Source organism: Micromesistius poutassou (assembly GCF_964030765.1).
Source record: "Micromesistius poutassou genome assembly, chromosome: 10".
NCBI lineage: Eukaryota > Metazoa > Chordata > Actinopteri > Gadiformes > Gadidae > Micromesistius > Micromesistius poutassou.
The window spans coordinates 14,490,464-14,560,088 of NC_140280.1; the positions used below are offsets into that span (position 1 = coordinate 14,490,464).

At 43.2% G+C, this 69,625-nt stretch overlaps 5 protein-coding genes across 5 annotated transcripts; 4 read left to right on the plus strand and 1 right to left on the minus strand.

Moving 5' to 3' along the window:
- Positions 1-8,525: 8,525 nt before the first annotated feature.
- Positions 8,526-10,973, plus strand: LOC311354440 (galactosylgalactosylxylosylprotein 3-beta-glucuronosyltransferase 1-like; the record flags this gene model as incomplete). The annotated part of the gene is made up of 4 exons (XM_084474244.1): positions 8,526-8,640; positions 9,275-9,693; positions 10,140-10,436; positions 10,887-10,973. The coding sequence occupies 4 exons, from the start codon at positions 8,526-8,528 to the stop codon at positions 10,971-10,973; spliced, it is 918 nt and encodes a 305-aa protein (XP_084330370.1).
- Positions 10,974-19,910: 8,937 nt separating this feature from the next.
- Positions 19,911-27,122, plus strand: slc37a4b (solute carrier family 37 member 4b). Its single transcript, XM_084474308.1, has 10 exons — positions 19,911-19,977; positions 20,702-20,965; positions 21,308-21,540; positions 23,787-24,033; positions 24,316-24,468; positions 24,744-24,829; positions 25,338-25,451; positions 25,542-25,607; positions 25,709-25,847; positions 26,386-27,122. Exons 2-10 carry the CDS (start codon positions 20,818-20,820, stop codon positions 26,550-26,552), a joined length of 1,353 nt encoding a protein of 450 aa, XP_084330434.1. The 5' UTR covers positions 19,911-19,977; positions 20,702-20,817; the 3' UTR covers positions 26,553-27,122.
- A 401-nt stretch (positions 27,123-27,523) lies between these two features.
- hmgn1b (high mobility group nucleosome binding domain 1b) lies at positions 27,524-30,529 on the minus strand. The gene is made up of 6 exons (XM_084474309.1): positions 30,336-30,529; positions 29,167-29,190; positions 29,005-29,034; positions 28,865-28,915; positions 28,658-28,756; positions 27,524-28,449 (listed from the first exon to the last, which is right to left on the minus strand). The coding sequence occupies exons 1-6, from the start codon at positions 30,354-30,356 to the stop codon at positions 28,405-28,407; spliced, it is 270 nt and encodes an 89-aa protein (XP_084330435.1). The 5' UTR covers positions 30,357-30,529; the 3' UTR covers positions 27,524-28,404.
- Positions 30,530-35,815: 5,286 nt separating this feature from the next.
- Positions 35,816-45,204, plus strand: igsf5a (immunoglobulin superfamily, member 5a). Its single transcript, XM_084473834.1, has 9 exons — positions 35,816-35,853; positions 36,882-36,962; positions 38,338-38,655; positions 42,160-42,444; positions 43,169-43,288; positions 43,588-43,600; positions 43,702-43,817; positions 43,999-44,057; positions 44,618-45,204. The coding sequence occupies exons 2-9, from the start codon at positions 36,908-36,910 to the stop codon at positions 44,717-44,719; spliced, it is 1,068 nt and encodes a 355-aa protein (XP_084329960.1). The 5' UTR covers positions 35,816-35,853; positions 36,882-36,907; the 3' UTR covers positions 44,720-45,204.
- Positions 45,205-50,465: 5,261 nt separating this feature from the next.
- Positions 50,466-60,576, plus strand: pcp4a (Purkinje cell protein 4a). The gene is made up of 3 exons (XM_084474037.1): positions 50,466-50,586; positions 58,937-58,988; positions 60,346-60,576. The coding sequence occupies exons 1-3, from the start codon at positions 50,578-50,580 to the stop codon at positions 60,474-60,476; spliced, it is 192 nt and encodes a 63-aa protein (XP_084330163.1). The 5' UTR covers positions 50,466-50,577; the 3' UTR covers positions 60,477-60,576.
- Positions 60,577-69,625: the final 9,049 nt, after the last annotated feature.

Genomic DNA, 69,625 nt, shown 5'->3' on the forward strand with positions numbered 1-69,625 from the left:
GGGTTGTCAGGTGAAGAGAGAGAGAGAGAGAGAGTGTGAGAGAGAGAGTGTGAGAGAGAGAGAGAGAGAGAGAGAGAGAGAGAGAGAACGTATCAAAAACCCACAGTGCCTGGAGCACATTGACAGCGCCTAGGTGCTAGCTGTTAGAAGTAAAAAATAAAAAAATAAAAAACTTTTATTACTTATTCAATTACTTTTTATTAATATTTATTGATCAGAGCAGCGGGAAACGTCTGTTTAAGGTCTCTCTCTCTCTCTCTCTCTCTCTCTCTCTCTCTCTCTCTCTCTCTCTCTCTCTCTCTCTCTCTCTCTCTCTCTCTCTCTCTCTCTCTCTCTCTCTCTCTCTCTATCTCTCTCCTCTCTCTCTCTCTCTCTCTCTCTCTCTCTCTCTCAGGCTACATTGATATATTTCATCATCATTCTTTAATTTGTTGAAATAGTATTTTTAGGCTAATCTAATCTGGTTGATTCACTTTTGAACATTTCTATAATGATCCAAAAGCATAAGATACACGACATAGTGCTTGTATCCAAGACACAAAGTGGATAATGTTGTTTGTCAATGATTTGACAATCGGTTTGAACAACTGATCAACTAAGTGCAGTTTAATCTTTGTTATGTTTTTCATTGAAAGAGAAAGATGTCCACCAAGCTGTTGATACATTTTGATACATTTATCAATATTCTGCAATCTGCACACAATTACGCAGCATATTTTGAGCTTTGGTGTTTCTTGTAATTTCTTGTATTTTTTAGTTAATCATGTCAATAATTAATAATGTTTATAGAAAAAAAAAGAAAGAAAAAAAATGCTTTCTTCCTGTAAGAAATGTGAGAAATTGATGATTCCTCCCAACTCACAGCTCTTGCAATTCACACTGTTGGAGGCAAAGTCACACTTTCCTCTACTGACTGAAGTATTATTTGGAGACAAGGAAGATGACTTGATGATCAGATCCAATGTAACTTTACTTCGGTTAGGTTCAGGAACATACAACACCGGTATTCCTACGCTGCTCACGTAGTGACGTATCACTCCGCATATCATCTAGTAACATTTACATATCACAACATCCCCGCTGTTTAGCTAGAGAACCAGGAAAATACATAACACTGTATTAACAACACTATTAAAAAGTAACTAAATTCAGTGCTTATTAAAACCGTAAGCATTAACATATCATGAGAATGATTCAATCCATTGACATTGTCAAACAGGGGGAAAAGACAAGGAAACAAAACATCTAAAATATAAATTTAAAAGACAAAAACGAATATGGAGGCCTAATGTATAAAATGAATAATAAAAAAAACAATTGACCACAATAGGGATATTGGCCATATTTCATGTAGCCTAAAGTTTGGGAGACAGGGTCACACACACACTGTGGCAATCCGCCTTGGGAGTGAACCGCCTTGCTCCAATCAGGACATGATTTAATTGTGCAAAAACCAAAAAGGCACCTTTATTGCGAAATCAAGTCTTTTACAAAAATAACCAAAACTGGGTGGATTGACAGTACAGTCACCCGGAAGGACCGGTCTCTCCACATGTGAGCCCATGGCTGTGAGAGCCCTGAATGAGTGGAGAAGCAGGCTATTTAAGCCCTGCTGCTCCACCTGTTCCTCAGGTGCTCTGCATTTGGCTAATTGCCAAGGCTGGGTTGCCACAACACACAGAAACACACACACAAAGAAAATGCAATTATAAACACCTTCAGAATACCTTCAGCCAGAGAAGCACGCAATAATTTGGTCTTAGTTAAAAGATAGACATAACCTTTAGGTAGTGAGTATCGAGAAGGAAACTTGTGTTTCCTTCTACCAGCCTGAGGATTAAGTGCACACCTAATGCTTCAATTTGTCAATATCTCGGGTAGTTTTGTTTATTTGAACAAAAATCCTGAGGACACTGAATTATACAACAGTGTGCAGAGCATAATAACACAACAACTTAGAACTGTGATGTTTTGTGACTGAAAAACTGAAAAGGTGAGACATTGAAAATGTGAAAAACTAAATTGTGCAAAAGAATCCTACAGGCATAGATTCATTGCAAAATCGAATCAACAGCTTTGTAGTGTTTGTCAAGTTATTCTACGTATTTGGAGTCTGTATTTATTCAGCAACTCGGTACAGCAGCAGTCGGCTAGTGTGCACGAACAGAACTCCCCGCTCACATCTCCCGTACTGACGTCACCCCCCATTACTTCAAAATAAAGACACTGCTTACACTATTATACCATAATACCACATCTCCCTTTCTATGAGAACAAAGGGTGGACTACCTTTGTCTCTTCAGGTCTTAAGGGGTTTATTCTGCCCTTTTGCTGGAAGACCTGTCCCTGATCTGTCCCTGTGTTAAGCATGCAAAATAGAAATAAATAACTTACACATTACCATACTGCAGGGTTCCCCAATTAGTTTTGCCAGAGGGCCAAATTTGGTCAAGCATGCCACACCAAGGGCCGATATATCGTTACATTTTTTTAATTCGCCATTTTTATGTGCACATTTTGCTTTAATTATCATTACTATAATTATTAGTAGTAGTTGAAAATACCCTGTGTTAGGAGTCACACAATAATGCTCTCTTGAAACAAAATTTGTCCAAAACCTACCATTAATTTATTAAAATGCCGCTGGAACATCAGCAAACAAAAAGTCCAGCAAACAAACACGCACACAGTGCAGCAGCCCCAAACATAAAAACTTAAATAGCATCAGCACAGTGTGTCTTCAACAGGGCATTGGGCCTGGTGCCATCCATCCAGATCAGTGTGTGTTCACATCCACTCTCTTCCCCTCTCTATATGTCTCTCCCTCCCTCTCTAAGAGACACAGGAAGATTTTAGTTAGTTAGCTTTAAAATGTGATACCACAATATGTGACATTAGTTTTAAACTTTTAAAATATGTGTAGCAAATAACATCAGTCTGTAAACAAACAAAAAAATATATATATATATTATTATTTATTTTTTACATGTGAATGCCACTGGGTCAGCGCGGGCCGGACATTTGGCTCCTGCGGGCCGGATCTGGCCCGCGGGCCGCTAATTGGGGTTCACTGCCATACTGTGAACTATTACTTAAGCAGGCTGTGTTCTTCAAAACTTAAACTCTCAGGTTTCAAATAAATGTAAACAGTAAAGCAGAACAATTTCACAATCACATTTTACTCTTTTTTTTTTTTTTACTGTAGAAAGCAAATCAATACTTCACATATCAAGTCTCTGCGGCTGTCTAACCACTCTCCCACACCTGGTCCGCACAGTCTCTGTGGTGGGGCCCTCTGCCGGGTGGTTGTCACTGGTGGAGCTGGCTCTGGTGATGATGTCACTGGTGGCTCATCAGCATCAACTACCCCACCGTTGGTCCACAGTGGCACCAAGTGATGCTGGTTCCTCCTCAGTGTGCCCTGAGGCCCCTGGACGATATAAGAGCGAGGGGTGTTGTGTGTTGATAGCACTGTGCCCTGGACTCGTGCATCGGTGATCCACACATCCTCCCCAGGTACGAGTGGCTCCAGGTTTCTTGTGCCGTGTCTCTTGTCAAAGGATTTAGCGTTGTTTCTCCTCTTCTCCCTTTCTTTAGCCTCCAGCACGTTGTAGTCAGGCAAAACTGGATGCAGCAGGGTTGGAAGGGCAGAAACTGTAGTGCAGAGACGGCGGCCCATCAACAGCTCGGCCGGGCTATAGCCGTTCTGTAGAGGGGTTGCTCTGTAGGCCAGCAATGCAAGATATGGGTCTGATGCCTTTGTTAGCAGGTTTTTCATGGTTTGTACAGCGTGTTCCGCCTCCTCATTGCTCTGCGGAAACTTGGGGCTGCTTGTGATGTGCACAAAGCCATACTCTGCTGCAAAGGCTTTAAAATGGCTACCTGAGAACTGGGGTCCATTGTCACTTTTAAAAAAATCACAAATTCCATGACGAGAAAACATGGATTTCAGGTGCAACACCACATCTGTGGACCTTGTGGGTGACAACAACGCAATTTCCACATACCTTGAGAAATAATCTACTACTAGTAAATAGGTTTTGCCTTTCAGCGTGAACAGGTCAGCTCCCAAGGTTTGCCAAGGCCTGTCTGGCATCTCCGTTGGTATCAGCGGCTCTTTGACGTTCCTTCTCTCTTGAATGCAGGTTCTACATTTCAGCACCATGTCATTCAGCTGGCTGCTGAGTCCTGGCCACCATACTGTCTGTTTGGCCTGGCCCCTGCACTTTGTCACCCCCAGGTGTCCCTCATGTAGTCTCTGCAGCACATCACCTTGTAATGCTGATGGGATGACGAGCCTCGTGCCCCGCAGCAGCAGTCCATCGTGCACAGTCAGCACTGCTCTATCAGCCCAGTAATGTTTCAGCACTCCCTGCAGTTGGCTTTTGTCAGGCCAGCCATCTGTGCAGTACTCCATCAGTGCAGAGCATGTGCTGTCTGCCTTCAGGTATTCACGTAGACTGCTCAGATAATCTCCACTGACAGGAATGTTGCTAATGACAGAGTCTACATAGATGTTGGTGTCTTCTAGTAGGCGTGTATCTGTGTGTGCTCTTGCGGCTCTCAGAGGAGCACGAGATAAGGTGTCAGCTGTCCACAGGCTTTTGCCAGGGACATGATTGACTGTATAGTTGTACCTCGTGAGTCGCATTCTAAATCTTTGGATTCTTGGTGGGAGGTCATCCAAAGCTTTCCCTCCCAGCAGACTCACCAACTTCTACGAATGGTCTTCCCAGGATGAAACAGCTGAACCTTTCACAAGCCCACGTTGCAGCCAATGCCTCCTTCTCTACTTGAGCGTAGCGCTGCTCAGTTGGCGTCATTCACCTGGACGCATAAGCCACAGGTGACCACCTGGCATCGCTCTTCTGCAGCAGGACTGCCCCCAGGCCAAAGGAAGAGGCATCAGCAGAGATTTTAAGTGCACTGTTTGGGTTGTATAGTGCAAGCACTGGTGTGGATGACAGCTCTGTTTTTAACTGATCAAAGGCGGCCTGCTGCTCTGTTCCCCAGTACCAGTGGTTCTTCTTGGAGAGCAGGTCTCTTAGCACTTTGTCTTTTTCAGCCAGGTTAGGCAAGAAGCGGCCCAGCTGATTGACCATGCCCAGAAAACTCCTGACTTCGCTGACATTTTTGGGTGCATCCATCTCTTGCACAGCTCTTGTCTTCTCTGGATCTGGCTTCACTCCATCTGCTGAAATCACATGACCCAGGAATCTGACTGTGTGGCATTTTGGCATTCTGTGAGCTCACATTTGTCCATGTTGAGCGTAATGCCGGCCCTTTGTGCCTTCTCTAGCACTGCATGTAGCCGCATATCCTGCTCGTCCTGCGTCTGTCCCCCCCAGACCAGAATGTCATCCATGTGACGTGACAGAGTACCCCCTCCAGGCCACCGGTCATTTCTGTCACCATCATTCTCTGAAACTGCTCGGGGGTGGAAGCTATGCCGAAATGTAGCCGGTTAAAATAGTAGCACCCAAAAGGCGTGATGAAGGTGGTGTATTTGGCAGACTCTTTTGTCAATGGCACTTGCCAAAAGCCCATATTGGCATCTAATTTGCTGAATACTGTTGTGCCAGCTAGCATGCCCAGAGTGTGCTTGACAGAAGGCAGGATAAACTTTTCTCTGCATACTGATTCATTCATCCTTGTGAAATCCACACAAATGCGAACAGTACCTGCTTTTTTCGGTACCACCACCATCCCGGCGCACCATCAGTCGGCTCCTCAATCTTAGTGATTACGCCCATCTTCTCCATACGGTCTATCTCCTCCTTCACTTTTCCCATCAGCGGCAGAGGGACTCTGCGTAGTGCGTGGAGTGAGAAGGGCACAGCCTCTGGCTTTAATTTAATTGAGTATGGCCTCCGAACAAGACCCAAGCCGCTACACAGCTTCGGATACTGCTGTTTCACAGATTCCATGGTGATGCTGTCAACCCTGCACACAAGCTGAAGCTGTTCTATGGCAGGCCTTCCCAACTGTGTAGTGTGCAGGTCTTTTATGACATTTGTGACATCAGCACCAGTGTCTATTTTAAAGCACACTTTTTTTTGTCTTACTTGTAGCTGCACTGTCCACGGGTCTTTTCCAGCATCCATGGCTCCCAGGAAATAACTCTCTTCTTCCCTTGTAGTGACAGCATTCAGAGAATTTGTCCCCATAATGTCCCTTTTTGCCACAGTTGTGACACACAGCATCTGTAGCAGGGCATTCTAATTTCCCATGTGAGGGCATTTTTCCACATCTATAACAGGCCTTTGAACCTTGTTGTGGCCATGCATTAGGTTTGTATTTGCCTGGTGTTTGTGCTTGTGGCTGAGGCTTTGAGGGAAATTTGGGTTTTCTGTAGCTTTTAGCATGCACAGCATCAACATTGGAGCACTTATTAGCACCGCCAGTTTCTCCTCTTAAGTCATACTGCTGTCATCTAACTTCTTCAGACTGCCTTGTCTTTGTTATAGCAGTTTCAAGGGTTTCAAGTCTCTGTCTAGCTGTAGCTTTTCTGACAATGAGACATTACTCAGCCCGACCACTAACCCTATCAGCTCTTTCTGTAACTGTCCATAGTTGCAATGTTCAGCTAATCCGTATAGAGCAGTGATGAAGGAATCCACGGTTTCTCCCGGCAGTTGCACACGCTGATTGAACTTGGCTCTTTCGTAGATAACGTTCTTTTTAGGCACAAAAAATGCATCAAAGCCCGCCTTAACATCCGTGTACTTCTCTACTCTACTCTCATCTGCAGTCAGCGTTAGCCCCTTTAGCACATCTTCGGCTTCATCGCCCATGCAATACACTAGCGTGTTTACCTGGTTTTCTTCCGACGTTGCGTTTAAATTGCTTGCAAGCCGAAAACGGTCGAATCTCCTAATCCAACGCTCCCATTCTTGAGGCTTGGTAAAATCAAATGGCTCTGGAGGTTGTATTGTGAAGGTAGCAGTTGGTGTAGGTGGCGCCATATCTGCAGGCTCGCCCATTCCTCCGCCAATTCCTCTTCTTTTTTTTTTTTTCTTTCTCAGCTTACAAGTCGCCCAGTTCTGACACCATGTCAAGTTATTCTTAATAACAGGTTCGTACAACGACGTATTTGGAGTCTGTATTTATTCAGCAACTCCGTACAGCAGCAGTCGGCTAGTGTGCATGAACAGAACTCCCCGCTCACATCTCCCGTACTGACGTCACCCCCCATTACTTCAAAATAAAGGCACTGCTTACACTATTATACCATAATACCACAGTGTTGATGCCAAAGTGTTGAAAGGTGATGAAAGGCACTGTTAGATTTCAGCTTATTTCTAAACTGTTTGTCTCTGCGTTGTGTATATTCCCAATTGTAGTAGTAATTCTTGAAGTTTAAATCAAGGAAGCTTGACAGGTTGGATCAGAGGGTCGAATGGATGGTTTATTCCAGGATGTAATACATCAAGATACAGACTTAGGTTGAATAATCTATAGTGTAGGTGGTGAGGAGCAGTCTCCTGATGTGCTCCTTGACTGTCGATCCCTCTTCTCGCCGAACCGAAGGTTTGGGGCGAGTATTATAATAAGAAAATGTAAATAACAAAATAACAGAAGCAGTCTCTCCCTTGATAAGGTATATGGCCCTTGCTATGCCCCAGACGACCAGGTTTGTTCGACCTTGTTGGGACATAACAAATGGAGGAATGTTGGAAATAACACCTGGTATCAATAGGAGAGGCACTGGCCTGTTCATAGACTTGAGAAATGTGAAGAAAGAGAGACACTAAAATACACCAATATTCTACAGCACACAGTAATTAAAGATGGCTACCACAACAAAAAAATGATTTTACCTGATGGCACGCTGTACATAATGGTCCCCCAAATGTGTTATCAGTAAAATACAAGCCAACATCAGATTGCATTTAGATTGTGTTACATGCATGTTTGTTCCCCGATCCAAAGTCCATCTGGTCCATCTGGTAATATATCGTTAAAGCATATTAGGGTGATCAGCAAATATCAGTTGTATGGATGAATATAATCGTTATAGCATATTATATTGATCCATACAGCTGATATTTGTAATCAATGGGAGAACGAACACTAAACAAAATAAGGACAAAGACAGAGAACACAGACAATACAATAATCATTCTGCAATATCAAACACCTTTCACAAGACTTTCTGTAGTAAAATAGATTTTCAAATGAGAGGGAAAGGACCAAGCATATTCTGGGCCCTATTTCTAGTGTGCATTAAGCTGAGGTGGCCCAAAACTGTGCTCCTCACACACAACTGAAGGTGTCTGCGGCTGATGTCTTAATGGAGGGCTTATAGCCTGCGGTACATTAGAATACAAATCACAAGGTGTTGCAGTGATGGCCCGTTAGATCAGGGAACCAGACCCTTCCTTTATTGGCCATAAAAGAAACTATATACTATACTGCCCCCTATTTGGTTGGAGTGTGGAGGACTGACTCTAGCCTTTATCTCTTGACCATTCTAACAGTAACCCCCGTCCAAACCAAAACAACCTGCATCAGGCAGCCGTGAGATGTTGACCAGTCGAGACTTTGTGGCTCTGTTGCTGATCTCCCTGTCCTGGTCGCTCCTCATCTGGCACCTAATCACCGGCAACCGTATGGACCTCTACTGGAAGGGAACGCCGGGTATATATCACCCCTCTTTATCCTTGAGCCAGCTGCTTTCACCCAAAGCCACTTACAGTAAACTGAGATCCTTTACCTTGGGTTATGGGAATGGGACGACACTAGCCACGACTCTAGTTATGAAAGTTCTGAAATGATAAAGGAGCATGTTCTATACGGATCCCCAATGAGAGAGTTTTTGCATAACTAAGAAATGCATTCAATTAGTATGGAGCCTAAATGGCCTAAAGCTAAAAAAAAAGTATTGGGAGCAAACACCAAAACACAAATATGAATCAGATCTGAGTATTTTAGTGTTGGCTGCTACTACTGCCCTGCTTTTGATTTGTGGAAGTCTGCAAGATGGTCTAAAAATAGTGGGTGGTCCATTGCTTTATATTTTATTTGATATGTGACACAATATATGGTGCATCTTGCATGCAATGTGCAGGGAAAGCTAACCTACCCGTAGCAGCTCCCACAATTCTAGCCAAGCCATATGTAGGCCTCAATGAAGACGGGTATGCACGTTTTCACCCTAACAAGGTTTAGCTCCTTCATCCCATTTGTTTGGCATTGGAAGCATTGTTTTATAAATCGTTAGCCTCATAGTATTATTACCTGAGCCATATTTTAAGGTTCATCTTGTATTTAGCGGGCGGCGGCGTGGAGGTGGTGCGCATCGAGTACGTCTACCGCCGGCCCCCGCCCTGGTCCGCCACGCTGGTCCCCATCTATGTGATCACCCCCACCTTCCAACGGGCGGTGCAGAAGGCGGAGCTGACGCGGATGGCCCACACCTTCCTCCACGTGGCCAACCTGCACTGGATCGTGATCGAGGACGCCCAGAACGCCACCGCCCTGGTGGGCCGCCTGCTGAAGAGCACGGGCCTCAACTACACCCACCTCCACACGGAGACGCCCAGGCGCGTGAAGGAGATCGGGTATCCGCGGGGGAGCAGCCAGAGGAACTTGGGGCTGCACTGGCTGCGCCTGACCATGGGCGAGGCGCCCCCCGGGGTGGTGTACTTTGCGGACGATGACAACGTGTACAGCCTGGAGCTCTTTGAGGAGGTGACGACAGACATGCTTTTTCCCGAGAGGTTTGCATGATGCAGCTGGGATGAGGTGTCTGGAAGTGGGGGGGGGGGGGGAGTCTTTGAGTCGACCTAGAGACCTAGAGAATTGAAATGTTACACTGAGGCTGTGTCAATTCTCTTTTGATCTCCAATCTATTCTAGAGATCTTTTTGTCCCAACAAAAAGCCTGATTTTCATGGATAGGAGTGTGGACATGGCCCCGGATTAATAGCTACGATTAAGGTTAACTTATTTGAAATGCTCATAGAACAAACATGGACTTTAAAATCGACTACAGTTAATTGCTACGGTTCAGTGTTAGCAGTAAGTGCTAGTCTGCCTTTTTCCATTCCGTTCAATTTGGTATTGCGTGTACGGGTGACCCCAAGCGCACAATGGTTCTTCATCCCTGCTCTCTCTTCACGTCCCCATGCCGCCCAGATGCGCTCCACCACAATGGTGTCCGTGTGGCCAGTGGGTCTCATCGCAGGCCGGAAATTCGAGTCGCCCAAGATCAACGCCCAGGGCAAGGTGTGCGGCTGGGATACGGGGTTCGCACCGAATCGGAAGTTCGCCATCGACATGGCCGGCTTCGCCATTAACCTGGAGCTCCTCATCCGAAAGTCTGAGGTCGTCTTCAAGCTGCAAGGCATCCCAGGAGGTTACCAGGAGACCGACCTGCTGAGTGGGCTGGTTTCCGTCAAAGACCTGGAGCCCAAGGCGGATAACTGCACCAAGGTAAGCCCAGAGGTCACCCCTTCCTCTGGGGGTCTGGGTTGGAGACAAGGACATTTGAGTGAAAGATGTTTTATGCGTCACCGATTGGTGTCACCGCCGGGATTAGTAGCTGTTGAAATTGTGCATTTTTGTCGAATTGTCAGTCACTTGCAGGCTTGGCCTTCTAGACTCTCTTCAAATATAATATAGCCTATGCTCCCATGTTTCTTGAATGGGGCTGTATTTCAACATTGTGGCGGTTTATACATTTGTCTGAAATCGTCCTTTCTCTGCTCGGGTGTGTGAGTGCGTATCCCATGTGTGTGCATGAGACATCTTTGAAGACCTTTGAAGAAAAGTTGAATATCTTAAAAATGATAATGACAATTGGTTATTTTCTTTTTCATTGTTCTCATCCATCTGGTGTGTCCTCATCCATCTCATGTGCTCTCCTCCCTGTGGTTCAACCAGGTGCTGGTGTGGCACACCAGGACACAGAGGCCAACACTGGTGAAAGATGGCCAGCGAGGGTTCACAAACCCCGATATTGAAGTATGACGACATGTTCCGGGGTAACCCAGGTAACCACACTGTTACTCTTATTCTGGTCCTGATTCTTGTCCTAGCTTTGTTGCATATGGGGAATGGGTTAACCTAGCTATTGTTAGTGCTTGGCACTTGGTTCTGTGGACATCCTTACTGTACCGACAGCGATATATATTGTTTTTCTTTCTTCTGACAAATTGACTTGTTGTAAGTCGCTTTGGATAACACCGTCTGTTAAATGCCCTAAATGTAAATGTAAAATGATGTTACGTACGTTGAAAAGCTTCAATGCTTGGATAATTACATTTCATTGTTTATTATATTTAATTTCATTTTAGGCATTGAGGAAAAGGGACACCACACCGTCAGTCTGGACGCCGTGAAGAGAGGGTTCAGCCGCCAAATAAAGAGCTCTCTCAGCGACGTACAGCACCAGCCCGGGCCCCTGCTCGGCTGGACATAGGGGCCCTTTTTGTTTCGCGGCCCCTAACTAGTTGGTTGGGGCACAGGGCTGCCGCGCAGGGAAATAATGGGGCCCTTGTCTTGTGCAAGGCAGCGGCAATTGACAATCAGAGACATGGTGGAGGGCATTTCTGAAATATTCCTGGGTTGTATGTTATGGGGTATATGGATTTGTGTTATGTGAATGTTGTGTGAATGTTAACTATATTTTGATTGTACATGGAGATGGATATGTTGTGTCTATATGCAGACTCTGTGCTGCTTTGTCACCTGCTTTGTTTTTTGGAGTTGTCTTTAGGTATCCATAGGGCTGTATGAACATCTGGGACTTTGTGGGACTTTGTCTCTGGTATGGATTGGATTTGGACGTGGTGCTGGTTCGTTTTGTATTGTTTTTTTCCTTCCACTATTTATATGATCGCCTGCCTAAGGGTTTCCTCCATCGGTCATTCAGGTCATTCAGGTTACTATATACTATTTCAAACTGTTGTATCTACTGCTGTGGTTCTGACAGCACTTTGGTCAACATGAGTCAGGGTATTTTCTTTTTTTTCCGAAAAATGTGCCAACCTTGCCTTTCATTTTGAGACTTCAGCGTTGTTATGTGTAGGTCTATTCCATAATGTTTTTATCGTGCCATTATGATATGTGCAAAACTGCAAAAAATACTGTGCAGTATATGCACAAATGACTGGGTGACACTTTACATATATTAATTAACCATTAATTGTGACATTAATTGTGATTATAGTACTTTGTCATTGCACTCTTAGGTTCTATGGTTATTGGTTATGGGTTGTTGTTTGCTTTGTCCCCTATTCAGTCTGTTGTCTATTTGTTTCTAGGACTGGGGAGCAGTGACATAATTGATTGGCAATTGGCGTGCACCTGGGCCCGGGTGCCAACGCCCTATAAAGGACTGCTTCCCCAGTCCTTCCTTCTCTATGTTCCTTTCAATTCCTTTTCAGCTCCGCAGCCATGCACACCTTTCAACACTTCTGTTGAAACAACACACACACACATATAATCCACTCATGCCTACACACTCCACACCACTGATTTACTGACTTCCACATCCCATATTTTGAATAATGATTTGAACACTTAAATTACTTTATTTAATAAATACTTATTTTGTTTGGAAAACTTGTCTCCCATCGTTTCTGTTGTGTAGCTTGGCCAGGTGCATAACATAATTAACATTAGTTAATGCAGTAATACGCCTTATTCATCAGTAAACGTTGACACCAAAGTTGATTACTAGACCATTACTTTACTGTTATTTAATCCTTGTGTAACCCAAGTGATTTTAGTTATTTTATTTTAGTACTGTGTTTTACGATGCCCCTTGAACGCATCACAAGCGCATGCACGGGGAGAGCCGGGACACGCAAGATAGGCTACGGTGTTGCGAGCAGTGGCGGAGCCAGACTTTTTTTCAAGGGGTGGCAAGAGGGTGGCCAAGGCTTTTATAGGGGGGTCCATATTGAATTGTTGAGGGGGGGGGGGCGGGATTGTTCGCCCCCCAATATTTAACGTCCGTGGATGTGTGTCATGCAATCTTTGAGTGAATACTTGGTTACTTATGGGTAATGGGAGTGGTCGACTCGCTGATGTGATCGTTCATCCCTGTATTGCCGAAGGTATTATCGTTGTGTAATTTTGCAGCTCTCCATACACCTGAACGGAATAAGAGCCCAGGGGCCGGACCCTTGCTTCCCCATGCCGCCATTCAATTAAAGACATTATCATAATATATCAACAAGACCTTAACTTTGATGCTCAAATATCCAATTAACAAGTTATTTTCAGACCTGGGGATTCTCAGAGGACTTGAATAGGTCATTAGCATATGTATTGAATTTGCTGTGTTTGCATTTGAGTATTTGTGGTTCTTCAATCACAATAGGCATTCTCTGGCCCTATCCGAAGCCGAACAGCTGAAATTACAACCATCGCACAGATTATTGACTCAGAAGGGAATCTGGGAGCTTTTAATTTGAAATCTCTGTGCCCTCACTCTTTTCGCTTTTTGGGGAGAAAAGGGGATGGGAAATATGTATTTTGCAGGCATTGTGACCATAGTGCTGCGGGCCCGCAGTTGAAGTTGGTTCCCACAGGAAATATGTGTCCCACCCCAGAGGGCAGTCTTCTCCATTCAAAATATGAACTGTAGAAATAGATACATAGAGCAGGGATAAATGAGAAGGTACTATAATCATCTGCCACATCTGCGGACAGGAAGCAGAGTTCACAAAAAAAATAAAAAAATAAAATTATATTATATATATATATTCTGATGCATTTCCGGTGCATTTACTGGATTACAGAGTTAATTCTGCCTCGCTCTGCCACCACCGCCACTGGGGTGAGAGTAAAAAAAAATTAACAAAATGTAATTATATTAATCAGAGTAGGCTATGGCATTTTCTGGGTGGGGCAGAGTCATGGCTGCCGAACCCTTTTGTCTGTTGTATGTATGTTTACAGAGTTATGCAGGGGATGGAGGCAGTGGCGTAAATATCGACGGTGCAACCGGTGCAGCTGTCCGGGGCCCAGACACCGTCAGGGGCCCATGGAGGAAGAAAAAATAAAAAATGTTTTTGTGAATTAAATAGCTCGGGGGCGGGTCGGTAAGGTAGGCTAGCTGAGTGGCTGGTATGGGAGGAGGAATGATCATTTGTCCAAATTCCAATCATTTGTTTACCCATGTGCGATTGCTACCCCTACTCTCATTGGCTGAGAACGTTTTAGACTCAATCAATATAAGGTCGCGGGGAGACAAAGCTCTGTTGGTTTGTATATTTTATTTTCGTAATGGTAGGAAAAAACAATACTTTATTAAAGCATGTGTGGCAAGTGGAGGGGTGGGAAAGGTACACCGACAACGCCACCTGGGGAGTTTCGCCCCAGGAGATATATGTTCAGAAGAAGTAGTTACATACCTTCACTACTATTAGAATGGTCAACACAGGTTCGTATACCACGGGCAGAGACTTATTTAGAAAAGTATAAAAGTTTATTTTGCAAACACTTAAAAAAACTAATAACACTGGCACGTAATTAAACTGGGGCCATAGAACAACGTGAACAAGGCTGTGGAGGCCAGGTACGACGGCCCGAAAAATCAAATCAAGGGGGAGGAATAACTAACCTAAAACACCCGTGACACTACAGACAAGGAGTTTGTGACAAAAAGGACCACCACCAGGGATTGGGTCGCCGCCTGGCACTGTTCACAAAGAAAATAAATTAAATTATAAAACTGGCCTCCCAGTTAATACGGCCGTTGATTCAACACTCTCCACAAACATACACACACAACACAATATACTTCAAGTAATTCAAAGAAACAAACAAACCCAAACAAAGGTAAATAATGTTCATTAAACAACGAAAAGTAAATAATGTTCATTAAACAACAAAAGTAAATATTGCTCAACCAATTTAAACAAATGCATACAGAATAAATATTTTCAAATATAACTAATCAACTGAACGAAATCTTAAAGTATGCTACAGTGAGCCCTGACACCAGCTCTGTCAAGAGCCTCAGTATGTGATTTCAACAAGGCTCAGAAGAGCGTCAGGACAGTCCCAGTGAGCCAAAACAGCAGCGGGTCCAGGAGATGGTAGCGATGATGGTTTCTGGTCCTCACCAGCAGGGCATTACGGATCGCCAAGGGGAGATGGTAGACATAAGCAGAACAATACACTCAGTCGGGAGCGGCCCAACAGGCTGAAACCAGGGGCGGACAACGCAGACTTACCCCGCGGAGACCGCGCAACCACGCGAAAGGGCCCACGGCAGAGCAACTCAGCCCCGAGACCCCAGCAGTCCGCCACACCGTGCGCCAACGGAGAGAGCGTATGTCGCTATAGCGCTGCGCCAAAGGAGGGAGCGTGCGTTATTGCGGAGGAAGAGAGGACGCTCTTGCCAGCATGGCATGCGGCTTCACCACGCCGCTCCGGACCACAGCCACCACCACGGACGAGCGGAACAGAAAGAAAGAAAGAAAGAAAGAAAGAAAAAGAGAGAGAGAAAGAAAGAAAGAAAGAAAAAGAGAAAGAAAAAAGAAAGAGAGAGAAAATGAAAAAAGAGAGAGAGAAGAGAGAAGAGAGAGAGCGTGCCCCGCTCCGGACCACAGCCACCACCACAGACGAGCGGAACAGGAAGAGAGAGAGAGAGCGTGCCAGGTGTACCTGGCTCCTATATATAGCCTACACAAGGTGCGCTCCCCGCCCATCAATCAGTGCCACAGGGGGACACAGCGCCCCACTGTGGGGGAGTAAGCCGTGCTCCGGCCACACATGCAATTGTGATGTAGAACAAAATAAAAAGAAAACAAAGTGCTTGCATGATATTGAAGCCTACAGCGATCGTTAGTTAACTTGTGTGGTGTCTTGTCATTTGTTTACCCGTGTGCCATGGCAACGCAATTGCTACCTGCTGTAGTAGGCCTACAACATAACAAATGTGAGACTCGTGTGTCACGAGTAAACAACACGCGTTGTAAGTCACAGGGCTGCCAACTTTTAGGTTTTGGCCGGAGTGAGATTCTGTAGAATCTTGTAATGCATACCTTTATAGCAGGGTCCGCGGGTGTAATTGTTGAGGGGGGGTGGGGGGGAGTGTTGGATTGCGGGCGACCGGGATTGTTTACGGGGGGGAGTGTTAGATTGCGGGCGATCGGCATTGTTGACGGGGGGGGGAGTGTTGGATTGCGGGAGATCGGGATTGTTGACGGGGGGGAGTGTTGGATTGCGGGAGATCGGGATTGTTGACGGGGGGGAGTGTTGGATTGCAGGCGATCAGGATTGTTGAGGGGGGGGGGGGTCTTGAGGTTTCTCCCGCTGTCTCACTCTACCGTCGGGGAGTTTGGAAATGAACAAACGTGTCTCTGCTTTTTTTTTTTTGACGTGAGAATTTGGATGTGTGGCGTGTGTGCGTGTGTAAACAGGCAAAAGCGTGTGTCACACGGTGAAACCGTGAGAGTTGGCAGCTCTGAAGTCAGTTTGTTGCCATAATGTGACTCAGTTGTCGGCTTGTCGCAAAATTCTGCGAATATTCTGAAAGGACATTATAATGTGATTAAGGTGTATACATGTCTAGAATGTGCCTCAATAATCAGAATATGATTGGAATACTCCACATACCTTATTCAGCTTATGCTTATTCCGAATATGACCATAATCTAATTAAGGCAATCGGAGAATGGTGTTTACATGGCAGCGTCATATTCTGATTAAGACCTTATTCTGATTAATATCGGAGTATTAATGTCCATGTAAACGCAGTCATTGACTGAATCTTTGGGGGGGCACAAAAAAAAAATTTGCACTGGGGCCATCATCATGATGTTACGCCACTGGATGGAGGGGTTAAATAGAGAAGATTGAGATAAGAATGAGATACAACTATGACATATAGATATAATAATGGAATATTACAACATAACAAATACTTGACTGTTTTAATTGTTGAAACAGATGTCAGTAACACACACACGCACGCACACACCATTTTAACTGCCCATGCATCTGCTAGTTACTATAGGCAACCCATCTATATTTTATATTGTTAGAATAAGAGGTCATGTATTATTGCATTTATCTTTTCTCTTTGGATATATATATATATATATATATATATATATTTTTTTTTTTTTTTTTTTTTTACATCACTCAAAAATAATGCTTTTATCATTATCAGTACAATTTCAATGAAGAAAGAATCATCCATCAAAATTGTTTTGTCTATATTTTATGGGTATACATGAGTTACAAGTCTCTGCAATATTGATTAAACACTGCTCTCTGGCCACATTGTTCAATAAATGAGTGCACTGCCTGCGTTCATTTAATAAATAATTAATTGGCAAAAAGCATTGGGTCTTGCCAAATGTAGTAATGTCCCTTTTTTAACCAGGTGGTTTTAACCCTTGGTCATAGTTGTAAGTTATCAGGGTTGGTGTTGATGTCTCTCTTTTGTTCGTATTTCCTTGCATTTCTGTCTGTTGATGCCTTGGAGTTCATTTGATATAGTTGATAATAATTTAGTGTTTGTGTTTAATGTGTGGGTGTGGTCCCTGCTGATTGGCTGGCTAGGTGGTAGCTAGGTTTAAATATCAGAAGTAAACCACACCTATTTGGCCTCTCTCTACTCAGCCACAATCGTTCAGTTCCAGTTTGGTTCAATTCAGTCCAATAAATGACTTCTTTGTCCTCTGCGTTCAACATATATTTGGTTGTCTGTATTTGTGGGAAGCTGATAAGGGAAGGGACTACATTCTTGTTGCTGGCCAGTTCCCCCCTGGTCTGACTGTAACATAATAGGGGCTTGTCAGTCCTCTACTCCGATATCTTCAGGGCCAGATTGGCCTACCATCATCAACGTCAGGTCTACTCTTCATTCCCTTGGTGGCACACTAAATCTTCCCTGTGAGGCCTTGGTGGCTCACTAGACCCTTCACTGAGGCCTTGGTTGCCCACTAGACTCTTCCCTGTGAGGCCTTGGTGGCCCACTACACCCTTCCCTATGTAAATATCCCCTTTATATAGGGAATATTGTATTGTATTGAAGATTGTAGGCTCTCTATTCAGATGTCAGATGATTTTATCCAAAGTGAATAGTACACTGTCCGCGGCTGGTCAATAGAGGGCGCTAGGGCGCCGCCCCTCCGTGAAATATTCACTCGAATATATCTGCCAACTTTGAATAAACTATTATACATACGAAATAAATCAACAAAAATACAATAGCGTTTATCCTCGTTTAATTGTGTGATAGACCGTACTTGCAACTGCCAGCGACCATTTAAATGCGTCTGAATGTAAATTATTTGGGCTAGGCTGATTATTGGTCAAAAAAAAAATTTGCCCTCGGGTCGCAGCAGTGTGCGTCCCAGGCCAATGGTATGGCTTTTCTGTTTTTTGTTTTTTTTATCACCACACGATTGGACAATTCAGCGAATCAATCAAATAAGCTACCTCCCTCAGCAACGCTCGCGCAACACAACTACAGCAAAGAAGAGATAGATCGCTAACTAGCAGAGAGTTGTAAAAGCACTTTCCACCCATTTTAGTGGAGGAATTGGACTCCCCAAGCAAGCAAGTTATACTTAAAAGCAGCAAGTAAGTTACATATTAATTTAGTCTTTCGGCCTGTAGCATATAAATAATAAGCAACAGTCCCATATTTCTAACTGCATTTGAAATAGCCATTGAGACACAATAATGGACGCTATAGGACAGTGATCATTGATTGATTGAATCGTTGACTGAATGAATAATAGGTAATAGGTAGTAGCCATCTCCAAAATGCACCAGAATACAGGAAATCAAATCTACCAAATTATTTTTTTCTATTACTGCGCCCCACCAACAATTTTTATCACCAGCCGCCACTGTTAAGTGCACATTGCCAAAGGATGACTACTGCTAGATTACAGACACTGAGGACACATTAATTCAATTATTTGAATCTTTAATTATTTAATAGTGCCACTGGTTTGGAAAATATGTTGGACAGTACAGTATACATTTTGCCTAAATGGCTTATACATGCATCATATAATTTTTTTTATCATTATTGCACGCCTCGACAGAGTTGTAGTAATGTAAAATCCCAATTAAATGTTAATCGACCGTGACCTAGGCTAATGAAAACGTTGTTTTGCCATGTCTCGCATGAGAAACGCTGTGGCAGTTTCAAACACGACAATGTATGATGTACAAATCGTTTCACGATTAAATAGGCCTACTAAACAATGACAAAAACTCAATTGCTAGCAATAAAATTCCTATGCTTTTTTTTCTAGTATAAAACTAATTGCAAGAAATCCCAATAGTTTGAGGGATTCAGAAACATGTGTGTGCGCAATAGATTGTTTTCCTTCAGATGGCGCTCTAGTCTTCCTTTAAGTGGGATAGAGATAAAGATTGCGTTCCTTTAGTGCCATCTGTTGGCGATATGAGGACGTAATACGCTTACACATCAAAACAAATCTGAATAAACACACAAACTGTCAACTATATCAACCGCTTTGTTATTGAGACATTTAAAAAATCCTTAATGTGTAAGGCTATTTATAAAATAATCGATCTAGGCCTACTGGTGCAAAATGTCCGACAAAACACCCGTTAACGTTTAAAGCCAACCAAGTTCCTTCGAAATAAACCCTAAATTGAGATGGATGTTACAAAGCGATACCAACATCTGTATGCCTACATAGGCCTGTAGTGCTACCATCACATTATCGGGCAACAATAAAACAATCGGCGTTATATATACAGACGAAATCCAGGAATATGGACACGTTGCACACTGAGCACGTTTATTAGCCTACCTATGATAATGTTTTCAAATGGACTTAAAGTATCAGACAAACATTAAACAACTGTGAGCCCTTATTTTAGGTTTAAAGCGTATAACGACGTGCTTAGGTCACAAGTGTGTCGGCCTACGGAGTGACGATCACACGCAAAGCCGCGTCGCCACAGACGAATGGGAAATAGCGCCACAGAACTGCAGCAGTGGAGATTTGAATGAAAGGTACGAGCTTAGGCTGCTAGTCTTGTAACGATTCATAACAGTGGTAGTTATCGAAGGAAATGTTGCAAATGTGTATCGGTGTAGGCCTAGTTTAGGGGGCGGAAATGCATCCTATCTGTAGGTGTTATTGATGTAGGCTTACTAAAGTATATCCTTGAAAAGTCGCAAACTGGCGCACCGCCCACAAATCACTCCGTCATACGTGGAACACATGATGAGCTGCTGTATGCAGTGAATGGAGATGTTTTGATAGATGTCCATTTAAGAAACTTCGTAATTATCCTCCGTTATCGGGTTAGGCCACATTATCTGTATTATTTTCTCTAGAAACATATGTCGTCTGTACCATAGTGGTTAATTTAATATGCTTAACTGCCACATTATTTAGTTGATCAGACACCCAGATCAATTCCAAGCCAGTCAAAGAGGCTTGAGTAACACACATATCGCCAAAGCAAGTAAAGCCCAGGTCAAATTAAATTCGACCTTTCTAACTTGTGATGCTTCACTACAGTGTGATTTGATTTAAACCCTACACTAAAGGAAGACCAATCTTCGGCTTTTCCAGTACAAACACCTTGGTGTTTGTACTACTATTACATGTAGTTTGTCACACTGTTGACAAAGTCAAGGACAGTACTGTGTTGCACTAATTTCTCTCTCACTCCCCCCCCCTCTCTCTCTCTCTCTCCCTCTCCCTTTCTCTTTCTCCCTCCCCTTGCAGATGCCAAAGGACTAGAGTCCCACACTTCACTGAGGAAGGGATTGTGATAATTGTTCCGGTACAGAGTGGCAGTACCGGTTTTTCTCTAACCCTACACAAGCAATACGAGTGGAATCATGGGCGCCACTGGATATGGCTACTACAGGGCCACCATCTTCATCTGCATGTTTATTGGATACTCGCTATACTTCTTCAACAGGAAGACCTTTTCCTTTGTCATGCCTTCTGTGATGGAGGAAATCAAACTTGACAAGGATGACCTGGGTATGACGTTGTTATTTTTCTTCTTCTTCTTCTTAAAATAACATTAAATATTCTGTGGTATGTTAAGGTTTTCCAGGTCTTATTTCCTGAAATAACGTGCTATACATTTAGAATTTTTCTCAGTATTTATGATGTGTGTAGGTATTGTCAAACTGCCACCTTACCAGATGCTAAGCTATCACCAAAGCTGAAACAACTTTGTCATTATTTCTCAATAGGGTTTTATGTTGATGTTTTGATGTTGAGATCATACATCAAATTGTCTATAGTTTTATTACGGTATTACATGGTGCATGTTATCTGTGTGTCTGTGTGTTTGTGTGTGTGTCTGCATGTGTGCAGGTCTGATCACCAGCAGCCAGACCATGGCCTACGCCATCAGTAAGTTCATCAGCGGTGTCCTGTCGGACCGGATCAGCGCCCGCTGGCTCTTCTCCATTGGCCTCTTCTTGGTTGGGGGCATCAATGTTTTGTTCTCCTGGTCCTCCACCGTGGCCATGTTCTCCCTGCTTTGGTTCATCAATGGCCTGGGGCAGGGATGTGGCTGGCCCCCCTGTGGGAAGATCCTCCGCAAGGTAGGCCTCAGAGAACTGTGGTTATATTCAAGAAAGCGCAAGATGAGCAAAATCAGCTGGCTAAAGATGAGTGCCCCGCCACCACCATTAGCACTACTTGCTATTATTATTATTATTACTGATTACTGAAGTCCTTTAGCAGACGCTTTTATCCAAAGTTGCACTGTGAATTCAGATGCATGTGCAGAGAGGGGTAAGCATGGAGCAAGTATGATTGCCGTTTTGCAGATATTCAAACCCACTAACTTTGGGCTTGGAGTCGAACACCTTAACCACTACGCTATCTCTTGTACCACAATACTGTCTATCACGAGACACTTCCAGTGTGAGAACAGGCAATATCTGGCCTGGTTCGGCCCAATAGGACAAGGAACATGGAAAAGACAAAAAAAAAGAGGATTCTTTTTTTTATTAGCTTTTGGAATTGTTTTGAAATAAATTCTTTATACTTTACATACTATACTTAATAAATAAATGTCATTGTGTTAATTTTTCAACAAGCTAATAAAAAAAAGAATCCAAAAGTGGTAGTTACACTACAACATTTCAACCACTACACTCTGGAAATTGTCATTTAAAAGCCACAAATATACAGCCACTATTATATCAGTGTTTGTTCATCCATTGGGAAAATAACGTTACATTGTGCATGGAAAAATCTATGCATTTCGTTTTGCCATCCATGCCCACCATCTGCTCTGGACCCCCTCCAGGTCGAAAAGTTAACTCCGGTCAATCCTACCACCTACCTGAGAGCAGGGGGTAGGATTCTCCCCACACCTTTGGAATGGTACCCAAAACCAACTGATAGAATGTGTACTCTTCCTCAGACACAAAGGCAATGCCAACACCTATAGTATTGGAATTGTTTTGAAATAAATTGTCTTTATACTTTACATACTATACTTGATGAAATATGTCATTGTGTTAATTTTTCAACAAGCTAAATTTAGTACTTTTACTATAGTCCTTTTATATCTCTACTCCTCCTAGTAGCACTACACCTTGCAGGGGGCCCCTAGAGACCCTGTCAAAGCGTTGAAGTTTAAGTTTGGGGGGACAAAAATAGGCCTGGGCATGTGACCTGTGGGCCAGGGAGTAGGCTACAAGCAAAGATCAGATTACAGGAGGACACTTCTGGTTATAGCAACAACAACTTCAACCAAAACAGCTTAAATCAAAAGTTCCCCTCTCTGTGGCAGCAGCAATCATTAAGTCTATCTAGCCACCGTCGCCCCCATCGTTTGAGGTCAAGCTTTCCTGGTTCCATAACCTGAATCCCTAACCAATAAAATGTCTGCAATTCAGAGTACGGTGTCATTTGCTTGAGTGATCTTCAGGTCACATCGGCTCGGGTAACCAGCGTCTTGTAGGTGGGGCTTGAAAAACATATGCTGAGGGAATTTGTGTGACCATAGTGATGTCACGGCTAGTCTGGGAGCAAAGGGTTTGGATCTTGCTGTAAAGGATGTTTAAGGATGGTTCTCAAATCAAAAACGGAGAACAATCGTACTTGCACAATTGTTATCTGCTTAGTGTTCAGTTAGATGGAAGAAACTTCAGACTGCATTATGCAATGAAATGCAATGGAACTTTAGGATGATTATCAGGCCAGTGTCAGCCACCCATAGCAGGTGAATCTCTGAGTAGAGTCTCACGTTACTGGTGCCAGAGGGTTGTCAAAGGCCAGAATTATATCAACACTATTTTCAGTCATGCAACCAACTCAGCATCCTGAGTCCTTCACGTCACCACCATAAACCAGACCACAAGCGCACACCGTCCTCAGAAACATTCCCTAATGACCTAATGTGTTGCAGTTCTGCTAATGGTGACCTGAACACAGACAAGATGTACCTTTTTTTTTTCAATATGAATCTATTGACTTTGGTATTCTTATCGGTTCAACTATTACAACCATTTTATTGAGTGAATTACTATTCAATGTGAATAATTCATCATCAAAGATCATAAGAAAAAAAAAAACATAAATTGGGGGTTGCTAGGCTGTTGTAACCGTCGCCACATTGGATAAACGCACATGCCAAATGAAAAAAGAATGATGTCTGATTCCTTTAGCTTTACTGCTATCTATCTATTTTTTTTGCAGGGTTTTTTTTTTTTGGAAACTTGGTTGTGCAACAAAAAATGTCACATTTCTATCTTTTTGGCCATAACAAAGAGTTGCCACAACAAAACATGTCCATCACAAATAACCCCTCTCCAATGTGTGGTTTCTGGTCCAGTGGTTCGAGCCGTCCCAGTTCGGTACGTATTGGGCGGTGCTGTCCTGCAGCATGAACCTGGCCGGCAGCCTGGGCCCGCTCATGGCCACGGTGCTGCTGCGGTACTACGACTGGAGGACCATCCTGTCCGCCTCCGGCGTTGTCTGCGCCGCCTTCGCGTTGGTGTGCGTCGCGTTCGTCAGGAACGAGCCCACAGACGTGGGCCTGCCCGCCGTCGAAGCGGCGAAGAAGAAGGGAGCGAAGGGAGGTAAGGAAAATGGGGAAGGCCATTGCGCTCATTGTGCTATATGATATCTAAATTCATAAAGTGGAGACAGTTGCCGTGGCATTGGTCATTTGAAAAAAACGTACCAATTGGATAACAGTTGACCTTTTTTTTTTGCTTACTACGGCTTATTTTTCCTACAGTGTTATGAACACAATCTATTTCCTCCTGATAATTTACCGTTCAATATAACAACATATAAGTGTGATATGACATGTGTTGCCATTCGTCACCATGTTTCTTTTTATTCTCCATTTTGAAAAGGAAACAACGAAAGCACGCTGCGGGAGTTCCTGACGTCCCCGTTCCTGTGGGTGCTGTCCCTGGGCTACATGGTGGTGTTTGGGGTGAAGACGGCTGCCACCGACTGGGGACAGCTGTTCCTCATCCAGGAGAAGGGCCAGTCTGTTCTCATAAGTCAGTTGCTTTAGCTCATATCTGATGTCCACGCCGTTGTTTCTATTTTAATCAGTTTGTCGTTAAATGTAGCATAATTGACTGTATATAAAATAGCTAAACATTGATACAATTCTAAATATCATTATCGTTATCGTTACAGTAAGAATATGTGTCGGTTAAAACATTTAAACGAGAAAAGAGCATAAAGAACCTGATTGTTCCTCCTCTTAATGCTGTATGTGGGCTGGGGGTTGGGTCTCTGTGTCTGAGGCTGTTGACTGCTTTGCTGACAGGCAGTTCCTACATGAGTGCCCTGGAGGTGGGGGGCTTCGTTGGCAGCCTGGCTGCGGGGCTCCTCTCTGACCGAGCCGTGGCCCGGGTGAGTGACCATACAGGGCGTGGCCGACCCTTCACACAGACGGCTGTTCAGTCTCTGTATCGCACACAGCACTAGATCCTAAAGGGTTCGAACAGCGATGCAATTGGAGCTTCTCCTCACACCCTCCAATTTGGCCTTCAAACTTTTGAATGGCTTACACATTCTCGGTTAATTGATTAAAAGTTTGGCATTTGGTGGGCTATCATATCAGTATAAATGTTTGAACATAAGCATATTTGATTGACATTATGAACTTTTGACCCTCATTTTCCAAAAATTCTTCAATTTTTGGCAAATGTCAAAGCCAGCTTGTAACATGTCATGTCAGTACTTCCCCATCTGGGGGTGCTGTTGAGTACATGTCTCTAATCATCGCTCCACTCACACTTCGGTATTAACTATGTCTTTGGTGCAAATAGGTACTGCGATAATTGAAAAATGTTGCAGTCTTCACCTGCACAATCTCAACTTTCCTCCACTTCTAATTCCCTCTCGCCCTGCCTTACAGCAAGGTCTGGGCACCCACGGAAACCCTCGCCATGGCCTGCTCCTCTTCATGATGTCTGGCATGTGCGTGTCCATGTACCTGTTCAGAGTCACCGTCACAGCCGATGTCCCTGAGGTAATTTGAGCACTCCAGTTCATACCGTCACCATCACCATTATTCGTGGGGCTCAATGAATGACAGCACGTTTTTGGTGTTGTTCTTCAGGAGGCCCCTCTTTGGGTCCAAGCCCTCCACCCCATCTCCGTTTTGATTGGCCTGTCGGAGAAGGAGGTATGCTCCGATAACAAAGTACAGTTAACCACCAGTATACTTATCTTGGAAATGATGAGCGAAAATGACCCCTATGTTGTATTTTATTTCATTCCTAACAGATTTGGATCCTGTTCCTCGGTGCTTTGTTTGGATTCTCTTCTTATGGACCAATAGCTCTCATCGGCGTGATAGCCAGTGAGAGTGCTCCGTCTAACTTCTGCGGAACGTCCCATGCTGTTGTAGCTCTAATGGCCAACGGTAAGCCTTTCCTATTTCACCCATATTTCCGGGGAGCTTTTATCCAAAGGTAGGTTACAGTACCTGGCATGCTGATGAAGGTCATTCAAGACAAGCAAGTAGGGCGGCATTAGCTCAGGAGGTTGGCGGGTTGAGCGGGTTGACTGGTAACCAGAAGGTTGCTGGTTCGATCCCCGGCTCCTCCTAGCTGAATGTCGTGGTGTCCCTGAGCAAGACGCCTCACCATAATTGCTCCTGACGAGCCGGCTGTCGCCCTGCGTTGTTAACTCCGCCGTCGGTGTGTGAATGTGCATGAATGGGTGAATGTCAGTCAACACTGTAAAGCGCTTTGGATAAAAGCGCTATATAAATGAGGACCATTTACCATTCAGGGGCTGGACTTGTGGCTCAAGGATGCTCAGTGGTAGTTTTAGGGTAGGGATAGGGACATTGAGGATTAAACCCAGGACCATTCAGCCAGGGGTGGAACGCCCTATCCTGAAGACTCCCCATTTATAGTTAATTCCACAAATATATTCTACATTTGCTTTGTCCACAGTTGGTGCTTTTATGGCCGGACTCCCATTCAGTACCATTGCCAAAAATCACAGCTGGGACATGGCCTTCTGGGTGGCTGAGGTGGCGATGGCCGCCGCCACCGTCGGCTTCTTCCTCATGCGCAACATGCGTACCAAAATGGGACGGATCGCAGAGAAAATGGACTGATGTATTTTCCTGAGTACAACGTTTTCTGAGTCCCCATTCTGCAAGCAGAACCTTGGACTGCTGACTGCAAAACTACTCCGAAAGAACCAACCCCTGCGTCTTGGACGACTCATCCCCAGAAACCATTTCACATCTTATCTTCGTATTTACAGTTCAGTTCAACTATTCACAGTTCTAGATGGTAAATAACAGTTGCAATAGCCACGTGAAACAACTTACAATTTATAACCAGTAGTGACTGCAGGTTCCACTGTTGTTCCAGTTGCTGCATGTTTGATCACTTTATTCCAAAAAAAACAACAGAAGCTAGTTTGGTGGACTTATATACTTAATACACTGAATGTATGCAATTAATTGCTTAGTCTACTTTCAGTGATACATTTTCTTGAAGTTACAGAATGTTTACTAAAGACTTAACTTTTTTATAACATCTACATATATGGGTTGATGAGTAATGTTTGAGTATAAGACACCTAGTACTATATATCTCATTCATTCCTTTAAAAATGTGAAAATAAGTTATTTTTGTACAGCACTGTATTGTATTAAAAACAGTAACAGAACAGTTAACAGAATAGATGTTTTGACACTGCCTTTTTACACATTTAATAGATGGATGATTTGGAATATCTGGTATGTTGCGGTCAAAGAGCACTATAAAATCATATCAGCCATGAGGGAACATTGTGCTCTTAAGAAAATATTCTACAATACAGGATTAATTTAATAATTGAACCTAACTGAAATTATTAATTATTTGGACATTTCAAAAAGATCTTGCTACCATGTCACAACCAATTTTCCATTGTAATGCATTAATTTCACCCATGATACAATTAAATATATGTAAAAAAGGGACAGGCAGAAAATGCAATGTAAAATTAAATAAATATACAATTGCACACTGTTGTCCATCTACTCTAGTGTGCAATTAATTTTCCGCATCAGATTCCAAAAAAGCATAGACCAACCACATTTTTTTGTTTATTTATAACAATCACACAGAAGGTACATCTATAAACAAGAAATTAAAGAAAACGTTCGCATATCCTTGATACAGATACCTAAAAACCCACATTAATATCGCTAGTGCTGGTATGCATTAAACGCTCAAGAGTGTACTTTTTGTTACTCGGCATTAACGAAGCCATTATCGGCCATGAGCATGTACCTCATTAGCTTAGCTACTCTGAGAACTCCTCAGGAAAAGTAAGGGTTTTATTGGGGCGGAGGGGTGGGGGGGTCCGTTGTACGGATGGGTTAAGAAAACTGCACGTGAACAAGAGTTAAGGAATAGGAAAAAAAAAAAATGCTTAAAAAGCCCTAAAACACTGTATTTTCTCCTCATAAAACAATGACACAAAGCATGTTGCCCTGCTGTGAGTATCGGCCCTACTGCCCTCGATACATACAGTATACTGACCATTAAAAAAAGCATCTAATGGAATGTTATCCACTCAGGTAAGCGCTCCTGAGTTGACATTTAAGCTCTTCCTGGAAATTATATACGTTTTTTTAGACGGTAACTTGCCCCACACAACAAACCCCCCATCCCACCCCACCCAAAGGAAACCAATGGTGTCAAATTCTTTGCACAAGTCATCCACGACGTCCAATTTGTGGATGTTGATCTTGAAACGTGCGTATTCTCCCACTCATTTAAAAAACAACTGAAAAGCTTGTGTCTCTCTCCCCCCCCCCCCCCCTTCCCACCCGTCTCTACAAATCACACTACTAAAAAAACTGTATTTAGAAAATAGTTGGTAAAAATATTCCCCTGAATTGTACAAGAAAAGAAATAAAAGGAGGAACAGGGAGCGCTGGGTCAAACAAGTCTGGTGACGGCGAACCGCTACTCTGCATCTTCTGCCTTTTTGTCCTCATCTGTAGACGGGGCCTGGAACAAAAAGTTACAGGGATAAATATCACCAACAGTCGCTGTTGGGCTTCAATGTGAACATGGCAGAAGGGTCGCATTGTCACTCCATTATATTGCTAGTGATAATGTAATAGATGTAATATGTCTTAAATTCTAGATTTCCATCGTTGTGGTTTTGGTGAGCTCTTAGCGTTAGCACCACAGCTACATGACCTCTGGGCCTCACCTCATCCTTGGCCTCGCCATTCTCCGCGGGGGCCTCTGCCTCCTCCTCTGCCTTGGGCTTCTCCACCTCCTTGGTCTTTTTGGGCTTGGCAGGGGCCTTCTGCAGGTAGTTACAAACACATGGGTGACGATATGGAAGCGGTTGGTTCAAGGAAACTCATAGCATATGCAGTTTACAATGAAATACAATGTCCTGTGAAGATCTTACCTTTATCTTTTGCTTGGGCTCTGCTGTTTCAGCGGTTGCTGGAGCAGGTTTCTAAAATAAATAAATACAACGTTATCTTTCACTTCAAGACGAATAGGAGCAGCATATATAAATATTTGGGTACAGAGATTTGTACTCACGTCCTTTAGTCTTAACGACACCCTCCTGGTCTACAGAGAAAGAAATAGATTTGAAATAGATTTGAAATAAATGGTGAGTATAGCGCCCCCTGGAGGGAATACACATAAATGATGTGAAATTTGACAAAAACAAACCAACAAACACAACAGAATAAAACTTACCGAATCACCGGTTTCAGCCTCATTCTGTAAAGAGAAGAAGAGTATTAGCAATGGGCTTAAACCCATTTGGGTTAACTACTATATGCATAGACGTCGTTTAATCAGTTGCATGATGCATTAATTAAATAATGTGTCCGTGGTTATTTAGAACAGCATTTTAACATTGCATGAGGCGTGGCAAGCTTCTACCACGCCTCCTTGCGGCCCATTCGCTGGCATTACGAGGATCTCCAAACATCCACTGTCCGCCCCCACCCCCACCGAGTCAGCTAGAATAATACATGTTCCCGCCATCCATTTGAAATTGTAAACTCCGAGATGCCCCCGAATGGATAGCAGAAAACACGACAACCCCCAGCAACAAGAGTGGCGCTGTGATGTTGAACGATCGCCATTGCATAACCTGCAAATGGCAGGCATGAGCCAAGAATAAATCGAGAATACAATAAGAAAGACGGCGAATGCTATAACAAACACATTCCACCAATGCTACCAGAAACGTGCATTTAATCACGATTGCGAAACAATCGCGTCTCATTGTTTCGTTCTTAAGTGTGGCATTACGGAAGTAGGAATATCGTCCGAGGGCGTCTCTTTCTAAGCGGGAAGACATAAAGAGACATGGCCAGTTCGAATAAGCCATGGCAAGCTTCCGAAATGCCATGGTTCATAGCCCGACGTTACCGCATTTCAGTACGATCTTAATCACGCATTCGATCAATTTCGCACCCGTAAACTTCCAAATGGCGCAAACACCAGATAACAATGCAACGATCGATACGTCTTAACTTTCTCTGCACATTTACGACCAAACGACAAAGAAAAAACTCTCTGCCATAGGGGAAAAAAACATTTTACCCCATTGAAATGTGGTCGTTGCAATCGTGATGTTGAACCCAAATAAAAACAGCTGAACATTAAGACACATTTCCACAGATATAATCACTGCACGGAAACATAAAACTCGATCCTGCCACTTTAAAAACCAAACCAGGGGATACGTTCAAAACTACTTGCTGCAAGCGCGAAGACGTTGCCATTCTCGCAGTAGGAAACAATGCACACGAATGGCTTCATGCAAAACACCAGGCAAACAGTTAAACGCAATTTGAAACAGTTTATAAATGTTATATCAGTGCATGCATGAAAGAAAATATATTTGTACTCACTTTCATCCTCCTTTTAGGCATGGTTGATTTGTGGTTTTGAGCGGGGGGAAAGCGCCGAAATGTATTAAGATACAGCCGAAAATGCAGTAGTATATTCTGTTTAGGATTCTAACTAAGGTCTATTACAGCGAAGCGAGGCGATAATGTTCCATTGGAACAAAAACTAGCTCAAACCGGATTGGATTCTCCCCCTCCCTCCCTATTCAAATCATTACAGAGCCGACCTGATGGACAGGACACTCCCCGCCCCTGGTGGCAATTGATTGGTTTAAACGGTCGTCAACAACACGATTTCAAATCTTAGCCATCACCTGTGTGGGCACATTTAAATGCCAATCACAAATATGTAGGTTATTTGTCTTCCCTCCCTCATATGCCGCCAAGTCAAAATGGGTGGCTGTTACAAATTAGAAAAGACTTTGGCGCTTCGACTTTAGGAATCTAAAATACTGAGTTGCCCGGGTTTTCCCTCCAAAAATAAATGTAATAAAAGGCTTCAGTCTTTCACGATTTTATTATAATCACCATTTTACAAAAGATTACCTTACCATTACGTATATATAAATTGGCATCAGCCCTGAGAGGGGCGTGTGCTCGTCAAGTCAGAGCTTTAAAGCCTGCACAAGCTGGGGGAAATGGCGACATATTATTCGTATGTTAGTGCTTGGACCTGCCCTTCTCTTTTGCACATAGTGGTTACATCAATGACTTGCTCTTAAAGGATCGTTCAATCATTTAGACAAGGATTAAACAGTCTCTCCGTCGATATATTTAATACGAATCGTGGCAGAGAGCTCCTGATGAAGTATGGCGACGTTAGTTCCCTGATGGCAAGGGGCATGTCCTTGAGCAGGAACACGCCTGCCGATATCCGAGTCATTTCTCGTGTCGCAGCCATTCTTACTGAAACCCCCTCATAATATGGAAAGCTCCCGGTTAAATATGCTACGTCTTATGCATGATGTATCTAGCCTAATGCAAACATATTTATGTATACTATTCCTAAAAAAAGAAGGGGGAGGGGGGAGTACCGTTTCATCTCAAAGGTCCGTTAAATACTATCCGCGATCTTCGAGGACGTCTGTATTCTACCAAATATTTTGTGATCGCCGTGTTTGCAATAGGGTTACGATGGCAGAATCTCGTTTGTTTTGCCACGGCTACGCCAAACGTAACTCAACCATACAATTTAATTAAATATATTGTATAAAACCAGACTCTCTGAAATCTCACAATGGCCGCGTCATGAAAGTTGGACAATAATAGTAACAAATACTTGCAACCTTGTTTACCAAGTATGCCTAATTATTACGCAAAGACGTGGCATTACAGATTCTGATCAAAATGGTGGTAATGTTTTTGTGGGTTCATATTTGATCCTGTCTTCATCAGGTATGGAAAGGAGGTTAAGACGAAAAGATAGGAAGAGAAAATGGCAGACCTCTCATAACGACATACTGCCACATGAAGGGAAGCCAAACCCCTCTCCCTCTCCCGCTTCCTCTCTCACTATCTTAAAGGACGTCTAAACGTTTAAGGATATCTCAATGGTAAATCATTTCCCACCAAGTAGCATAAAGTGCACAATTAGGCCATGCCATATATTTTTGAACATGTTAAAGATTTATATTTGCAATGAAATTAACCATATGATCCTAGGCCTTCTGAAATAGAGACCTCCTAATCCTTAGAGGAGGACCAGAAGGATGAAAGTAAAGGTGACCTTAGACAAATCCTCCATTGATCAAATCTCTCTCTCTCTCTCTCTCTCTCTCTCTCTCTCTCTCTCTCTCTCTCTCTCATACACACACACACACACACACCCACACTTGCACGTGTCACTGGGAGTTGGTTCGGTCTTGCTGACCAACAACAGGTGGGAGGTGTGTGCACAGCTGTGATGAGCATTAGCCATGAACAAAGCCACTTGGACGTTAATGCTAATTCCCCTTCAGCGAGTGACCCTGCGGTACTCGTTGGACAGGTTGAGCTGCCTACTAAACAAATGTTTGCCTCTCCAAATTATGAGTGAGTTATAAGCACTACAGGCGCACACACGGAAGCCCATGCATGGGAAGGTTGGGACTGGGGCAGACAGGAATGTGTGACAAGGTTGGAGGGAAAACAGTCTCAGCCTCTTCCGTTCTTCGGTACACTACATGCCGGCTCTTGGAGACTAGAGGGAGAGCCCACCTCGGCAGTGCACCCCTCTCTCTCTTGGGGAGAGAATAGTGGGGTAGATGAAACGATGTGCAAACCCAACGTGGAACCACTGACCTGGTCAGGGCACTCGGCAGAGTTAAGTGGATTTTTTACTCAGGAGGGAACGGTGGCCTTCCCATCTGGGGTGGCAAGTAAGCCAGATTACTCTATAGCTGGGGGGAGGAGAGGGGGCGGGGGAACCAGCAGGACACCTCCTATGATTCATAGGATGCACAATGCACCGACGCATTAAGAATGGTTAGGTCCATGCCTTCGCTTATACGATTATGGTTAAGGCGGTTAGGGTTATTTTTAATGGTAAATCTTAGTTTAGATTTACAGGTGTGGGGTTAGACTTTGAGACTTTGAAAGTATTTTTTTGGTCCACATGAAATGTAGAACGTGTTTTCAGAGTCACCAGTTTGTGGATGCTTCTTAAGCACTATAATAACTAATGACCAACTGTTTTGGGAGATGATGTAAGTGTTTTGTCTCAGCATGAGCTAACAGGAAGAAACATGTTGCAACAGCAAGTACACTTGAAATCAGTGATATTAACGCAACGCTTACGAAAACCTCTGCTTTGTTGTGTCAAATCTCAAATAAAGTCACAGCAAGGCTAAGAACAAAGGGACAAAGAAAAGAGAAAAAAAAAAGAAAAAGCTTGCTTCCTGAATATCACTTTCTTAACAGCATATTTTTTCCTCAAGTTGACAACATCGGCCCGTGGAGGTAAAAACACTGACTGTCTTGTCTCTGCCATGCATGGAGAGCCAATATAGTGAAACCTAGCCACAGTGAGAAACAACAGGATGGTTTCGGGGAACCAAGTCAAGAAAGTGGAATAAGCCATAAACATTAGGCCCTGACTCATGATCTGGATCATATGTCAGACACCCCGCCGCTCTAGGAGCAACGTGAGGGAGTTCCCTGGCTGGCCCATCACCCCTGATATGTTGGGGTGGAAGCCTTCTTTCTGCTCCCTGCATAATACCAGCTGTGTCTGGACTGGCTTAAAACATCCCGGCCATAACTGTCTGCTCTGCTCTCATAATAAAAAGAGATTTGTCCAGTTCCCCTTTAGTATTGCCTGGCCGTCTGTAGGCATACTTTCATATGTTTGGGAACACAATTTGGGTACATTCATTAACCAATCATTAAAATGTGTTAATGCAGTCATAAGCATTAACTTAGGTTAATTAACAGTTAACTAATGGTCTAGTCTAGCAATATCACAAGAGAGGGAGATCTGTACAGAATATTAGCACGGCTGGGATTTAGGCTTAGGCCAAATGCCTAATATAACATAAGAATACCTTATGCTAATGATATATAATAATGCTTATTACTGCATTAACTAATGGAATTCCATGGTTAATGAATGTACCCTTATTGTGAAGTGTTACCAGATGTTTAATATACTGTTGTTTCTATGTAAGCGATGAGTATCTTTGTACTCCTATATACATATAAAGGTATAAATAGGTATATATTGTAAGATCATGAATTCATTCTAGCATTGGCAACATGATCTTTATTAAGTACTTCCTGTCCGAGGTGAAAGCACCGTGAATTAAGAAATGTATGGAGCTTTACCGTTTGTGTACGGTGATCCTCTAGAGTCCTCTAGTGGTAAAAATACCTAACTGCACTCCTCCAAGATAATAGTTGAACGAGAGATCTGCTCGAGCTTGTGTTCAACAACTGTAATCTCTACACGGCTAAAACCGGTCAGCCGGTTTTTATCACAGGGTTATCAGTGTCTTGTTTGTCTTTAGCGCAGATTCATTCAGTAGCCGCCTCCCCTACCAAAAGTCTGTCATAGCTCCTGGCCACATGCCTTAACGATGGGAATCTGATACAAGGCTGAGAGAGGGCCCTGAATTGTATCGTTTCCCCGGTCTACTGCAGCACAATTTCCGGAATCTTACTTCCTGAGCTTTGCACGCAAATGAACAGTCTGAAGAAAGTCCCAGACTGTTCTCTGGGCATAACATACATTTGGAGCAAATGAGACAACTTTGACTTCAGGGCGTTCTGGCTCACCCAAACTTAAAAATGATACGGGATACAAACATTGGTCCCCTGGATGAAAGTCCCATATTTTACCTATTCATCTACCACGACCTCATCACTCTTTCCCCCTCTCTCGCTGATAAACCAATAGAACTGAAAGTCCCGCCCTCTCTCTCGCTAACAATGTACATCTGGAGCATCCCGTTCCGGCGTTCCATCGTGAGATGAGAACGCCTCGGTACCAGATTACCCAGTGATGTAATCAGAAACGTGACGTACACGATTAGAAAAAAATGTTGATTACTTGAAGATACATCTATTGTCTGTTTGTTTAAAACGTTTTCTTTGTCAACATTTTTTGATTTTAAAGTAGATTATTCCGGTTTAAACGACGTAAAAGAAAGGCAGTATGATCTTTAGAGTACCAACAACACCCCCTGTCGGTCAATTTATCGTCCTTCAAATACAAATTGTTTTGTATGTAATGGATGTGGGCGAGGCTAAGGTATTTCAAATATCCAAAATAAATGAGTAATCAGGGAGGGATACAGTAAGTTTACAATACAACATTATCCGGTTTTTAAGTTGTCAGTTAAATATATATGAAAGCTACATATGTGTTCTAACACATATCTCTTGTTTACTAGCAAAGCAATGACATACATTGACATATATTTGAAAGTTACAGTCTACTCAGGTGAGTTCCAACCGTTTCCATTTAATAATAATAAATATATATATATATATATATTGAAATAAATAAATAATTATAAGTAGGCCTAGTATTTGTGTGTGTCCAAATATGAAAAGTATAAGAGGTCGCCATAAACGACGATGTCAATGAATGTGATGTCATTCAGTGCATGTTTTGTAAGCAATGCAAGCCTTGTTTGTCAGTTTTCCTTCTTGCCATTTCATACGTTAATTTTAATTAATTAATACGTTGCTACCAGAAGATGGTAAGCCCTTTAGGAATACACCTAAAGAATACCCCCCCCCCCCCCCCCCCCACACACACACACACACACACACACACACACACACACACACACACACACACACACACACACACACACACACACACACACACACCCTTAAACATGTCAGCAAACCACTGCAGTGCTGGCCACCAGGTGACTCCCAGGTATGCAAAGCAGACACCCGTCATAATGGAGCTGGATGGACCTTGTTCCCTCCGTGTGTGTGAGGGCAGGGTTAACTCCCTTCAGCTCAGAAGGTGCTGTTTCAGGAAGCGAAGCCATGATCCATGTCGCTGTCCCACGGAGAGGTCTGTCATGAGGTGAGTGAAGGTGGGTCAATTAATAAGGGGGTGATTTCCTGTGTGTGTGTGTGTGTGTTATAGAGTATTTAACATCCTTATTTTCTTTAAATAAAATAAGTGGTTTGAGGAGAACCGTTGATAAGAGGCTGTCATGGGGACAGAATGGGATGAAGGATGTGTTGAAGCTCAGATCAAGGAATCCACGACAGCCTGTTGGAACTGAGCCCCGAGCTCAATTGAAACTCACTTGGACTGAGAAAGCTTAATTATACAGCAGATCACAGTTTTCCTTTTTTTTTTGCTTTGAACTTGCTGCCGTTTTTACTTTTAGTCATCACAATCTAATCTGGGGAACATACATTAACTGATGGCAGAACCGGTTTCAAAATATTTACCTGGGTGGGGATGGCAGACAATAAGGATTCATTGGTGTGCCTAGTGGTGTTTGTTCCATGACCGGTTTGTTTTATAAAGGGCTTTCAAGGTAGGTCTGTCAAGGAATCATGAGGCATTGAGAAAATATTTGGTAGTTACAATAGAAAATCACAATGGTAGTTATAAGGGGCATTATGTCATAGTTAACTTTATCCATTAGAGAAATCCTGAATCTGTGTGTAAGCATTTTGTATTGATATCATGTTTCCTTCTTTTTTAGCTTCATACTTTTGCTTCATATTGACATCTGACATCTAAAAAGGCCCCATTCGTGTTGCATCACAGAGTTGATGTAATGGGAATCAGTTTAGTATTAAAGCTATGTGAATCAGTCACTAAATGTGAGTTTCCTTCACAACGCATAACCAGGGCCGTAGCCAGGTTTGAATTAGCCAGGGTCTCATGAATTATTAAGCGAGTAAATTAAGCTATTAAACAAATCTCTGAGAAGGTCTGAACCGCAGATTTTGTATACAGTTTTTAGTTTATTTTTTAATTTTATCTGTAGAAAATTACCTCATAGCTTGCTATTGACATGCACATACACTTTTTTTTATCATGGTCTGTATAAGATAAGAAATTTGTGGAGTGTTTTTGCTTTTGTCTTTCAGAATTGGAAGAAAAGCATGACTCATAAATGGACGCTATGTACAAACACCTGCTCGCCTTTCTCCTGCTGTTTGGATCTGGAGGTCAGCATACATATGTATTAAGTGCTTTTAATGCAGCTGATAAGTAGAAGAGAAAAATGGAAAGGGAGGTTAATAAATAGAGGCTGTGTGTGTGTGTGTGCGTGTGTGTGTCTGTGTGTGTGTGTGTGTGTTAACCTTCTAACAATTTACTTCTACACTGATGCCATTTCTACCAACTGTATTTTAATATTTTTTATATTTGAATTATTTCAAGGCATGTTTGCTACTTGTTCTAAAAAGGTTTACTGAAAGAAAAGAAAAGAACATTCTGGTGGTTGATGGTTCGACTATCAATCTTAGTCCGAAAGTAACTGTGGTGTAATGGCAAATGCACCCTTTGCAAACTAAAAGATCTCAGAACAAAGAGGTGTGTCTTCTAGGCATTTACCACCGAAACAGACAATTGAGGTGAACTATGTATGCCATCAGTAATAATTACTAGTGTGTCTCTGTACTGTCTATGCTTTCTAATGATATATGTTACATAACACTCATATGGGTACACAAGGGAGCAGTGTTTAGCTATTTATAGCTGGTGCAACTATTCATGAGATGCTTTAATCCAGAGTGAGTTTCAGTCATTTCAGATAAGGAGGAAGGCAGGGTCAGCTATAATTCTCATGGAAACCTGCAGGTAGGCTGTGGACATTGGGGATCAAACCCAAGAACTTTCGACTTGGGGTCAGCCTACATCCTACCCTCTATACACTATCCGGCCCCCATGCCCAATACATTTATCCTATTGTCCCTATTGTCAACTTCAAAGGGGTTGGTTATGAGATAATATGTATTGGAGTAGGATTTTACTCAGGTAGACAAATTAGGCAGAAAATGTTGACAGATTCATTTCCTTTTGACAGTCATTGTCAAACTTTGCCACAGATAATACGGTAGGTATAAGAAAAGGAATTGTCTGTACATTGCCAAGATCCTCCTCTAATACTTTCAAAGAACCAAGTTCAACTGAAGGGCATTCAACACCTGTCAACGTTGCAGACGCGGAACAGGAATAACAAGGAGCTTTATTTATAGCACTGTATCAAAGTCCACATAAGAATTAAACAAACACCACAACAACACAGAACTCTCATCTGGAAGAGCTAGACAAGAGATACAGTAGAGCAGATAGAAACCCAAATAAAATAAAAAGACACATTTTAGCTGGAGGGTTCTGGCTTCAAACATTGATGTGTGCAGCAGCCTACCTATGGGCCTCCTTGAGCAAGATCAGCCTAGCCATACTTGCTCATTTATGTATGAGAAAGCATCCTCACATTGAAAGCAATAAAGTTCAGACGCTTTGCATGAGAAGGAATGCCTGAGTGACTAAATATTGAATAGCAATGCAATGGCTTGGTTGCTGTTTTTCTCCCAGTGGGGGCGCAGCTTTCCCTGGAGCCCCTGAGCGTGGCCGCCCTGCAGGGCTCCAATGTGAGCTTTAAAGCCAACGTGACGGCGGACTGGGCCATCATGACCTGGCACGTCGGCCCTCAGCTGGTGCTGACCATCCTCAGGACCGACGGCGTCCTATCGTTCTCGCCGCGTTACGTAGCTCGCAACATCTCCACCCAAGGCAGCACAGGTGGTGCCTGGGAGTTTACCATCGTCAACGTCCGTAAGAACGACAGCGGCCCGGTGGTCTGCACCATCCAGGGCACCATCGGGTTCAAGACAGCCACCCTCCAGGTGCAAGGTACCACCACCACAACAACAACAACAACAACAACAACAACAACAACAACAACAAATCAATGTTCTGCTTATGAAATTATAATAAGAACACACATTGTTTTTCTTGATTATACTATTTTAAATTTTGCATTATTATTTATTTTGTATTATTTATTATTAACACTTTTCTTGGTTGCATTAGTGTCAGCCAGGTGATGTTGCATTTAGCGGTCATGCTGATGTCATGCAGATGACACATTGAAGGGACTGTGAGTTGAGTTGGCGTTGACACTGATTGACTCTAGTGTAGTGTGTTCAGTGGTAAACGGCTGACTAGTACCTTATCTGAATCAGCTCTGCTGAAGGAGGAGCTCGAGAACACACTGAGATATCAAGCTTTCAGGGGTTACTTAAATCAGACACGGGTCGCTCCCAAAGGACGGATCGAGAAACATCCATCCCTTGCTCTGCAGGGATGGATGTTACATCTGTGGAACATTTTCCTTTTCAGCAGCCGCAAAACATGTCAAAGAGGAGTGACAGGGGATCTGTAGTGATGTGTAGTGTGAGGCTCCAAGATAGCATAGAGGAGAGTAAACGATGCCTGAAGGACACAAATTCATGTGCTGCAGTGCTTGATCATGTGTGCAACTGCTTGTCAGACACGGGTTGTGTGTGAAGCATTTTACTTGAAGCCGCTCTCAAAATGTTGCATATTCCACATGAGGGACGTTATGTCTAAAATGAGAACAACGTTGTTTCTTTGTTGATGGCTGATATAACCTTCTTGCTAAGTCTGAAATAAGTGATCGAGATGTTGATGAAGATGTTCATCCTGTCAGAGTTTTGCTGGTCTTTACTGTTTTTATTGGTCGGTGAGGTTATCCTGGCTCATCCATGGGCGCACTCACACTAGGCCATCTGTACCGTGCCCGAGTACGTTTGCCCCCTAAAGTCTAGATCGTTTGGCTAGTGTGAGCACGCCATCCGTACTCAAGTACAGTAAAGTCTAGATCGTTTGGCTAGTGTGAGCACGCCATCCGTACTCAAGTACAGTAAAGTCTAGATCGTTTGGCTAGTGTGAGCACGCCATCCGTACTCAAGTACAGTTAAATTCCGTGGCCTCAGTACACTTCGGAGAGGTGTGCTCAGGCCACGGTACAGATGCTAATGAGCCGACATGCGCACACGACATACGCAACCTATATGTACAAGAGGCAACCGTATTCAGGCCCAGTTGAGATTGCCTAGTGTGAGCACAGGCCAGCGGCACAGTGGGGGGGGCAATCGTACTTGACTACGAGTGCGTCCCAAGTCTGGCCTGCCTGTGGTGGTTTTGGACCTGCTGGCATGTGTTATTATGGTATTATTTGGCTCTTGGGTTGATGACACTAAACCTTGAGTGTAGCTCTTCCATTAACATGCCCGTTACTGATTGGCTGTTTTCCTAACGATGTTCCCGAAACGTATAATGACATCAGCCACTTAAAGTCAGTAGTGCAGCAATACATTGAAGGGAACATAAATAATGCATTGGAGATATGTTATGTATGATGAATACAGGGCTGATAGCGTTCCGGCGCCACGCCGGAATTCCAGCATACCGACGTGTCTGCGGAAAAAAATAAAAATAAAATCAGGTTCGCATTCGCGTGCTCTGACACTTCCCAAGATCGGAGAGGCGCTTTCACTCTAACCACACCAGTAGGCCTACTTAAGCCAATCAGAAATAGGGTAGGGGCTAGTCTTCAGATTCAGCAGTCACTCCACGTGCGAATGTGTTTTGTGTTTACCATCAGTGTTTGTAATAACGCCGTTTAAAAGAACGGCGTAAGGTAACGCCGTTATTTTTTCAGTAACGGGGTAATCTAACTAATTACTGTTTCCGTCGTTACAACACCGTTATCGTTACTGAACGTTAAATGCGGTGCATTACTATGAATTGATTGAATAAAGTGCATAATACGAACGCACCCCTGGCTCCACACACAAACTGCTAGTGAGGAGAGTCATGTTTCATGGTAGCCAATCGGAGCCAGTGTTTTTACACACAAGCCAGGCCACGCGCACCACACACACACCAAACAGATTCGAAGAAGCAGCAGAGATGTCGAGTCCGGAGCAATCCGATGAAAAGTTGGCATTTTGAAGGTGGAGATATGAGCACTAATTCATTGAGGTCAAAGGCAAGAACGTGTAAAGTGTACATTATGTCCAGGAGCGAAGACTTTGACGATGAATCTAATGAAGCATCTCACAACAACACACGCATCTATAAAGCTTTTTTTACAGTAACGCAAATAATTACTTTGCCTGGTAACTACTTACTTTTATTCTAATTCATTTATTCTAATTAATTCTAATTCAGTTAGCGGAGGATAAATCCGCCCTTACGCATCTGTCTGTCTCGAGGCAGCATGCGAGCTATCTTATAATATCTTATCTTTAGTAAGCTATATTTTTTAGTTTTCTATTAAATAGTATTCTCTTAATAGCAAATTGTTTTGAATAAACAACTTTAGGGTTGTAGTATTATATACGTTTTTGTTGCACTGTAACTGTTTCAAAATGTATTTAAAATAAATAGTGCATATTTTGCAGAAAAATGAATGCCACCTTGTTCATGCCCTTTAGTCAATGGTTAGGCTACTAATCAATTCCTAGTTTACTTTGGAGTATTATAATTGCCACCTACTGACCTTTCTTGGTATGGCTGAAGTATCTGTAGTCTCAGTATGCTATACAAGCAATATGTACACAGGTAAGTGACTAGTTAAAAGCAGGTATTACTGAGCTCCCAAGAGCTCTGGTGCTCTACACAAAGATGCTACTGTAATATAGGCTTATATTTGGTTTGTTCATCTCATGTCTGAATGTTGTCAATTTATTTCCACAAAATTCACCAGAATCTATCATTTAAGGGACTATTTATCCAAATTTTCTTCCAGGGGAGCATACCCCTGGATCCCGCTTGACAATTATGTTGATCAGGGCATATATCTTGGCTTAGGGGCCCGCTTACCTCCCAGGGTAAAAAGTTCAGGCTCATGATTTTTTTCCCTGTGAATATATTGTATATATCAATCATTGTTGTATTAAAGATATGCAGCATTAGTTAGTAACAGTTTTACCCTTTAGCTTGGGTGGTGTACATATAATGGTGATTGCTTAACTGGTGAAGGAAGGTCAGAGCCTTGGAGCAGATGGATGTGGAGGATGATGAGGATGTTTGCTTTAGACAAACCCTAATCAATGTATCGTTCTTTGAACAGTTCTGTGGACTCCAGAGTGTTGTATACCAATGACCTGACCCCTCTAGATGACAATTAACTTTTAACTTGAAGATGCTCTCTCTCTCTCTCTCTCTCTCTCTCTCTCTCTCTCTCTCTCTCTCTCTCTCTCTCTCTCTCTCTCTCCCCCCCCCCCCCTCTCTCTCTCTCTCTCTCTCTCTCTCTCTCTCTCTCTCTCTCTCTCTCTCTCTCTCTCTCTCTCTCTCCCTCTCTCTCTCTCCCTCTCTCTCTCTCAGAGCGGGGCACAGTGAAAATCCTGTCCGGGAACCAGACGGTGAACCAGGACCAGCAGGTGGAGTTCCGGTGCGAGGTGTCCGGCTGGTCCCCCGCTCCCGAGGTGAGCTGGCTGCTGGACGGGCAGCCGGCCAGCACCAGCCTCTACAACACCACCTTCCAGGAACAAGGGACCACCTTCAACGGCACCAGTGTCCTGACCATGACGGCGGTCCGGGACGCCAAGGTGCAGTGCCGGGTGTCCCTCTCGGCCGCGACCGAGCTCCAGACCGTCTTCCTCTCCGTCGGTGAGTAACTGCTCTTTTTCATTATTTTGAAACTGAACAACAGAAATGACAGGAAATGGGATTTCTGGCTTTTCTGTCTTATCTGTGTTTAGGATCTATTGTGATAATGTGGAGGAATGGAGGGGGGGGGGGGGGGGGGTAGAAGGTCAGGATGGTGCGGTGATTAGGGTACTCGACTCCCAGCCGAAAGGCTTTGGGTTTGGTCCCCCAAATGTGCACACAGTCTACCCGTAGGCACGGTGTGTGTACGCACCTGCTCTTCTATGACATGTAACTGACCTCTGAAACAGACACTTTCCATACAAGTGTCATAGACACACACTAGTTGCCCTGTAGTAGTCATTTTACACTCAACCTCATCAGTAGCATCAGCCAAACCATTCCATATTATTATTACATTGTGGGCTAGGGTTACCTAGATGCTGACTCTTTCAATCTAATAGTGACACGTTTGAAGAGCTTGCATTTCTTCACTTGCACTAAGCATACTACACACACATACACACACACACACACACACACACACATGCAAACACACACTGCAGCCATCACTTCTGTTTGAACCCAATCAAGCACCCAGGGCTATATCAAACCATACATATATTATAAAAAGTGATTGAAATACGCTGCATATTACATGTTGTATGTATTATAACAAAATAAGCTCAGGTGTGTGTGTGTGTGTGTGTGTGTGTGTGTGTGTGTGTGTGTCCTTTGTTGACAGTCCCTACGCCAACCGACTGGACCGTCCTGATTGCTGTGGTTTTGTCTTTTTCAATCGCTGCACTACTGGTGCTGCTCATCATATTGATATTCTTCTGCATCAGGCGGAAGAAGGAAAAAGGTAATCAATGACTACAGCTCTAGTGGGACTACAACTATGGCATCTGCAAAAATCTGCTAAATATTCTTGTTGTTTTTTAAACATCCTACAATTCTTGTCTTTTCACTAATTATAGAATACAATGTAAGGAGGAAAATAACAGCATTTCATATATCATATATTTGACATCAAATTATCAACTGCCAACCAAACCCCTAACCAATAAGAATAATATTTGAATTGATTACATTTGAATTGCTATATTTTTATAATTCTAATCCATTTTTCTAATCTATCTATCTATCTATTCTTTTTTTCAGAAAATGAATTAAGGTAAGGTGAAGTTACTGGCAATTGTTTTTGTTGAAATGCCATCTATGCCTAACGCCTCTATGATAGACATCTACGTGATCATTGGCTGTGTGTGTTCACAGGGAAGGGAGGTTGCAGGGTCGAGCTGCAGCACGGCCCCGACAGGGAACCATTAACCTGGGATTTGCAATGGATGATCGAACAAGTACAGACCATGGGCCTGCTCGCACACACGCACGTACGCATGCATGCACACAAACACATCAAATATTTAACGTTTATACCTGAAGAAAATAACAGTTCATGTGTCTGTGTGTACTAAAACATGAATCAGTTCCATGGTGAGCACCACTCACTCACACACACCGAACACACACACATTATAACACTATAACATTCGGCTCTCCTCTCTTTTGCAGGCGTGACTCCAAGTGTTGAAAGTGATCTAAGTCAGAACAACAGCCCTCGCATTTATCAGGTAACAAAATCAACAAAGTTATTACTAAGGAAACATAAGTAGTACAGTTGACAGCATGTTAGTAACAGCTGCTCGCATAGCACTATAACTATTCCATTTGCAAATCTGTGTTGTTGTGATTGTACGTTGACACATATATTAATTATTCGCTATTTGCAATATATCATTCAAACACTCAATTAAACACTAATGTATGTAACTAACTATGTATACACTTGCTATGCCATCAGTCAATGGAGGGGGGGGAAAAGAACGATGAATTATTTACACATTGTTATTGCTCATAACAAATTGTCATGAGGTTTATTTTGCACTGAGTTACTTTCCTCGGCTCCTACTGTCATAAAACTGTACTATACACAATGTTCACAATAGGGAATGAGTATGAGTAGTACTTATCCGCTCTATTTTAAAGAACATAATTTGCATTTAATCCTCATCCTCCACTCTCATTGGTTGGTTCCAAAACAGATGGTCTGCTAAAAATGTACAACATGGAACGTAATATGGGTAAAGAGATCCATCCACATCACCCCTTTTTATTTCACTTTTACCTATAGATTCCTCCGGTTGATAACCCAGCCCGGAACAGAGATAATGACTACCCCCGCGCTGAGAACGTCCTGGAGTACAGAAAACACAGACACGTCACCCACGTGTGAAGACGTTGGGCGTTTTATATTAATGCTATCTCTACGTGTGCCGCCATGTTTCTCTCCAAAAGTGAAGAAAGACAGTCAGAGTTGTGATACTGGACCATCACTGTGATATAAAACAAAAATGAGATCAAGGTGCGAAAGAGAAAACACAGTTTACCTCCATACATTTAAATTATATACAGTTTTTTTGTATTTTCTGGGAAACAAGGATACACTTGTGGATCTCAATGCCTCGAGATCGACATATTTAATAAGCTTTAATGTATACATTTTATGGGTTGCTCTGCTGAATTTATGTTTATACCGTTTGCTCAACGGTAAGCCTCATAAAATGTGCCTGCCATGTCTCGAGACACAACCACAACTAGCCTGTTTTAATTAAGATGCAATTGATGATTCTGTCGCCATTGTCCCGTTTGGAGCTTTGTATGACGTTAGCCATGCCTCTTGTGACGAAATCAAGCACGTTACACATTATGGTGCCTCTGTATGCTGCTTCCATTTTATGTAGCCAATCTTTGGTGAGTTAATGACCCCTGTTTTAATAGACAGATTCAGATGAGGGTAATTTATGAACTTAATCAATGAATACATTAGTAAATGTTAATGGTAATGCATTAACATATTTGCCATTTAACATATTCTGTCTTGAAACACTCCCATCAAACAGGGTTGAATTAATGTCACTTCTAATCCAGAAGTGTGTTTCATATAGAGATGATTAATAAATGAGTGAACTGTTTTTTTTCCTTCTTCTTCAACATTACTTAATAACACTATGATAGTAGGCAATTCATGAGAGGCTAGAATGCAGGACTCTGCTAGTTACATAGTCTTATAATAGTTAACTATAGTAGTTAGTGATTCAGCAGACACTTTCATCAAAGCGAAATACAAGCTGAGATCACAAAGAACAACCACAATTAGAACAACTGAAAATTTAAAAAAAAACAATACAAACAAGTGGACACAAGTTTACAGTTTATGAGATTCAACATTTAAAATACTCCTTTAACTTCTGGTAAAAAAGATGAAAGCTAGACTTATGACAAAAAATGAGCCTATAGGAACATGTACACTATGTCTGGTGGGCTGACCCCTGCAGAGGGTACAGGCCATGCAGTAGCTGCACTGCACATACAAACAAACAGCCAGGACCTTAGCGTTCATTGAGGGATGAAAAAGATGAAGAGTGAGAGTTAACGTGAATTACGTGAGAACATTGAATGACTCAATAATTAACTGGTTAGCACAAGATGTCTCCGGACTTTGGTGTGTTTTGGTCAGCAGAGCTCAGGGCCACCTCGTCATTGTTTCAGGTATGCATGCACGATGCAGCGGTGGTCAGTTGTATGCTTGGTGCAAAGCAAGTTTTGGAATTAACCAGAACAGTAGGCTGTCTGCATCCATTGTATGAAGAACAGAATAATTTAATCACACACACACACACACACACACACACACACACACACACGCACACACACGCACGTACACACCCACACACACACCCAAACACACACACATCAGAGACAAACACATCGCTGTTTATATGCTATAGCTTCTATATATAGCTCCATATGGGGCATGAGTTCAGCCAGCCTGGTGGGAAAAGACACATTCTACATTCATCCGTCTTGCTGACATATCTAATGGACAACAACATACATTACCTCCTTGACAAAGATGGATACGTTAAACATCCATACATAGAAAAATGCATTCCACTTCCCATGTTGACAATGTGCCTGAAAAGACTGATAGCTGGACCACTGGTGGTGAATTTCACGGCATTTTCTCATCCCTAGCAAAGCGCTGTAATTTGCTATTACAGGCTACATCTATTATTATTATTATTATTATTATCATTATTACTATCAACAATTGAATGGCACAACAGTCTTTACACACGTACCTCAGTGTGACCAATCAGAGTGGATCTACTGCACTGAGCCACCTTGAATGACCTCTGTAGCTGGAACTGGAGCCTCAACCTAACCGAGCTGACCTTCAGTGGGATGCACATTCTCCCCTTTCTACTCTCCAAATGCTAGATTCACAGCTGCCATGTAAAAACTATTTTGTGACGGCAACCACGCATGTTTTTTGCTCCCTCCTTACTAGCAAGGCTTTAACGTCATCTGAAATGACGTTTGATTTAAAAAGAAAGATAAAGTAGCTAATTAAGTTGCCCATATACATTTTTTAATAGCTTTCCTGGCTCTGGGCACCATTGAGGCCGCAAGCTTTCAGTACTAATTCAGGTCATTTCTCGCAGTACTTCAAAGTTACACACAAAATAAATAAGTTGAGTCTGTGGACGCTGGCAGCAGACGCGTCAGCTCTGATACATGCAAACTCTTGTTCAATTATTACAGAGGGGGAGAGCTACCAGGACCTCTCAAGATGGTTCCTCGGCGACATCTCAAGCAATACCGCCCGTGTGTGCCACTGTCCTCATCATGAAAGTGACGAATGACAGAGCCCTGCTGCATCAGCTTGACATGAAGGGAGGGGGGGAGGGGGGAGACTCACATCTGAATCAGTCAATCTTCAGCTCTTTACCATTCACTCATATGATTGTTTTCTACTCTATTTGCTCTATTTGTCAGCTTTTCAGAAAGTGTGAATATAAAAGTACAGGCAAACTGCAGAGAATTTAATTCTCCTTCTGGCCGCATGCAAATCCCTGCTCAAGGTTTCTGTTTTGCCTACAGCTTTCAGGACATATTTTATCCACCTCCTTTTAGATAGCTCTGGAAAACATGCAAGGGAACAAGGAGTGGATTTAGACAAGGGCTGTAATGCCCTCCTCCCTGGCCCTGTGAGATATAGGTAATTAACTTAAGCAGGGAACGGCTGAAAGAGTTAATGAAACAAAGCAATAAAAATAATAAACGGCGCTGCAGGGGATGGCTATTGATAAGTCATAATATAATGCAATTGTAATGCGGCCCCCTCTCACCTTATCCTGCCTCTCAGGTTGACCGTGTAAGCACTTTCACCGTGACATAATGGATGCCCACCAAATTAATCCCATCAAAGCAGCCTTTAATCATCAAATTGACTTGGGTGCTGAAGGGATTGGGGATGGTTCGTCTGGCTAGCGGTTGGCAAGGCGCTCAGGGTGTGTGTGTGTGTGGGGGGGGGGGGGGGTAGGGGCATGAGCAGAATCCCAATGCCTATGAGAGCCCCACAGAGTCTATGCACCTCTTGTGTACTAAGAACCCAGGATGCATCATTACTGAGATGCAGTGTTGTGTGGCCGCTGACAGTCCTTTTCATGATGGGGAGGGAACTGTTTTTCTGTCAGGTCATTTTCAAAAATAGACCGAAATGCGCTGCTTTAAATAGATTGACAACACACATCTTGACGTAAGGGGAAGATGGTTGCACAGAAACACTGTGCTACACAACACATGCTGTAGTATAGGCAAATGTAAATGTGTGACAAAGATTATGACCATTTAGCAAATCAAAGGAATGGGCTGTAAAATTGTTATTGCCATTATCAATCAGCAGAAAATGAAACTATTTTGTTTACATTTATAATCAATCCTGTGAATTGGTAATTAATTAATCAGATTTTTTTTTTTAAATAAAAGCCTTTCATATCTGCTCATTAAAATAGCAGTAGTGGAATATTTTGATGAATGCAATTTTAATGTGCAATCTGTGTTTAACAAGCTCTTAAAATAACATTATCCCATACATACATATATATATATATATGGGATATAATTTATTTTTAGAATAAATGTATTTTGTCCATGTTCCACTCCACATTCTGCAGTGTGAGCAACAAATACACGACTACTGTAGGGGAATAGAGAATGTGTGCAGGCAAAAACTAATATTAAATAAATAAAGGGGGTGGGTTGGGGGTCTCTATAGTCGTACATCCCCTGTACCAAATGTACCGTCTGGGAACAACAAAGTAAATCTTATCCTGTTGGGTTTCCAGCACCTCTAGATTGGGAGGCCATTGGATGAGTGCATGTGTTGAAAAGAGTCAGGCACTCGTTTTAACTCATTGCTAGTGCAATCTTCACAGGCCACACGTCCTGCTCTTTACATCAAGATCCCGAGCTGGATGAGCCCAGCCTGGACTCATCCAGTAATTTATGTCTCAATTTAGAGAGGGGGTGAGAACGGCCAGAGCAATAACTGTAGAGTTTTAGGTTACAGTCCGTAATGTGTCCCTGTAGTGCACTCGGCTTCTGCAGTACAATAGCAGCACAGATGCAGAAGAACAGAACAGCATCGTTCACATACATGTGAACAACATAACAGTTATGATTGTTGTTCAATCTTACTCATAAGGTTATGTTGCTGTCCTGCCAAAACTGAAGCAATAGCAATTTTGTAATAGGGGAGATGGATTCTAGCACTATTTCCATAAAACTTATGGAAAACTTACTTAGGATATATTTATGAATAAATCTGAATAAATCCTGAACAAACAAGCCTTGGCTCACTTAAAAAGTCACAGAAGGTAAAAACACATTAAGTATTTATACCATCGACAGGTGTGGAGCTTTAAAGCTGGGTACCACCAACCAATGAGTAATGTCTTGTTTGTGATTCTGCTCAGGCGCCTGAGGAGCAGTTAGAATACAGATTCAACATGGCAGTGCCCAGGCACCGCTCGTAAATCACCGACCCATCGCACAGAGCAAACGATGACATTTATTCATCTCACATCGCGCGGACATCATCCCTTCTGCGAGTTTAAACGGACTAATGAGTCATTAAGAGCTCTTTATGCAAATGCATCTCCAATTAAAATGTGTGAGCAAAATGGCAATTAGGAGACAAAAACTACTGAAGGGTGTATGAGTGATGTGGATCAAGTTTGGAAAATAAACACATTAAATACTTATATATATATATATCACTCAGATATATAGATTGAACAACTTAAAACCTAAAATAGACAGGCGCCCTATAATGTTTACACCATTTAGATGACGTTATTAATAAATGATGCGCATTGCGTGCAGCATGTTTCCTCAGCAGTGATTACAGAGGGATACTCGTGCTGGTATTCAAAGGGCCCTGGACTTAATGTATTCTGTGGCAGTACACCGTCCAATTGAATCCATGCTGGAAGCCAGTGGTGATCAATGAAAGATAAGGGTTCTGGCCCTAGGACTGGACTCCCTGAGTGGCGTGGGGCCCTGTAGTGCGGTGGGGTCCTCTGATTAAACCGTGATTGATAGAGAATACGTTGAGGTAGTCGGTGATGAATGTTTTCACACACACACACGCACACACAGATACACACAGACACACTTGCAAGCAGGCAGACAAACACACGTGCACCGAACACACACACACACACACACACACACACACACACGCACACGCACGTGCACACACACACACACACACACACACACACACACACACACACACACACACACAGTTATTTTGAGACTGTGAGCCTGTATTTCATTTATATTACCTAAAATGATGTGCAATTCATAGTATTCTGACATTTCCATCGAACATGTCATTCAAATGAAGAAACCTGGTACACCACCACACAATGAGACCATGCTCCTCAATACATTTGATAATAGCTGATATTCATTATATTGAAGTAGGCTATAGATGATATTGCCTCTAAGACACATCTAAGTTAGAAGATAAAATAGAGGTTCGAATCAGATTTGGGTAAACAGCCCCCATTGGTTTATTGCAAATGCTGACAAGATGCTTTGCCTCTGCTCAACCCGCCTATAAAACCTCCAGCACAGTACACCAGCCACGAGCCCCCAGGACTACTTTCACTCGACTGCCTCACGCGCAAAGATACTGGAAACGCCGTTTTCGCTCCACTGAATTACCGATCCCTAACCATGAGTGAGGTAGGTGCTAGTTCGTGTTGTTTTAATACAAACCCTTTTTATGTCATATGAGATGCGCAGATAGACGTGACACGTCTCAACTCAATTCCTTTAAAAATTAAGCGCGTAAAATAAACTGGATGCATCTTTTACAGCATGCACGCGGTAGTTTAGTGGTAGCTCACACGTTTTAATTGTCGTGATGATGATGATTCAAATAAAACGATACGAAGGGGTTTATTAGGACAGGAGGGCATCTCTGTTTTACGACTTTCTTACCAAACTATAAACGGCAACACACTTTACAAATGAAACTTGATAGAAAAGTGTTACGGTTTAACGACAGTAATTGTCCTGCACATTGCTCATTCCATGCAGCAACTCTGAGGCAAGAAGTGAATGACAGTAAATATTATATTATTCGTTGTTTAATTATTTTTGCAATAAGTTGCTACTCTGAATAGCCAAGTAGTTATTCATTATGAACGTATGCCTGTTAAAGCTTGTTTTCATATTATATATAGGCCTATATAATGATTATGCAACTAGCATAAAGTAGGCTATATTATCAGGATATCAAAATAAGTCCTAACTTCACATCATTTTAACTATTTCTCAAAGCATGAGGAGGCACACAAAACAGACATTCACTGGCCCTCATAATCACAGAAGATAAAATGCATTAGCAAAAAAACTTGCTCAACCCAACAAATCAGAGAATAATCCATGTTTTAACTCGCATCCTGGTGTTTAGAGCGTTTGCCTTCCTCCCTGTGGCCGCACTAAAGCCATCCTCCTATCTGTGATCAAGCCTGCACTCGTGAAAGAGCAAATCCTACAGTTACTGAATTATTCAAGGTTAGCCGCTGACCTAGAGAATGAAACATTTCACAGTGGGCTTGAAAAACGGGTGAGCCTCAAACCTTAAGATCCTATCGTCTTCGTATTAATGGAAACAAAGAGAGCATTTGGAGACCCGAGATAAGAACCCAAGCAGTGCTTCATAAGACAGGTACATAGGGACAGGTTTGGGCTATGTTAGATTTTAGCTTTTTTAGCTATGCCTGTAAAGTCGAAGTATATTTAGGCTACAATTAAACATTATAACAATGCACTGATTTATACTGACAAACCCTTTGGCACATAAATACTATGATAAATACTATGATATACTATGATATAGATATAGATAAAGACCAGATTGAAGTATGGTGATTAAGAATAAGAGTGTAAGAGAAAGGGAGATAGAGGGAGAGTGAGTGACAGAATGGGGGAGGTAAGGGGAGTGACAAAAGAATAGAGGGAGAGATTGAGTGACAGAGAGGGAGACAGAGACAGAGAGGTAGACAGAAGGAGACAGAAAGAGAGAGAGAGAGAGAGAGAGAGAGAGAGAGAGAGTGTGACAGGTAGAGAGGGAGACAGAGAGAATGAGTGAGACAGAGACAGACAGGGAGGGGAAGATAGACAGAGAGTTAGAGAGACAGAGAGCATGCATTGCCAGATGGAGAAGCTTTGCTAGTCCCATCACTACACTTTTTTCACATCTGCACTGGCTGAGCCACACCAGCGGCGCATTCCCAAAATGTGCTAAAGCGAAACACATGTCAATGCCGTTTCATCGACAAGAAAGCGTCCAGCGTCCGGCCCGCTCTAGCTCTGCGTTCTGTCATCGGGTTAAGACTAAAAGTTGTGCCGGCAGTTGCCGTAAATCTGCAGCACAGGCTTGCTTAATACGCGTTGAAGCGCTCCTCCCAGCCGCATTATAAATAAGACATTACGCCAAGGAAAACCCCCCTGCCCCGGAGATCCAGCAGCACTCCTGGTGCCAGGGATGGATTTATGTGCCCATAAAGAAGCACCACTGAGAGGGGAGGATGGGACCGGCGATGAATAATTAAATGAGAATCAATGCAAAACAACTCTTCACCTCCATCCTCGCTCCCTTGCTTCTCCTCTCACCTCCATCTTCCTCCACTCAACCCCGTCCCTGTACTACATGCCCCAGGCTAAATCTTTGTCTTGCCCTCGATTCTGGCCCAAAGTGCCCAATGCTGCAGACATAGTTGGTCTTCATTCAGGCCATCTCTTAGTAAAGGACTGCATTTGTCACCACAATTGGTGCAAGTGGTAAAGCAGATAGAGCTTTGGGATTATGAATCTTTTTTTGTCAGTCGACACATCTCATAAAGAATTAACTTTGACGACCAAATGAAAAGTTGCTGTCAAAAAGCACAAATGTGTTTTAAATTAGTGTTTTTACATTGCAACGTCCTTACGAAAATAATCTACAATTTTCAATGTTTAAGTTGTTGTTGTGAGCTCTGGTCACTGACCCTAATCGCCTTCACATAGAGCAGAGATTACACAGAAATAATCTGTAATCCATCTAAACTCTCTGTAACCTGGCTAAATCCCAACTCTGGCAGTCTGTGATTGGAAAAGGCAGAATGTGGAAAAGGCAGAATGTGTAGAATATCTAAAGTCTTATTGAGAGGATCTGAACTCCAAAGTAAGAGCAGCCTTTTTACTGAAAATTAGGATAAAAATCCTGACATAACATTTACATAATGATACCATAACATGATTTATTTTGACGTGATGTTTTCTACATTGACTTGTCTGAAGGGTACTTAAAGACATGACTGAGTAATAGAAAGAAACCCCATTTTACTCAAATACACTATTGGACTGCATATTTTGTGGACATAAAACAACGGTGTGATTAGCGTAAACTTCAACTGACAAATACATTTTGAATGCAAAAAGCCTCTTTTTACTTCTTGTAGTCCAGTTCTTATTATAATTAAACTAGATTAATCATCGAGATAGATTTTATATATTTCATTGAGAGGACTACAGAATGGTTTTAAGACAAATAACATACTCATACTTGAAATTCACTTCAGGCTTTTCATGTATAAAATACCACCTCATCATCACCACCACCAATACTCTCCTCATCGTTCCTTCATTGCTAGCACGAATGACTTGCTGAAAGAGATGAAAGCGCAGCTGAAAGAGGGAACTTGGGCCTGAAAAATCTCAGAAGACAACGGCAAGACATACAAGACAAATAAACCAACAAAACCAAAAGAAGATCAGCCTTGGGGCTTGGGTTGGGCAGGCTGTACAAAACAATATTATTGCGACAGTGTTGGATTGATTATATTTTGAACAGCAGCAGCAGTGCTTTTAGTGCGAGTGAGAGTGAGTGAATCCATGCCATCCATTATAGCGGGTACTGTATATATATATATATGCTGCGACAGCCAGTCTCACAAAAGGTTAAAGATCTGTGAGAACGCCATGCTGCTTTATCATTAGTGCTGCTTCAACAGTTACAGCAGGCTATCCAAACACTCCACATCCATGTTTTGCTGTCTAACATGATAATACTAAAGAAATTCAAGTGAATTAAAGGGGAACATAACTAACATAAGTTACCAGGGGGCTTTGGAGAAATACATATACATTTCCATTTAAAAATTATACCATGCATAATCGTGAGTCTAATTTCATTTTTAGGCTGTTTTGAAATGGTCAGAGGCCCTATAAATGTCAAATTTAAGGTATAGTATTGTTTAGATTTCATTTCACAACTAATAACTTAATAACCTTCTCCTATTGATTGATTTGTACGAACAAACACCAATGTGTTACCCGTTCAGAGACAATAAGCTGACGGTAAGGCTGACATGGATAATTAGCTATTCTAGTTGCGTGTTGTCTTTCAATCTAGCTGGTTATGGGTACCTACTAGAGATGGCGTGGTCCATGTTTCTGCTGTAGTACTGATGTATGACGGCCTCCAAGGGCTCGCCACATACTGGGAAGAGCCACGTCTGACCTACTTTATCTCTCCTCTTGGTAAATTCTTAATAGTAAGTGAGAATATATATCCATCCCATCCTGCCAAAATAACCATATCTGCTAGACTCACCCTGGGATGATTATTTATTTATTTTACATTTCTCCTCCGTTGGAAACAAGAGTATTTGACAAACTCTGTTAGACACACATTAATAGTTTTTACCTATTAATCATGCAGTCACCAACACGGCCTATTTCTGTATTTAAAAACCTAGGACAGCTTTTTCATTAAAGGGAAAGAGTGGACAAATATATTTGCTGTTCGTCAAACCTAAGCTTTGGGTTTTAGTGTCATGTCCTTCACTGCTCAGTACATCATTACTATGTGCTAGGGCATAATAATCACACAGCATAATTATCAACATCATTTGCATGAGGTGGAGGATTATACATATCTACAGGATTGGGAATTTGGGACTAAGCAAACATTATGCTGCCTGTTTGGAAATGTGGCGATGCAATTAACGCAGAATTTGGCACAAACAAACTAGATGCTATGATGCCATGCTCCTCCTCGTAGCAGCTTACTTGGTGCACCTCCACTGGTCTGAGCCCTGTCATCCCTGACAAAATAAGATTAAGTATTTCTACCCATCACTAGTGGATAGGAAGGTTCAACCCAATTGCACATTTGTTAGATAGATAGATGGATAGATGGACATTGTGCACACAGTTGGGGAGACTTGGTGAACTAACCTTTGGATATCCTGCTGCAACAAAAGTAAGGGGCTGTTGTGTTGCATTGCATCAGTGACTTAAAGGCAACATACAAATAAAGGTAAAATAAAAAAGCCTAATTAAACTTGCAATGTGTTGCCTATGAATAAGATGTGGCCAAATCCTACACAAAACATAACTGAGGCTAGAAGCTAAAGGGTGAATGGTCCATTTGCCAAAAATGAAAACGCATGCAGCACATTTGTACATAGCTCAGTCAGGAGTATACTTGCCAGCAGGATCGATACTTTCGCTGCATTGAAGCATTTCTTTAATGTATCCCTGACTATGAGTTCCCTCATTCTTTATGGGGGATGCTGAGTTGGCGTTCCTGGCCCCCAGCCCACGGCCGCTGATTCTCAACATGCTGATGCAGAAACAATCTGCAAATTAGATCCAGAGAAAAAAAAGAACCCGTTTGATTTTGTTTGCTAAAGATCATTTACAGTAGTTGTGTTGCTTTGCTTCATGGCATTTTCAGAAGAGATGCTCAATATCTATTTAGGATATAGTGGTATAGCAGCAAATTACAGAAACAAAAACTGAAAGTAAAGGCAAAATTAAATAATAATAACAGTAAGATAATAATGTGTATAATATACCTCTGCTAACCTCTGTGAGTATATAGCCGGCATTTGAGAGACTTATATAATTAAATAGAATATACATTTCTTGATTTTTCACTTCTGAAAAATGTCAGATGTGTGAATAAAGAGCAAGTCTGCAAAGTATTGGTTGAACAAATATACGATGGAAGCAATAAATCACACATATGCAATTCCTGATCAACGACATTCCAGCCACCGGGCGTGAGATACGGGAGGGTCCTAAAAGCCTGGTGACACTCCTAAAGTGGTCCAGAGATTGGGAGGGTTGATGAAAGCTAGTTGAGAAACTTGTCAAGAAGCCAAACGGGGGGAGAGACGGATGGATGGTCAGACAGACGGAGATAGTACTACAACTACAACGCACTACAGGAGGTTGGACCACGTAGCGATACAGTTCAGGAAAATCAGGATTTATCTTCCAACGTCAATGTCAATACCTTAGGTCTGGATGTCAGGGAACATGGCCGCCTTTCCAAACCTTCTCTTGTTCTAACAGCTGAGTTACGGAGCCCAGCACAGGAGGGGCACACCTGGTGCTTAATTGGCAATTAACCTAGTTTGCAATTAGTCTAAACGACTAATTAACCTCAACTCAGAAGGAAAAGATAATGGAAGCAAACATCATAATTGGTGAATCTCCATTTAAGAATGAGTAGAAACAAACTCAGTCAAAAGATACATTTATCAACATTTATCGATTCACTTTTTGATTAAACTGTTGGACTTAATTACATCCTGGTTTTGTATTGGGTTTAGGTTAGGTTTGGGTATGGTTCATGTACTGGATGTTGTATATAGTTGTGTTTATTTTGTCTGTGGTATACAAACCTACCGCAGATCCAAATCTAAAGTTACAACCCCAAAGAGTTGGAAAAATATGAGGCTGTCAAATACTTCAAGATTGATTATTTGCAATATTGTAGAAGAATGTAAGTGGCTGGAAATAACGGCTAGCAGCCATAAGCCCATCACAGCAGGCTGCGCGAGTCGTGACTAACATCTCATACTTGAAATTCACTTAAGGCGTTCCTTATATAAAACACCACCTCATCACCACCACCACCACTGCTACTACCTCCACTCATTGTTCCTTCATTGCTAGCACAATTTACTTGGTGAAAGAGATGAAAGCGCAGCTGAAAGGGGGAATTAGGGCCTGGAAAATAGACGGCGGGGTAATGCCTCAATGTATTTAATTATAGTTATGTAAGATCCCCAGACAGTATCCAGGCAGAATTCAAACTAGACAGGCCAACAGACAGGCCTACAGTTGTACCAGCAAACAGCCAGACAGACAGGCCAACAGATAGAGAGAAAGACAGAGAGACATAGACAGAAAGACCTCCAGATAGACAGATGAGAAAGAGGGGGAAAAAGGTAAAGAAAAGTAAACTGCCATCATATCTGCTTGCAATGATGTCGATTGTAGGATTGTCACTTCAACAATATATTATTCAGTTCTAGCGAAGCAGTACACATTTTGGTGCTCACCATAGCTGCCACTCATGAACGAGCAAATGGGATGTTTTTATTATTATTAACCACATTGATATGCACTGGTAAATGAAACTTTCCAAATCTTTGTAGCTAAAATGTGTGATAATGTGGAGGAGCGTTCCTATCTCTTTGAAGTTGGATTAGCTTCCGTGTATCTCTCCCTGTGGGTCTTAATGCTGTGACCCAGCTGCACGGTGTATCACACATTCTGCTGGAAGACTGAGGGATGAAAGAGGAGGGGCCATGGGGGAGAGCAGAGGGGGAACTCAAAGATTTAGAGGGAGTGGGAGCTGAAATAAAGGCAAATAAAGATATGCAGCACACCACATAGCAGTGTGGGTCAGCCTCAATGAAAGTACCCAAAGAATGAGCAAATACGGCCAGCTTCAGAAGTGGTGTTTGTTTTGGGGTAGCTCATTAACCACACACACAATTGTGTTGGAAATGTTGACATAATTTTCTCTCTGTGCAAAATGGCACCTGGCTGATACCATGGCAATCACAGGGGATTCTCACTGCTGTGTTGACGGTTGGCGGAGGTGTCTGGTGTGTGAGGCAGTACCCCCCCCCCCCCGGTCAACTGACGGCTACAGGGACACTGCAAGCAGATGAGAGCCAGCATGGTGTTTTGTGAACCCCAGTTGCAGCTTCCCCTGTTGCTTTCCCCATGCAAACAGAGAAACAGATGGCACATGCTTTTTTCTAGTTCTGCTTAATCCTATTTATTGGGCCTCTCTATGTTGCTGGGGAAATAACAAGTGATATGAAGTAAGGGTTTATGTATTTTTTGTTCCCATTGCCCTGACATTTGGGAATGTCAACAACAGCCTGTGGTTAATAATTCATGCTAGACCACAGATAAAGACGGAAGGGAAATTCTCTGCAGCAGATATAAACTCGGATAACAAAGCAAATCAAAGTTTAATTAAAAATGAATGCGTCTGTAGTGTGTCAGCGCAGCATCATAAATAGTTATTGCTATTCAAATATTCAATTTGTGCCGTGAATATATAATGTTTTAAGGGAAAAACACATCATTTCATTTTGTAAACTAGACCCACCAGGAGCTGTTTTCCGTAACATCGAGGTACAGCACACAAGTATTAATTTGTTACGTTGACAGCAGATCAGCAGTGTGGTGCTGTGGAAAAACCCATTTGAGTAAATATTAGGGTTTTGTTTCAAGACCACAAAATCTTAGACAAAACTTGGCTGTCCTGCCCTCTATATCTTTCTGTTAGGATATACTGCATTATGTATATTAGGACTGCGCATAAATTATCTGGGCCGCCTCTTCATTTGTAAAAAAAAAATAGAACATAAATGTGCCGTGTCTCAGTGCTGATTGGGTACATTTGCATTCAGTCAGACGCTTTCATCCAAAGCGACGTTCAGGGGATCTGAGAAAACCCAAGGCGTACGACTACCACGAAATTGGAGTCACTACAAAGAAAGCGCTGCAAAAGCAAGTTTCTTGCTATCTTTTCAGAAAGACACGGTTCAAGCCCTTATATCAATTTTATGTGTCAGGAAGTCACGTGAATGGGTTGTGATAGGCATCATGACACATCAGCTCTAAACTAGATCTAGCATAGTTGTCTTTTGGAAAAACTGGTAAATACATGCTTATTTTTCATACAATTTCTTAAAATGTTCTACCCATCTTCTGCCCTTTGCAGAGACAAGGATCTGCGCCCATGTCTGGCAACAGCAAGCCAGCATCTGGACAAGGTATGGTATACCTAACTGACACTAACATTCAGGTTCAACCGAAATATGACCACATCCTAACCATAACCCGCAACACATCCTCCACTGCAATTGGCTGATAGATTGTTAGTGGGCCAGCAGCACTATATATCTTTTAGAGTGCGAATATGCATCCTTTGCGAAAATAACAATTCTCACTAACACCTTATTGGCCATGGAAGTCATTGGCCATGGAACTGTGTTTGATTGCCTTGTGTAAAGAGGGCTGTGTGTGTTACTTCTTTAGATGGGGCACTTAGTCAGATTAAAGTTTGTGATGAGGACCATACCTTTTAAATTATCTACGACACACACACTCTCTCTCAGACACGTGCACACACACACACACACACACACACACACACACACACACACACACACACAGGACAAGTCAGACTTTAAACCAAATTGAAGAACCTCTGTGTTGATGTTGTCTGCTTCTTGTGTTATAAGTAAAAGCCAAGCAGACGGAGTGGCATTTTGTAATGATTAAAGTTGCGTCTCGCCTTATCACTCATCTTTCTCCCAAGGCCCTCAGAAGAAGGCTCAGGCTAAATGTAAGTGGTTTGTTTCCGGGCCTTTCTGCTTCCTGCTTGAACTAATGCACGTCTGCACATGGGGAAGCAGACAATCCATGTGTTTTGACACAGCCTTCCAAACGTTTCCCCTGGGTTTTTTTGCACCAATATATGTTTTAATATATTCAGGTGTTAAAAATAATGAATTTTACAATGTCACCAACTGTTCACTTCACTGTGTTTAAAAATGCTTGCACGGCTTCACATCAGGGAAATAGCATGACGAAAGGAACATTGAAGGACAGAGGGGTTATTCATTTCTTCAACTTTTTGCACGAGGGATAATGAACATCATTTTAAATGCTACAATGTTTTCCACATACTTTGTGATGCGCAATGTGCAACACAAAGTACGAACTTGCTCATAACAGCCCTATTTGGAGTGGTCTCAACCGAAACTATAGGCTGAATTGGTTATGTTTCCAATCTTGGATTAAGTGTTTTTTTTATCATAATTCAACCCTCCACTTACATATTTTAAAAAGCCATTTCTACTTCCAGACAGTGCTTCAATCCAACAAAGCTCAAGAAGTGTGTGAGACTTACAATATAAATTAAATTAAAAAATAAAGCATTTGAAGGCAAAAATAAGGAGTGCTGTTCTCAGCACTCCATTAAAAGATATATTGGCACACATTCACTGACTTAGCGTTTCCTTGTTTGTCTTGAGTACACTGCCTGGGCTCCCCCTATTAAAACACGTAGCGTAGGAAACATGGGGCCTGGTTCTCGCTCAGTGACCCCTCACCTCTCTCGTCCAGGTGAGCAGAAGGACGCGGCGGCAGAGGACTTTGACATCGACATGCGCGATCCGGAGACGGAGAAGGCCGCCGTGGCCATCCAGTCGCAGTTCAGGAAGTTCCAGAAGAAGAAGCAGGACGTGAAGTCGTAAAGAAGCCGGCCGTGGCCGTGACCTGGCCCCGCCCCCTGGCACCACCTGATGGGCGTGGCTCTACAGCAGCTCCACCTGTAGTCCTCATCTTGCATGTCAATCAAACCTGCACCGTCATAAACTGGGGGGGGGGGGAGGCGTTGGGGGAGGGGTTAGGGGTAAGGGGGGGTTGGGTGACGTCTTTGGCCTCCGCATGTCTGTGAAATTATATTTGTAGTTACATTAAATGGTAAATTATTCAATATATGCACCTAGAGATAGACATGTTTATTCCTTTTGTAAATTGTGCCATTTCATTTTTTAAATTCAAATTCTTTGATAAAACCCGGTGGCAGCAGTATTTAAAAGTCAAATATCTTATTTATGTCAAGTTGAGTGTTTATTAAGTGTTTATTAAGCCATGAGGAAGAAACTCCTGAGTATAAGTATTATCAAGAAAAGCAGATGATGGCCGTCGCGCTCGGGATTAATATATAGCCACGAACCAAACACCGTGCTCTCCAGTGAGCTTGAAGTTAGCATTGTGTCAGGATTGCATTGAGGATTAATGGTGACATTTTCCACCGAGTGGGGTCAAAACAATCCTGTTGAGTACAACCTGTCTGCTTGACCCCGGGTCACCGCCAACTGTAAACAATCTCCCGGGAAATCTCACTGTGGACAAACCAATGCCCTATCCTCTAACGACGTCAGCCCTATCCTCTAACGACGTCAGCCCTTTATGACTGTGTTGCCTTTTCCATTTTTGTTTTATTGTTGATGAATGTTATACTTGTATTCAGAGTTGACCTTTGTTCAGTTCACACACATATAATATCAATCTCCCTGTCTGCAGATTACAGTGTGGCTGTAAACTAAATAACTAATAAATTATTTTAAAAAACACATGAAGAATTGATATCCGAAAATCAAGAATTGAATAAGTAATCGGATTTCAATGGCATTCTACCTATTACCTTTGTGATGATATTGCACAGCTTTATATTATGACATTATAGAAGGAGGATCTTTAGATAAATATAATGTGCGTCTTTGTAGGGCTACTGTGAAGCACAATAATCCTCTTTATAGTTGAGATTAAAGGCCACAGTATTTGTACCCGCTGTACCGTCTCCTTAAGTTTGGTTATTGTTCATGAGCTAAATGAAAACCAGACTTTTCATTTGAAAATTAAGAAATTTATTTAAGCATAAAAAACTTCAAATGTATTAAAAATAGTTATTGAATGAATGCTAATAAAAAAATCCCTAGTCGAAATAGATTCAGATATAGTCAGATATAAATATTGACATACAGCAAACTGCATACTACCCTGTGTGGACCCCTGGTGGAAGCGAGACGAACTGCATCTCCTGGTTAGGATGAATGCAGCATTCAGGACAGCATGACTCGATCTGTATGTAAATCAGACCCCCACCATCCCCCACCAAACACACTGTCTTCGGTACTATGTTTCACTATCCAGCGATTGGCTAGATTCCACCCCCAGGAGACTAAAGCACCGTCTACATCACTGCGCACTTAGAAATACATTTGTGTTATGTTTATTAAGATGCATGGATTTGCTATAGTCGGCAGATGTAGCAACATACAGGCCTGATCTATAAGCGATTTCCAGGGCAATAAAAGCTATTAGACGCAGTGTTTGTCAAACAATTGCATTCACCAAAGAGCTGTTTGATGTTAGGTTACAGATGTTTGTTTTCTTTTTAATCCACATCTCTATGCCCTCATGGATTTAAATAAATGTGGCCAGAATCGAATTGGGCGATTTCGTAAACGCAGCGAAACGAAACTTCACACAAGGCCTACTACAAAAAGTCACTTTTTCAGTTGCTCATCTTGAATTGTGTGTGCATGTTGTGTCGTGTGTACTTAATGATAACAAGAATCACCACGGGCAAATTTCAAGTTCGTGACCTTCTATGAGTAGGCCTACCTTCTATAAAACAAATATTTATTTGGCAAGATACTTGTTTCTTTCTCAATTTATAATATAAAGTATATATGATAATATATACTATTATTTTGCTTATGACTTATTCTGGGACCTGAAGCAGAAATTGAATTCAAGATAAGATACAGAAAGAAGAATTTCGTTCCAATTACTTTTGTCCAAAAGCAACACTGCCCTCTTGTGGACAGAATAAATATCGGTCTTAAAGACGACTTCCGAGTAAAGCTCTGAATCACCAATCACTGATAACCCTTTCTTAAATTGACTACATATGACATTTAACAGCTTATGTAAATATTAACTAAATAAAGTAATGTGTAATATTTACAATATAAATTTAATATTACATGTTGATCAATCTCCAACTCACCAGTAACCTCTAAAAGTCCATACAATGTAAGAACATGACTGTCGACAACAGACCACCAGCATTCATTCACATTCACGTCAAACTGTGGAGGACATTTTTGTTTGGGGAACAGCCATTTTATTAATCAAATTTTCGAACCGTGTGTTAGTTTCTCTTTATTCCAGTGCCACCATAGTGAACACTCATGTTAAAAATAAAAAGTGACATTTTTTTTTGTTAAAATGTAGAATCATAATGAAGACAGTTAATCTTAGAAGAAGTAATCATAGAAACTGACAGAAGTGACCTCACAGCATTTTAGATTTAAGTCTCCCATCAGGACTAACTCCAAACAGAAACAGAAAACACAAAGAACAAAAAAAAAGGCCAGGGTATAGACAAAAACAAAATAAGAAAAAATTAAAACTAAAACAGCTTTTTTTGTATCCATTTTTTTTTCGGTATCTCCCATTAGACTTTAGGTTTGGTTTGAACGGTGGCGGGAGGGGGAGGGGCTTCTGTCGGATTGTCTCACGTTTTATTTATTTCCCTGTGGAGGAGCATCGCGGCCCACAGCCACAGGAGGTCTACTGAGAAGGACTGAGAGCCACGCGGACTCTACCTAGTGCACTGAGAGAACGGGGGAGCTGGGGGAGAGAGTTAGGGAGGGAGGGGCGGGCGGGGGGGGGATGGGGGGGGTGGAGCGGAGGGGGAGGGCTCTATCTGGACACGCTCTAGAACTGGGGGAGAGAGCTATAGGGAGGGGGGGTGGGGGGGAGCGGAGGGGGAGTCAGGGGGACGGGGGGGGGGGCTCTATCTGGACACGCTCTAGATTTGGGGGGGGGGTGTCTCAGGAGTGCAGACTCTTTCGGCTCTGAGCCCTTCCTGTTGTACTCATCGTCGCTCACCGCCCTGGCCCTCGAGCAATGACCCCTGAATGCAGAGCCGGAGTGCACCCCGCCCTGTGTGTACACGCACAACATACCTCTTCATTTTTTTTTCTTCTCATCAATACAGTACAGCATAGAGCAAATAATTTTTCCATATAACTTTTTTCCATATTTCCATATTTTTTTTTCCTTTTCTTCATATTGCACCATCGGAGAATGGGACACAAAGAGAGAGAGAGAGAGAGAGAGAGACAGAGAGAGATCAAACAGAGACTCCATTTCCTAATCAAAACGAGATATGTGCAAACATGACTAAGGACTTTATTAACCAAATCAATTATTCCCTGTAATATCCACAAATAAAAGTGATTTCTCTTTTTATATATATATATTTATATTTATAGTAATAAGAATAATAAATCTTCACATTGGATCATTTCATAGTGTGACAAAATGCTGGACTGGGATTGGCCCAGCCGTAGTCGTAATCCTCTTTGTCTTTTAATTGGTCAGTCCCCATGCATCCATAGGAAATAGATTTTTTTTTTCTTCAAAAAAAGTAACAATTTGAGAGCAGCTTGGACTGGTGTCAATTGCTTTCATTCCAAGAGTTCTCTCAACTTTCATTCAGTGTTTCAAAAAGGTATTCCATAGGAAAAAAATTACTCCCAAATCGTCATCTTCCACTCCAGAAAAATAATAATAATAAAAAAAATCAACCACGTCCGTTGTTTTTTATGAAAACATCGAAGCAATGGTCATAACAACCAATCATTTGGTAATCAATAATTGATAATCATTAATAGCCGACAACTAACAATGACTAATCACTGATTAATTATTAAGAATTAACAGTTAGAATAAATAACGCTCCCTCGTTTACTCAATTAGTTTGGCAGGGCTCCCCTTGGGAGTCAGTTTTCCCGTGAGTGAATTCCCTCAAGTGAAAAAGAAAACAAAGGAAAGACGAAAAACGAAAGCTCTAAAAAATAAATAAAAAGGAGATTAGTAAAAGTGATCCCTCCTTCTCCTGAAGAGGAAGAGGGCCATATATATATACAGGACCTGCGTGGTGAAAAGTCACTTTACTGCACTTGAGTGTAAAGTCCAGTGTTTTCAGGAGCACAGAGTGCAGAGCCACGCCCCCGACCCCGCCTCGGCTCCGCCCCCCCCCCCCCCAACCCCCCGCCCTCCCGACCTCCCAAAACCCCCTCCCCCGGCCCCTCCTGTTATACCAGCGTGTAGGACTTTGCGTAGGGGTTGTTGCTCTGTTTGAGGTGTCCCCGGGAATCCAGCAGCGACTCCTGCGAGGTGCTGAGCTTGGCGGCCTGGGCCAGCTCCGAGCCCTCCCTGTGGGGGAGCGTGGCGGCCGCGCCGGGCTGCCACTGGGCCACTGGGTCCCTGCTGCTAGCCCGCGGCGGCGGCGGCGGCTCCGAGGGCGTGGGAGGCGCCATGCGGGAGGGCCTCTTCAGCGAGCGGCTCTTCTGGGGCTCCAGGCACGCCTGGCCCATGGCCGAGCCCTCGCCGCTCGACGTGGCCCGGGACGACCCCGAGCAGGTCATGCCGCGGTTTAGCAAGAAGTCCATGCGCAGGTACGGCGGCAAGTGCACCAGCTCGCCACCTAGTGGACACGGGGGGGGGGGGGGGGGGGGTGGAGGTTAGTGGAGAGGGAAGGAAGACGGGCAGCAGCAGGGAGCTGATAATAACCCACGCAAGTCAGCGTACTTTACCTTCCGACTGGAAAATCGGTTGTGGTTTGAGTTGACTACATTTGAAGTTAGAACCGGATATAAAGTGTATAAAAGTTGAAAATGTGTATTACATAGACATGTACTGTACACATACTAGACAAACACACTCACACACGTACACAGACACACACACACACGGGGGGGGGGGGGGGGGGGATAGATGATCCTAGATGATCCTATTGCGTACCTTGTGCTGTTTACCAATCAGTCGCCAACACGTTTACACTGAATGTTCTACGCTCTATTGCAATCTCCCAGAACTATGACGTGAACCACGTGAGTTGACATGTTAAACCCATCTTTAATTCAACCCTGAAAAGTGCAAGTGTCTGGACTCCAAGACAAACATAAATCCGCCAAAAAATAAATCGATTCTTTCCCCTGAAAACAATCAAAACCCCCTGTCCTTCTGAATGTCCAACATGAGGTTATATGAGAGGGTGAGTGCCTCAGATTAAGGCGGTGGTTTCAGTGTCAGCGTCACCACTGGCGCTGCGCGATTAGGAACCATGGATTCATTATGACTCCATCGTCAACCGCACTAGGTGGAGGCGGTGCACGGCCCGGCCTTTAACGGACCAGGGAGCGGGGCTCCGGCCGGGGTTGGGGGACGGGGGGGACGGGGGGGGGATGGGGGTGTGTGGACGCCGGGTGTGAGCCTCACCCGGTCTGTGGGCCTTGGGCGCCGCCATGTTCATGACGCGGCTGACGTCCTGGGGCTTGGGCGGCGAGGCGGTGAAGCGGCAGATGCCCGACTCGGACGGCGTGCTGGAGGTGAGGCTGTCGGTGTAGTCGTTGGTGCCCGCCGTCATCTGCTCCGACGACGTGTCGGAGATGAAGCACTCGGTGATGGTGAACTTGGCGTGCCGCAGCTGCTCCTCCATCTTGGCGTGCTCGTAGGCGCGCGCCAGCTCCTCGTAGGTGGAGGAGGCGCTCTCCGTCGACACCATGCTGCTGCGGGCGCGGTCTGAGGGCGGAGAGGGGGGGGGGGGCGGGTGGAGGGAGGGGGGGGGGGGGGGGGGCGGAGAGGGTGAGGGAGGTGAGGGTTAGTGGGAGTGAGTCGAGTGTGTCATGTGTGTCAGTAAAGAAGCAGACGTGGTTAGACTAGTGGTTAGACTAGTGGTTAGACTAGTGGTTAGACTAGTGGTTAGACTAGTGGTTAGACTGGTGGTTAGAGTAGTAAACTGTTTGTTAAGGTTTAGAACGGGGGAAGGATGGGACTTAGTTTCCTGCTGTCTGCCTCATGCTCCTACGTAATTCAGGGTCAAATCAAATGGAATATAATCAAATATGATCTAATGGTGTCGAATCTAATACAATATGTTCAGAAAGAATACAATAAAATGGTATCAAATCTAATGAAGTATCATTTGATAGAATACAATCGAACACAATCTAATCGAATATAATGCAATGTAATTGAATCTAAAATAGTAGAATCAAATCAATCAAATCAATTTAAATTGTCTAATATTATATAATATAATATAATATAATATAATATAATGCAATCAAACTAGTAGAATACAATCTGAACTAAACCAATATAATCTAATATAATACAATATAATGCAACATATTCAAATCTAATCTAATATCATATAATCCAATCTAATCTAATATATTCCAATCTAATCTAATATATTCCAATCTAATCTCACACTGAATCCAATCTAATCCAATTCAATACAAGGACCAGAGACAAGCCTTGCAACATCTGCCCCCTCCTCCCCCATGCACAGCCTCCAGCCCCCAGTTTCCAGCCCCCAGCCTCCTGCAGCCTCCCCCAGCCTCCTCCAGCTTCCAGCCTCCTCCAGCCCCCAGCCTCCCCCAGCCTCCAGCCCCCAGCCTCCCCCAGCCTCCAGCCCCCAGCCTCCCCCAGCCTCCCCCAGCCTCCTCCACCCTCCAGCCTCCTCCACCCTCCACCCTCCACCCTCCACCCTCCAGCCCCCAGCCTCCAGCCCCCAGCCTCTTCCCCCCCCCCCCCCCCCTCACCTGTGTCCTGGGAGGGGCTGACGCTGTAGCTGTCGCTCTCCTTGTCCACCGAGCCGGCCACCCTGGGCGTGGGCAGCCTCCAGTCGGTGCTGAGGGTGTGGGCGGAGACGGGCGGGTGGGGCCGGTTCAGCGTCCACTGGCTGGCGTAGCGGTTGCGGGCGGCCGGCCCGGCCTTGGCGGTGCGCCGGGCGGTGGGGTCTAAGGGGGTGGGGGGAGAGAGAGGTGTGTGCAGAGTGTCCAGAGTTTCACTTTAACACTCGTGTCGTTTCACCCGCCAGAGTGGACAGATCTACCGGCCACGCAAATTGTTTTGACATGTAACCCTGAATTTTTGTTTACCTGCCAAATGGTCAAATCTATCTGCCATTGGCTGGTGGCAGGTGTTAATTTTGGACCCTGGATGTGCAACAGAAAACATATATATTCATATTCATTCATATCATGTTGCTGTGACATGTGCGTGTTTGTGTTTGTGTTTGTGTTTGTGTTTGTGTATGTGTATATGTGAGTGTATGTGTATGTGTATGTGTATGTGTGCATGTCAAGGTTTTTATCATCGGCGGACTCATCTGCTTGCTGAAACAAAGCTGACCCATGAACCTTGACCCCTTGTTGGTGCAGGATTAGCATTAAGCGTCTCACGTGCTATTTAATGTAGCTGGTTGGGCTTTGTTGTGCTTGGTGTGTCATACATTAACAGGCAGAGTACAAATGTACTTATTGTAAGTCGCTTTAGATAAGAGCGTCTGCTAAATGTCCTAAATATAAATATAAATGTAAATGTGAGAGAGATATGGATTAAAATACCGTTGGTTGGCGTAAACTACCGGAAAATACAGGTTATGTTGTAAAGAAAAAGGTTCTGAAAAGGGTCAGTAAGTTCTAAAAACTGCCACGGGATGAACATAAAAAACTAAGGAGTAAAGTAGAAACGTCCGTACTGGACTTACTGGTGCCTGGTCTGGCATCAGACACGTCCACCAGGGGCCCGGTGGCCTGGGACAGCGACTGGTAGTGGACCGTGTGGGTGACGGTGGACGACTTCTGCTTCTGGGTCTCCCCAAAGTCATTGTCTGTGAGCAGAACCGTGGAGCGGTCGTCTGTGGGGACACAGCAGGGACAGACAGGAGGGACAGACAGGAGGGAGAGAGAGGAGGGAGAGAGGGGAGGGAGAGAGGGGAGGGAGAGAGAGGAGGGAGAGAGGGGAGGGAGAGAGGGGAGGGAGAGAGGGGAGGGACAGAAGGGAGGGACAGAGGGGAGGGAGAGACAGGAGGGAGAGAGGGGAGGGAGAGAGGGGAGGGAGAGAGAGGAGGGACAGAGGGGAGGGAGAGAGAGGAGGGACAGAGGGGAGGGAGAGAGAGGAGGGACAGAGAGAAAGGCGTGAGCAGGTACAGAGTACAGAGTGTGTTCTCGAGTGATGACATGATTTAGTCTGAACAAAGGAGGTGAGGTGGCCACTGACCGACGGTCTCCATGGTATCTCTCTCCTCGATGAGGAGCTGGGCTCTGGGGATGTCGATGTGCATACGCAGGGTCTGCTGCTGCTTGTTGATTGGCTCGGCCGGGCGTGTGTTTTTACTGGGGAGCACGGAGGGCGGGGTTGAGACACAGGACGCCGGCGAGGCAGAAACATGTATACATGCACGGCTGTAGAGGTACAGATATGTTTGCAGTAGACTTTATTTCAACATTGTGTGAATTGTCTTGGCGGAGGGATCTTACCTCATCAGCATTTCGGCCAGACTTTTAGCATCTAGAATGAAAAAGAAAACAAGGCAAGAACACGTGACTTCACAAAGCGATGTGTATCTAAATAAAAGTCCCTAAACGTGACAGCCACGATTACCATGGCGACCATCACCACAACCATGGCCACCGTCACGGGGGGGCCACGGTCGTTAAGACGGTCACACCAATCCCAATCACCACGACAACCGTGACCACCACGACCACCTAGACAACCTCCACAACGACAAACCGCCATGAACACTAACGGGATCGCTACGGCGACAACCGCGGCGGCCGTGACCGCCACGATCACCGCGACGACCGGGGGCGGGGGGGGGGTCTTTACCTCGGAGCCTCTTGAGCCTCTGCTCCCTCCTCCGCCGCCGGAGCACCAGCAGGCCGATGAAGATGAAGACGATGCCCACCAGCACGCAGGAGATGGTCACCATCATCTTCAGGCCGTCGCCGGAGCTGGCCAC

Excerpts from the sequence above, each read along its gene's own strand:
- hmgn1b (XM_084474309.1), bottom strand. The coding sequence starts at position 30,356 with ATGCCTAAAAGGAGGATGAAA. Across the intron at positions 29,191-30,335 it reads TGCCTAAAAGGAGGATGAAA|AATGAGGCTGAAACCGGTGA; the intron begins GTGAGTACAAAT and ends TTCTCTTTACAG. Across the intron at positions 29,035-29,166 it reads AGGCTGAAACCGGTGATTCG|ACCAGGAGGGTGTCGTTAAG; the intron begins GTAAGTTTTATT and ends CTTTCTCTGTAG.
- igsf5a (XM_084473834.1), top strand. The coding sequence starts at position 36,908 with ATGGACGCTATGTACAAACACCTGCTCGCCTTTCTCCTGCTGTTTGGA. Across the intron at positions 36,963-38,337 it reads CCTGCTGTTTGGATCTGGAG|TGGGGGCGCAGCTTTCCCTG; the intron begins GTCAGCATACAT and ends TTTTTCTCCCAG. Across the intron at positions 43,818-43,998 it reads GCCTGCTCGCACACACGCAC|GCGTGACTCCAAGTGTTGAA; the intron begins GTACGCATGCAT and ends TCTCTTTTGCAG.
- pcp4a (XM_084474037.1), top strand. Across the intron at positions 58,989-60,345 it reads CAAGCCAGCATCTGGACAAG|GTGAGCAGAAGGACGCGGCG; the intron begins GTATGGTATACC and ends TCTCTCGTCCAG.
- slc37a4b (XM_084474308.1), top strand. The coding sequence starts at position 20,818 with ATGGGCGCCACTGGATATGGCTACTACAGGGCCACCATCTTCATCTGC. Across the intron at positions 21,541-23,786 it reads GTGGGAAGATCCTCCGCAAG|TGGTTCGAGCCGTCCCAGTT; the intron begins GTAGGCCTCAGA and ends TTTCTGGTCCAG. Across the intron at positions 25,452-25,541 it reads TCACAGCCGATGTCCCTGAG|GAGGCCCCTCTTTGGGTCCA; the intron begins GTAATTTGAGCA and ends GTTGTTCTTCAG.